Here is a 72089-nt window from a genome sequence, read left to right as displayed (position 1 = left end):
TCAGTATGTCTTTGGAGTGTGGGAGGAAACACACGCAAACATGGGGCGAACATACAAACTCCTTGCAGATGTTGTCCTTGATGAGATTTAATCCAGGACCCCAGCGCTGCAAGGCTGCAGTGCTAACCACTGAGCCACCATACAGTGCTAACCACTGAGCCACCATACAATGCTAACCACTGAGCCACCATACAGTGCTAACCACTGAGCCACCATACAGTGCTAACCACTGAGCCACCATACAATGCTAACCACTGAGCCACCATACAGTGCTAACCACTGAGCCACCATACAGTGCTAACCACTGAGCCTCCATACAGTGCTAACCACTGAGCCTCCATACAGTGCTAACCACTGAGCCACCATACAATGCTAACCACTGAGCCACCATACAGTGCTAACCACTGAGCCACCATACAGTGCTAACCACTGAGCCACCATACAGTGCTAACCACTGAGCCACCATACAATGCTAACCACTGAGCCACCATACAGTGCTAACCACTGAGCCACCATACAGTGCTAACCACTGAGCCTCCATACAGTGCTAACCACTGAGCCACCATACAGTGCTAACCACTGAGCCACCATACAGTGCTAACCACTGAGCCACCATACAGTGCTAACCACTGAGCCACCATACAATGCTAACCACTGAGCCACCATACAGTGCTAACCACTGAGCCACCATACAGTGCTAACCACTGAGTCTCCATACAGTGCTAACCACTGAGCTTCCATACAGTGCTAACCACTGAGACTCCATACAGTGCTAACCACTGAGCCTCCATACAGTGCTAACCACTGAGCCTCCATACAGTGCTAACCACTGAGCCACCGTGTTGCCTGTGTATTACATTAATGCCCTGTTCCTCCTGTTCCTAGTATCTGTTGGTTTAGTACACTAGTCCCTGGTGTCTTGTGAACTAGTGCTTTAGTCCCTGGTGTCCAGTTGTCTGTTACCCCCTTTTGTTTAGTGCCCTAATTCCTGGTGTTTAGTGCTTTAGTGTCCAGTGATGTGTTACCCTTTTGTTTTAGTGCCATAGACCCTGGTGCCACGTGGTTTAGTACCTTAGTTCTTAGCGTACAGTGGTTTGCTAGCCCCCTGGTTTAATAGTGCCTTAGTCCCCGGTCTGTAGCCTTACACGCTGGTGTCCAGAGTGGTTCAGTGCCTGAGTCCCTGGCCATTTGTTTAGTGACCTAGTTTCTGAAGTCTAGTGATTTAGTGCCTTAATCCCTTCTGTCCATTGGTATGTTTCCCCACTGATTTAATTCCTTAGTCCCTGATATCCGGTAGTTTTGTGCCTCAGTCCATGATGTACGATGGCTTGCCGGTCCATTGGTTTAGTGTCCTAGTCCCTGATGTCCTGTTATTTAGTGCCTTAATCCCTGGTGTCTGGTTCTTTATTACTCAGTTGATTTAATGCCTTATTCTCCGATGTCCTTTGGCTTGTGCTCAAGTCTGGGGCGTGAAATGTTATTTATTTTTACACCACTCAATGTGAAAAAATTGGGCTGCTAGAAAACCGTCCAATGTTTGACTAGTAAGGTATTTGTGGTCCCCTTCTCAGGACCTCGTACGGTTTGCACATTCGGTTACTTGGCTCCAGCAGAACGAGACCTTGACTCAACAAGAACAAGACTTACAGACTCACCAAGACACAGACGGCCGTTATCGGGATTTCTAAGGCCGGGTTCACATTGCGTTATAGTCTTCCGTTAGATGGACTACGTTACACCGCGGCATAACGTGGTGTAACGCAGTCCGTTAACGCTGCCATTAAGTCCTATGTCGGACACATCGCTAGCGCACGCCCACAATGGCGATGTGCCGTCATTGAGTTACGGACCCTGGGACGCGGGCTGCAGCATTTCTGGGTCCGTCACTGCCAGCGCAGATAGAGCATCTGCTACCTCTATCTGCGCTAGCGATATGACAAGTCTAACAGCAGCCCCTTAACGCATGTGTTGAACGGGCTGCTGTTAACGCAATGTGAACCCGGCCTAATATTGGGCACCCACATCTTGGTGGACACTACTGTTTGGATATTGTAGAACATTGTTCCCCAAGTTCGGTCCTCAAGAGCCACCAACGGGTCATGTTTTCAGGATTTCCTTAGTATCGCCCAGGTGATGGAATTATTCCATCATCTAGACAGGCAATAATTCCATCACCTGGGCCATACTAAGGAAATCGTGAAAACACGACCTGTTGGTGGCTCTTGAGGACCGAACTTGGGGAACACTGCTGTAGAACAAGGTCCAGGTAAACATTCAGTAGATCCTCTATTTTCATAGGTCTTGGGATCTAATGAGATCACCATCTATGGCTTGGTAGATATATGAGGGTATTCATGTCAATGATCTAACCTAGGCCACCATTGTGTGATCAGTCAGGGTGTAGACCATCTTTTGTGTCTACGGAAGCTTCTTTTATGGACTCACAGCCCCAGTCCATCCTTTTCAGTCAAAGCGAGTAAAATAAGCAGGAGAGAGCTGCACGCAACGACGGGTCGCTCCATTAATACTATGCAAATCGTGCACTTTAAAGCCTCCTGGATTTGCCTAGTTTACCCATTGAATTTGAGCTCCGGGCACAAGAGACTCTTTCTGTTCCCGCAGAAACAAATCATCCAAGGACCGTTCTGGTCCATTTGTCGGCAAGGACATATGTACCCATGTTCCACGGGACCCCTGGTGGCAGGTTAGCCTAGCCTGGCACGGTCCGCTTCTGCATGGGTGGCATGAAACTGCGTATTTCTAATAGTGAGTGGGGTACTGGTTCAAGGGTCAAATGGCCCTCCTGTCCCATAAGGTCCAAGAGGAGCAAAGGTTGGAAACGGTTGAGCCTCTTTCTCCTTATTTCTTTCCTAATCTTTACACTAGGATATGTGGAGATCCAGAGAAAGAAGGGCCTGGCATCCCTTTGGCATAGCTATTGCACTGGGATGCCGCCGTCCGTCCGCTGTGTAGGGTATCCCAACTTAATACCAGTAGTTATAAAGATTGGCGGGGTCCTGAAAGTTGTACCCTAATCAATTGAGAAGTGATGGACCATCCTAATGATTTGCAATCACTTTCTACCCTATAAAGGGTATGGAGACTTTTGCAATCTTTTATTATTGCTCCAGGTGATCTGTCTTGATAAGAAATCTGACTTTTGTGTATACAGCTCCCATGCAGATTTATGAACCATCACAGACTGGCAAACATACCCCATGTCTGATCCTGCACTGATGTGCAATGGTCAGGCTCTCTCTACCCTAAATAGCTGATAGCAGAGAACAATAGACTGCATTGAACTGCACCATCTATAGCAGAAGCCATGCACCCAGTACATAATGGAACAGGGAGGGGTCCGTATGGAATAATAGTCATGATCGGGGCCGGCTCCATCGGCCCTCCGGCCACCTCACCCTCAGCTTCACAAGCATAATAGTAATTGTATCCTTTACATTAGTCTAGAAGTATATATAGAGGCATCCTTAAAAGAAAGATGTGCACCAAAACTTAACCCATTCATGACCTTTGAGCCTCTTTTTTTTTTCTTCTTGTTTCAAGGGCCATAAGTTTTTCTTTATTTTTTTTGGGCCAAAATAGTCTTATGAGGGATTCTTTTTTTTTTTTCTTTGCAGCACTAGTTGTAGTTTTCAGTGTCATCATTTATTTTACCATTCAATATACGGGAAAATGGAGACACAAATTCAAAAGCAGTAAAATAGAAAAAATAAAAAACCTTAATCCATTTTGTTATTTATTACAGCTTTCATTTTGTGTACAAAAAATGTGGAATTTTGTAAACAAAAAAGTTCTGTTTGTGTCTCCGTTGCCTGAAACCAGTACTTTTCTGTAATTTTTGTTCATATTATGGTGTTTACCAATTGTGTCAAATTACATTTTGGTAGATCAGACTTTTACAAACGCGGTGAGACCAAATATGTCTATTAATATTAATGGGGGAAAAGGTGTGCGTGTCGGAAGGGTGATTTTTTTTTTTTTTTACTTTATTATTTTAGTCCTTTTAGGACTTGAACTTGCGATCGTCTGAAGTTCAGCCACAAGGTGAATATCACTGGGTGTACAAAAATGGTGACGTACCAGTATGTTTCATGGCAGAAAAGGGGGTTTTCTACTATTAAAATATACCGTAATATGTCTGCAATACCAATCAGTGCTGTAAAGCGCATCTACCCTCATCCATCATAAGCTTAAATGGCTGTTTAAGCACATACCAGTCTAATATGTATGGGAACTGTCCTGATTCTTATGCTTTGTAGCTTGGCACCCACTTTTTTAAAGAGTAGTTTCTTTTTCATCAGTATTCTGCTAGCACTGTGGGTGCTGGAACATCCTTTCCCTTCACTTCATGGCATACGCTACAGAAGAGCAAGAGCAGGGAGAAAGAAAAACCCATCCCCACTTCCTGTAGAGAGGTAATAATAATAATAATAATAATCTTATATAGCGCCAACATATTCCGCAGCGCTTTAAAGTTTAAGTTTAAAGACTCGGCTTCATTTCTTGTAATCCGTCTGAGGGTTTTTGCTGTCGTCGTTGGATTACACTTCGCAACAGGCAGTGTACTGTACAACAAATTACAAAGAAAGGAGACATCTAGTGGATGATTTCCAGGGTAAGAAAACATAACTTTTGAGTAAAGTGATTGCTTCACTTATTGCTTTATCAATCAAATGACATCGACTCTCGGATATCTCATTCCTCAACATCAAAATCACAGATCAGGAAGCTGAGATATAGGGCACTGTTTGCTAAACTAACTCCATTACTTGTTTCTACACTGCTAGGAATGCTAATCTATGAAGCAAGCTCTGAAGAGAGACAGTAAGCAAATAGGGAGCGCCAGCAGAAGAGTGAGTGCAGCTCTGGAGTATAATACAGGATGTAACTCAGGATCAGTAATGTAATGTATGTACACAGTGACTGCACCAGCAGAATAGTGAGTGCAGCTCTGGGGTATAATACAGGATGTAACTCAGGATCAGTAATGCAATGTATGTACACAGTGACTGCACCAGCAGAATAGTGAGTGCAGCTCTGGAGTATAATACAGGCTGTAACTCAGGATCAGTAATGTAATGTATGTACACAGTGACTGCACCAGCAGAATAGTGAGTGCAGCTCTGGGGTATAATACAGGATATAACTCAGGATCAGTAATGTAATGTGTGTACACAGTGACTGCACCAGCAGAATAGCGAGTGCAGCTCTGGGGTATAATACAGGATGTAACTCAGGATCAGTAATGTAATGTATGTACACAGTGACTGCACCAGCAGAATAGTGAGTGCAGCTCTGGAGTATAATACAGGATGTAACTCAGGATCAGTAATGTAATGTATGTACACAGTGACTGCACCAGCAGAATAGTGAGTGCAGCTCTGGGGTATAATACAGGATATAGCTCAGGATCAGTAATGTAATGTATGTACACAGTGACTGCACCAGCAGAATAGTGAGTGCAGCTCTGGAGTATAATACAGGAGGTAACTCAGGATCAGTAATGTAATGTATGTACATAGTGACTGCACCAGCAGAATAGTGAGTGCAGCTCTGGAGTATAATACAGGATGTAACTCAGGATCAGTAATGTAATGTATGTAGACAGTGACTGTACCAGCAGAATAGTGAGTGCAGCTCTGGGGTATAATACAGGATGTAACTCAGGATCAGTAATGCACTGTATGTACACAGTGACTGCACCAGCAGAATAGCGAGTGCAGCTCTGGAGTATAATACAGGATGTAACTCAGGATCAGTACAAAATCAGTAATGTAATGTATGTACATAGTGACTGCACCAGCAGAATAGTGAGTGCAGCTCTGGAGAATAATGCAGGATGTAACTCAGGATCAGTACAGGATAAGTAATGTATATGTGTAGACAGTGACTGCACCAGCAGAATAGTGAGTGCACCTCTGGAGTATAATACAGGATGTAACTCAGGATCCATAAAGGATCAGTAATGTAATGTATGTACATAGTGACTCCACCAGCAGAATAGTGAGTGCAGCTCTGGGGTATAATACAGGATGTAACTCAGGATCAGTAATGTAATGTATGTACACAGTAACTGCACCAGCAAAATAGTGAATGCAGCTCTGCAGTATAATACAGGATGTAACTCAGGATCAGTACAGGATCAGTAATGTATATGTGTAGACAGTCACTGCACCAGCAGAATTGTGAGTGCACCTCAGACGTATAATACAGGATGTAACTCAGGATCCATAAATGATCAGTAATGTAATGTATGTACATAGTGACTCCACCAGCTGAATAGTGAGTGCAGCTCTGGGGCATAAAACAGGAATACAGGATGTAAATCAGGATCAGTAATGTAATGTATGTACACAGTGACTGCACCAGCAGAATAGTGAGTGCAGCTCTGGAGTATAATACAGGATGTAACTCAGGATCAGTAATGTAATGTATGTACACAGTGACTGCACCAGCAGAATAGTGAGTGCAGCTCTGGGGTATAATACAGGCTGTAACTCAGGATCAGTAATGTAATGTATGTACACAGTGACTGCACCAGCAGAATAGTGAGTGCAGCTCTGGAGTATAATACAGGATGTAACTCAGGATCAGTAATGTAATGTATGTACACAGTGACTGCACCAGCAGAATAGTGAGTGCAGCTCTGGAGTATAATACAGGATGTAACTCAGGATCAGTAATGTAATGTATGTACACAGTGACTGCACCAGCAGAATAGTGAGTGCAGCTCTGGGGTATAATGCAAGCTGTCACCCAGGAACTGCATAAAGAAAGCAGTAGCACATGTGAGGCTTTAGTCGGTGTAGTGATAGAAATTGATACAACTGTATGTAACTCTCGGCAGAGGACAGCAGCATAAAATAATTTGAAGGTGTGAAGTTGCAGTGTAAACAATCCAAGCACCAAAGTGATGTGATGTAAAATATGAAAAAGAGCAGTGATCCACTGTAACACAGCGGCCGCCATCCTTCTAAGGCTACGTTCACATTTGCGGTGTTGGGCGCAGCGTCGTCAACGTATACCGACGCAAGCGTCATGCGCCACTATCTTTAACATGGGGGGGGCATGGACATGCGCCGGTATGCGTTGTATTGCATTTTACGACGCAGGCGCCAAAATTCCTGCTCTGTACGATCTTATGACAACGCATGCATCGCAAAACGCTGCGTTGTGTACATGCGTTGTTGGTTGCGACGCCGACGCTGCGCCCAACACCGCAAATGTGAACGTAGCCTAACATTGGTAGCCAGGACAGGCGTCGGCAGAGGTGCATATGGAATAAGACCTCCATCTCTCCTCTCCATTATCATGCAGAGGCAACACAGGAGATAATCTTGCAAATACAGTAGTTTGTACAAAGAAGCTCTCCTTCTGTTTTGTGAATGTAGCTCCTGTGCAGACTTGTGTGTTTCCATGGTTGAAGACTACAAATAATCTGTGTTTTCTGTTATCTTTTCAACTTTTTTACAATCTTTAGGTTTTCAAGAAGAGCACAAGGGAGAAAGTGGAGAGCACATGACTGATGATCAGACTACACACAGGTTGTTTGTAGTCTGTTACCATGGCAATGCATAGGTTGGCACAGTAGGTGTATATAAATTGGTAATTTAAAAAAAAAAACTAATTATTTTCATTATTTATTTTTATATTATTTTAGATACTTTGAAACATTTAATCCCCACTGCACACACTACCTATCCCTTAAATAGTCCCTAGACCTGTCCCACGCTTGCCCCTCTAGTAAACACGACCCCTTTAATCTTTTGTTTTTGAGCCTCTTAATTTATCTTCTTAATTTTTCCTGGAAGTGGCCGTTCGGATGGCATCAGTTGCTCCCGGATAACCGCGTAAATCCTCCATTAATTACCAAATCCCTCTCCTGTCAATCACTCGTGATTTTCATATAACGATTTTGCTCCCGCTGCCGTTTTCCTCCGGTGTCGCCGCCTCTTCTCCCCATTCGGAAGCAGTTTATTTTTATTAAAAAAAAAAATCTGAGGTTTCTCCAGTGTCGCCGGCTCAATAAACTTTCTCTGTGACGCTCACAAGACCCGACAGATGGTGGCCTCTCTGCCTCTTTAAGCAGATAAATGAATTTCGCAATTTCCTAAAGCTGCAAATGTAGGAACTGGTGTGATATGAAGACGTGTATCCGATGGCGGACGTCACATAACAGTGAGACAAAGACTAATCTGCAGCAGAGGAGGAACAGGGGACAGGAGGGAGGATCAGGGGCAGATAGCGAGGTAGCAGAGCTCAATTTATAATAAATAATAATAATCTTTATTTATATAGCGCCAACATATTCCGCAGCGCTTTACAATTTGTCACTTAATGCTCCGAGGCTGTGTGACGTAAGGAGTTAATGGCAGTCCCATGTAAAACCGTAACTAGAACTGTGCATATGACATATCTCAACTCAGGTACACCTGTAACCACACCGCCTGGAGGGGCTCTAGATCTAGACGACAAAGTTGTGCCAATTTTATGGAGAAAAATGGAGGGAAAGCGCAGTCAGCATGTATAGGATGTGGGTAGAAAGACAGAGCAACCGTTTTCAAAACCCAAACTATCAGGTAAAATAATAAACGGCATAGTGGCCATTTATATGTATGGACGTCTGTGTAATACGAGGATGAAATCTGCTTGTATCGCTCCGCTTTATGTCCTGGCCTACAGCAGTGGGGTCCCAAGTGAGGGTCTCCCTTCTACGATGTCCGTATACCCCTCTATAGCATATGTCCAGGGGTTGTCTTCATGAGATAATCGCTTTAACCAACTATTATTCATATCCATCCTGGAAGCTGAGATATAGGGAGCTGTTTGCAGGTTCTTCTTCACAGGTGATATAAACGCTATAGAGAATAGTGTGCGGCCCTGGCACACAGCCCCCTGTATCATTCCTTCCTCCTCCTCAGTCTGACATGATGGACAAACAGCGGCTCCTCCGGATCACCAGATTTTTCTTGTTTTTCACAATTTCTCCAGGGCTAGCTGATAGGGTCTGTCAGGACAAGGATGACGCAAACAGTAGCCTAGATCTCAGCTTGTTGTGAGCATAAGGCCCAATTCAGACAACCGTAAAACACAATCCGAGTGCGAACCATGGTGTACAGATCAGCCGTGGATCTCCTTTTCCGTAAGCATATACAAGGCTGTCGAGTTGGGAGACGCACGGCCAGGCCGAACATCGCGGTTCATAATCAAACCGTAATTTACCGATGTCTGAATTGGGTCTAACTGGGAAATTGTGATTTTGAGGAGAAAAGAGTATATACGGTAACTATATATATTATTACTTATTATTATAGCACCATTTATTCCATGGCGCTTTACATGTGAGGAGGTGTACATAATATATACATATATAATATATACATATATATATATATGATATATATATAGATATATATTTATATTTACATGTATAACACACACACACATATATATATATATATATATATATACATATAAAAGCAGCATTCCAAAAGTAGCGCAAATTATAGTAAATATATATGTATATACAATATATATATATATATATATATACATACAGTGGGGCAAAAAAGTATTTAGTCAGTCAGCAATAGTGCAAGTTCCACCACTTAAAAAGATGAGAGGCGTCTGTAATTTACATCATAGGTAGACCTCAACTATGGGAGACAAACTGAGATATAAAAATCCAGAAAATCACATTGTCTGTTTTTTTATCATTTTTTTTGCATATTATGGTGGAAAATAAGTATTTGGTCAGAAACAAACAATCAAGATTTCTGGCTCTCACAGACCTGTAACTTCTTCTTTAAGAGTCTCCTCTTTCCTCCACTCATTACCTGTAGTAATGGCACCTGTGTAAACTTGTTATCAGTATAAAAAGACACCTGTGCACACCCTCAAACAGTCTGACTCCAAACTCCACTATGGTGAAGACCAAAGAGCTGTCAAAGGACACCAGAAACAAAATTGTAGCCCTGCACCAGGCTGGGAAGACTGAATCTGCAATAGCCAACCAGCTTGGAGTGAAGAAATCAACAGTGGGAGCAATAATTAGAAAATGGAAGACATACAAGACCACTGATAATCTCCCTCGATCTGGGGCTCCACGCAAAATCTCACCCCGTGGGGTCAGAATGATCACAAGAACGGTGAGCAAAAATCCCAGAACCACGCGGCGGGACCTAGTGAATGAACTGCAGAGAGCTGGGACCAATGTAACAATGCCTACCATAAGTAACACACTACGCCACCATGGACTCAGATCCTGCAGTGCCAGACGTGTCCCACTGCTTAAGCCAGTACATGTCCGGGCCCGTCTGAAGTTTGCTAGAGAGCATTTGGATGATCCAGAGGAGTTTTGGGGAGAATGTCCTATGGTCTGATGAAACCAAACTGGAACTGTTTGGTAGAAACACAACTTGTCGTGTTTGGAGGAAAAAGAATACTGAGTTGCATCCGTCAAACACCATACCTACTGTAAAGCATGGTAGTGGAAACATCATGCTTTAGGGCTGTTTCTCTGCAAAGGGGCCAGGACGACTGATCCGGGTACATGAAAGAATGAATGGGGCCATGTATCGTGAGATTTTGAGTGCAAACCTCTTTCCATCAGCAAGGGCATTGAAGATGAAACGTGGCTGGGTCTTTCAACATGACAAAGATCCAAAGCACACCGCCAGGGCAACGAAGGAGTGGCTTCGTAAGAAGCATTTCAAGGTCCTGGAGTGGCCTAGCCAGTCTCCAGATCTCAACCCTATAGAAAACCTTTGGAGGGAGTTGAAAGTCCGTGTTGCCAAGCGAAAAGCCAAAAACATCACTGCTCTAGAGGAGATCTGCATGGAGGAATGGGCCAACATACCAACAACAGTGTGTGGCAACCTTGTGAAGACTTACAGAAAACGTTTGACCTCTGTCATTGCCAACAAAGGATATATTACAAAGTATTGAGATGAAATTTTGTTTCTGACCAAATACTTATTTTCCACCATAATATGCAAATAAAATGTTAAAAAAACAGACAATGTGATTTTCTGGGTTTTTTTTTCTCAGTTTGTCTCCCATAGTTGAGGTCTACCTATGATGTAAATTACAGACGCCTCTCATCTTTTTAAGTGGTGGAACTTGCACTATTGCTGACTGACTAAATACTTTTTTTCCCCACTGTATATATATATATATATATATATATATATGATATATATATAGATATATATTTATATTTACATGTATAACACACACACACACATTATATATATATAAAAGCAGCATTCCAAAAGTAGCGCAAATTATAGTAAATATATATGTATATACAATATATATATATATATATATATATATATATATATATATATATATATATATACACATATATACAGTGGGGCAAAAAAGTATTTAGTCAGTCAGCAATAGTGCAAGTTCCACCACTTAAAAAGATGAGAGGCGTCTGTAATTTACATCATAGGTAGACCTCAACTATGGGAGACAAACAGAGAAAAAAAAATCCAGAAAATCACATTGTCTGTTTTTTTAACATTTTATTTGCATATTATGGTGGAAAATAAGTATTTGGTCAGAAACAAAATTTCATCTCAATACTTTGTTGGCAATGACAGAGGTCAAACGTTTTCTGTAAGTCTTCGCAAGGTTGCCACACACTGTTGTTGGTATGTTGGCCCATTCCTCCATGCAGATCTCCTCTAGAGCAGTGATGTTTTTGGCTTTTCGCTTGGCAACACGGACTTTCAACTCCCTCCAAAGGTTTTCTATAGGGTTGAGATCTGGAGACTGGCTAGGCCACTCCAGGACCTTGAAATGCTTCTTACGAAGCCACTCCTTCGTTGCCCTGGCGGTGTGCTTTGGATCATTGTCATGTTGAAAGACCCAGCCACGTTTCATCTTCAATGCACTTGCTGATGGAAGGAGGTTTGCACTCAAAATCTCACGATACATGGCCCCATTCATTCTTTCATGTACCCATTCATTCTTTCATGTACCCGGATCAGTCGTCCTGGCCCCTTTGCAGAGAAACAGCCCCAAAGCATGATGTTTCCACCACCATGCTTTACAGTAGGTATGGTGTTTGATGGATGCAACTCAGTATTCTTTTTCCTCCAAACACGACAAGTTGTGTTTCTACCAAACAGTTCCAGTTTGGTTTCATCAGACCATAGGACATTCTCCCAAAACTCCTCTGGATCATCCAAATGCTCTATAGCAAACTTCAGACGGGCCCGGACATGTACTGGCTTAAGCAGTGGGACATGTCTGGCACTGCAGGATCGGAGTCCATGGTGGCGTAGTGTGTTACTTATGGTAGGCCTTGTTACATTGGTCCCAGCTCTCTGCAGTTCATTCACTAGGTCCCCCCGCGTGGTTCTGGGATTTTTGCTCACAGTTCTTGTGATCATTCTGACCCCACGGGGTGGGATTTTGCGTGGAGCCCCAGATCGAGGGAGATTATCAGTGGTCTTGTATGTCTTCCATTTTCTAATTATTGCTCCCACTGTTGATTTCTTCACTCCAAGCTGGTTGGCTATTGCAGATTCAGTCTTCCCAGTCTGGTGCAGGGCTACAATTTTGTTTCTGGTGTCCTTTGACAGCTCTTTGGTCTTCACCATAGTGGAGTTTGGAGTCAGACTGTTTGAGGGTGTGCACAGGTGTCTTTTTATACTGATAACAAGTTTAAACAGGTGCCATTACTACAGGTAATGAGTGGAGGAAAGAGGAGACTCTTAAAGAAGAAGTTACAGGTCTGTGAGAGCCAGAAATCTTGATTGTTTGTTTCTGACCAAATACTTATTTTCCACCATAATATGCAAAAAAAATGATAAAAAAACAGACAATGTGATTTTCTGGATTTTTTTTTCTCAGTTTGTCTCCCATAGTTGAGGTCTACCTATGATGTAAATTACAGACGCCTCTCATCTTTTTAAGTGGTGGAACTTGCACTATTGCTGACTGACTAAATACTTTTTTGCCCCACTGTATATATATATATAAGCTTTTGCACCCCCAATGGCTCTTCTTTATATAGTTGGTGCTGCTTTTTTTATTATATATATATATATATATATATATATATATATATATATATATATATATATATATATATATATATATATATACACACACACACACACACACACACACACACACACGTACGTGTGTCTGTATCTGTATACTAGTCTGTAGCGGTGAGGAATAAGTGTCTATGTCGCTATATATGATGGTAACACAAACGAGGAAATGGACATGGCTGAAGTTGCCCATAGCAACCAATCACAGTGCAGCTTTCATCTTTTAAATAGCTCTGGTAAAAAAAAAGCTGTGCTGTGATTGGTTGGTATAAACGTGCGGCCTTACCTAGAAAGAGGGTGACTTCTAAAGTCGCTTCCATTTGCCTCACTTTGAGCAATACAGGGTTGGGCTGTGTAAACCGAATTGCTGTAGTGACAGCCTTTATGAGACAGTAATGGTGTCTTGGCCCTAATAATTTGACAAAAGGGCGGCACTGAAAGGAAGCATGTGTCATATGCAACTACATTTCTCTCAGTTAATTGGCCAGTAATGATCAGCTGACTGACTCTATGCCATTTAAGCGGATTGTGGGGGCATTAAGTGCTACTGTTACGCCCTAAGATCACTAATTTTAAGCCGCGTCATTTATATCTTACTTGTTCTGACCCTGAATCATATAATATTTTCTCCTCTATTCTGGTGTAAAACTAAATTCAGGATTTTCACTTTAATTTCTAGGAAGCAGTGCATTGTGGGAGCTCGGGTGGCAGTTGTTAGGTCACATGACTGACGGAGGGGCGGAGCTAGAATAGTGTCTACTTTCAATGGCTGCCAGCAGCTCCGTATGCAAGTGACTAAAAAGACACGAAATAACACAAAATCTGTGCAAAATCAGAACAGTGATGTAATTACAAAGTAACTTGGTACAATGTAAAGATTACATCTGTGAAATATTGGTGAAAATGGAATTAACCTTTAAGTGCGTCAAAAAATGTACAATACTGTATATAGCACTAGGGTCAAGAAAATCCACGCAGCTCTTAAAGGCGCGCGCCGTCACTTGGGATGATGTAGCTATTTTCCAGACTGTAAGCTCCGGAGGGAAGGGATCTCCAGCAAATATTTGCGGTTTGAGCTTGTGTTTGCCTATGGAGCTCTATCAACACAAGCGGCGGCAATATTTACGCATATTGTATACCGTTGACATCACCAGTATGGATGAACGAGTCCGGCCATTGTACTGTATGAGTTCTACACCGACGTTGTCTTGGTGCGCTACAAAACAACGCCGCCATAACACAACGCACATGCAAAGCAGAGGCACGGGGTGCAGCGATAATCCCCATGACCAATGCATAGGAAAATAACAGAGACAAGAAAGCATCCAGGAACGGCGGTACATCATTACAGGCATTATTATATGGCGCCAACGTGCTCCGTAGCGCAGTACACAAATCATATACTGGGCCGAATATATGTGTGTATGACGCTAATGTCAGGACTGGTTCAGTGGAGCATTACTATAATGATGACATGATAGTCTTTTATATACAGAGTATAATTAATAAAATATCATTATAATCATGTTAGGTGGTGGGGTCATGTTGGGGGTTGTAGTACTCTACATATAGAGAATAATAAAATATTATAATCATGTCCAGTGGTCGGGTCATGTTGGGGGTTGTAGTGCTCTACATATAGAGAATAAAAGAAAATCATTATAATCATGTAGAGTGGTCGGGTCATGCTGGGGGTTGTAGTACTCTACATATAGAGAATAATAAAATATCATTATAACCATGTGAGGCGGTTAGGTCATGCTGGGGGTTGTAGTGCTTTACATATAGAGAATAATAGAATATCATTATAATCCTACCCAATGGTCGGGTCATGTTGGGGGTTGTAGTACTCTACGTATAGACAATAATAGAATATCATTATAACCATGTCCAGTGGTCGGGTCATGTTGGGGGTTGTAGTGCTTTACGTATAGAGATTAATAAAATATCATTATAATCCTACCCAGTGGTTGGATCATGTTGGGGGTTGTAGTACTCTGCGTATAGAGAATAATTGAATATCATTATAATCATGTCCAGTGGTCGGGTCATGTTGGGGGTTGTAGTGCTTTACGTATAGAGATTAATAAAATATCATTATAATCATGTCCAGTGGTCGGGTCATGCTGGGGGTTGTAGTGCTCTACATATAGAGAATAATAGAATATCATTATAATCATGTCCAGTGGTCGGGTCATGCTGGGGAGTTGAAGTGCTCTACATATAGAGAATAATAGAAAATCATTATAATCATGTAGAGTGGTCGGGTCATGCTGGGGGTTGTAGTACTTTACATATAGAGAATAATAGAATATCATTATAATCATGTACAATGGTCCGGTCATGCTGGGGGTTGTAGTACTTTACATATAGAGAATAATAGAATATCATTATAATCATGTACAATGGTCCGGTCATGCTGGGGGTTCTAGTGCTTTACGTATAGAGAATAATAGAATATCATTATAATCCTACACAGTGGTTGGATCATGTTGGGGGTTGTAGTACTCTACGTATAGATAATAATAGAATATCATTATAATCCTACACAGTGGTCGAATCATGTTGGGGGTTGTAGTGCTTTACGTATAGAGAATAATAGAATATCATTATAATCATGTCCAGTGGTCGGGTCATGTTGGGGGTTGTAGTGCTTTACGTATAGAGAATAATAGAATATCATTATAATCATGTCCAGTGGTCGGGTCATGTTGGGGGTTGTGGTATTTGATATATTAAGTACAATGGTAATATATAATGTTTTGTGCAGTATTTTTTTCGCATTGGGAGTGGTAGTGCTCTTTGTATAGAGTATAATAGAAATGTTATTTTAATGCCGCCCAGGGGGTCGGTCATGCTGGGAGGTGTAGTACTGTATGTGCAGAGATAAAGTAGGTCAATAATGTGATTATACTACGATCGCGACCAGAATTATGATCATGGTGAGGGTCGTAGTCTTCTATGTTTTGAGCATAATAGAATTGTATTTTTTGGTCTTGTCCGGTGGTCCGATCATGTTGGGAGGTGTAGTGATGATCATATTCGGGGTTGCAATTAGTAGACGTCCTCTATATCTATCCCCTCTTCCATATAGGACGCGTCTTTTCGGACGTCTTCAGAACATCTTACCTGTGGGTGAAGGATCCCTCTTCTCTCTGTGGCTCTGACTCTGCTCCTCTTCTACTCCTCTATCATGAAACTTTTGGAGTGGTCCTCCTCGCAGGTGGTCCTTCTCCTCCTATGTCTCTGCTTGCTTCTTCCCAGTTGTCTTCTCTTTTACTCCTTTTTGATGCCTCAATTCTTTCTTCTCTGTTCCTTCCTCCGCTTTCGGTCTACACGTCAGACCCTTACACCTTAGTTGAGGGGGTCGCTCCCTTTACTCCGAATCGTGGGATCGCGCCCCTCCACTTGCTTCCCTTCCCTTTCTCCTGGTAATCTGGTTCTCCCACCTGCCCTGTGGACTGTGGAGGTATGAGAGAGCACTACCGGGGAGGGGGAGACAGGCCGGAGGGGGCTGGTGTTGGAGGAGGAGAAGGAATGAGGCTAAAAGCCGATTTGGAGTTAAATGCTTAAATGCAAAGCAGTTTGCAAATGGGAGAACAGAAGCCAGAAAATCAAAGGCTGCGTGTGTGAGTGTACGTAGGTGATTAGGGTATGTATGTATGTGTGTATGTACAGTACAGTGGATATAAAAAGTCTACACACCCCTATGAAAACGCCAGGTTTTTTGTCGTATAAAAGAATCGTATCAAGAAGGATCATTTCAGAACATGTCGCCCATAATCTGTACAAATCCATTCAGAATCAAACTGAAATCTTTTATAGGGAAAATAAAAATAAAAAACCCAAAATAATGTGGTTGATTAAGTGTGAACACCGTCTTATATAGTTGGGGATGTGGTTGTGTTCAGAATTAGCCAATCACATTTACCCTCCTGTTACATTGTAGTGTCGCTGTTCTAGTATGATTTTCCTGATATTTTCTCATTTTGCAGCAAAAGACATGGACTGTAGACAGCTGACAACACAGCAAAGGGATCTCATTGTGGAATGTTATCAGTCAGGAGAAGGGAAGGGTACAAAAAAAAATTCCAAGGCATTAGTTCTACCATGGACACTGTGAAGACGTCACAAGGAATGGCTTAAATTTAGCACAACAGCGACATTACCTAGAACTGGACGTCCCTCAAAAACTGATGAACAGAGAAGAGGAAAATTAGTTCTGTAGGATGCCAAGAGACTTATAGCAAAATAGCAAAGAGCTCCAGGAATTTCTGGTTGTGTCCTGTATGTGATGACAAACTCCTATATTCTTCATATGACCGGCCTGTCGGATAGGGCGGCAAGATAGAAGCCTTTTCTCACAAAGGAAAACATCCAAGATTGGCTATATTTTGTCAAAACCAACATCAAGTCTGCCAAAAGTGTGTGGGAAAACGTGTTCTGTTCTGATGATAGAACTTTTTGGAAAATAACACTATACCTACAGTGAAGCATGGTGGAGCCAGCATTATCCTTTGGGGCTGTTTTTCAGAAGCTGGAACTGGGGCTTTAGTCAAGGTGGAGGGAATTATGAACTGTTCCAAATATCAGTCAATTTTGGATCAGACCCTTTAGGCCTCTGATAAAGAGCTGAAGATCAAGATGAAGAGGAATTTCACCTCTGAGCACGATAACAACCCTTAGAGACCTATAAATCACCAAAAGAATTGCTGCAACAGAGTAAGATCAAAGTTTTGGAATGGCCCACACAGAGCTCATACACGAATCCAATAGAAAATCTGTGTGTGACCTGAAGAGGGCGCTGTAAATGTTCGGATTTTGGATGACATTAAAAGTTCTAAACTTGCATTTTACCGGGTGTGTGGACTTTTTATATCCACTGTAAATCTCCAGCAAAGAACCCCACACTATTATACCTCCCCGTCTATGAGCACCACACATGTACAAACCATCCACTCAACTTGTCTGCGTCTTTCAAAAGACACGCAAGAAAATCTCTAATTGTGACTCATTGAACCACAGCACAAATTTCCACTAATTGTTAGGTCTTTTTGTTAATTTGTCATATAAAAGTCTCATCCTCTTGTCTGCCATCCTCAGTAGTGGCTTCTTTGAAGCAATTTGACCATAAATACCTGATTCTCCTCTGGACAGCTGCTTCCGAGATGTGTCGGCTACTTGATGTCTCTGCATCATTTATGAAGACTGTTATCTGAGGTGCTGTCAATTTGTGGTTTCTGAGACTGGTAACTCTGATGAACCTATCCTCTGCAGCAGAGGTAATTCTTGGTCTTCCTTTACTGGGATGGTCCTGATGAAAATCAGTTTCACCATAGCAATTGATGGTTCTCATGACTGCAGTTGAGGACACCTTCAAGGCTCTAGCAATTTTCCAGATTGATGCCTTAAAGTAATGATGGACTGATGTTTCGCTTTACTAAGTTGAATGGTTCTTACCATGTTCTGACTTAAAACAGTTGTGGAATAGGGCTCAGCAATGTATGGAGCCGTGTGCCAACAATGCGTCTACAAAACCCTCCCGATAGTCTCAAACACCTTCTGAAGGCCGTTGATTCCACAAATGAACTCTTGTTGAGGTGACCTTTTCATTGGAAGCCATTCCAGTGGACTCTGATGATGATGCTTCAGAAAGCCAAAGGGGTGTAAACCTATCATCAGATCGATCTATCCCTGGAACCAAAGCAACATCTCTTATAGGACCCCTCTGTGATTTATGATTTATAATAAATAGATGCAATGTTGGAATTTTTGCACCTAGGGCGATTTGTCACGCTTGCTCGTCTCACAATTTTTGTCTACTTATTAGGGGTCTTGGGGCCCTCAACGACCAGTTTCAGGGTGCAGCGCCCTATAGCCATTGTCTCATGCTCATGTTCCAGATTCATACAGATCCCATTGTTAGTTCTGGGAGCGATGCCCCCGGCTTTTTATGACACTATGTTATGTAGCTTTGTGGGTTTTCACTAATTTGATGACCCCGTAGTAAACACACAATAAAATGCTCCATTAATAGGAATGTTCTGGATTATACTCCGTGCCCCCAGGCCTCTGCCTGTCATATCAGTGATAATGGAGGCGATCCTCCTGTCCCTGCACCACGATCAGGAGCGATCGGCACTGATCATTAGGTGACACGGAGAGATTGTGGCTCTGGTGGGTCTGGACCAGGATGTGACAGAAGATACGGCTATTACTGGAGAACAGGTCTGCCTCGCTGTGATTTCTGCTTTCTGATTTTAGCTTCTGGTAAATCCTCTTGAGCTGCATCTGTTGAACCTGCTGTTATCCTGAGCAAAGCAGATAATACTCCATAACCCCAGGATTGCCTGCCCTGTCCTACCTCTCCTCTACAAGCGCTTCCTGGCGCTGCGTCCAATAATAGCACTGATTGTCCTACATCTCGACCAACTAGCAACACTGTGCTGTCACCTCTCCTCTGCACAGTGGTCCTGGCACCATGGCTTCCTAATAGCACCCCCATCCCCTATTATCAGTGCCCTATTCTGCCTCTCCTCTGAATACTCCTCCTGGCACCATGGCTTCCCTAATAGCACCCCCCATCCCCCTATTATCAGTGCCCTATTCTGCCTCTCCTCTGAATACTCCTCCTGGCACCATGGCTTCCCTAATAGCGCCCTCCATCCACTATTACCAGTGCCCTATTCTGCCTCTCCTCTGCACACTCTTCCTGGCATCATGGCTTCCTAATAGCACCCCCATCCCCTATTATCAGTGCCCTATTCTGCCTCTCCTCTGAATACTCCTCCTGGCACCATGGCTTCCCTAATAGCGCCCTCCATCCCCTATTATCAGTGCCCTATTCTGCCTCTCCTCTGAATACTCTTCCTGACATCATGGCTTCCTAATAGCACCCCCATCCCCTATTATCAGTGCCCTATTCTGCCTCTCCTCTGAATACTCCTCCTGGCACCATGGCTTCCCTAATAGCACCCCCCATCCCCTATTATCAGTGTTCTATTCTGCCTCTCCTCTGAATACTCCTCCTGGCACCATGGCTTCCCTAATAGCACCCCATTCCACTATTATCAGTGCCCTATTCTGCCTCTCCTCTGAATACTCCTCCTGACATCATGGCTTCCCTAATACCCTGTTTCCCCGAAAGTAGGACCCCCCCGAAAGTAAGACAGGGTGGGGGTTTCGGGGGGGTCCTCCAATGTAAGGCCTCCCCCGAATGTAAGGCAGGGTTGGGGGGGCCGCTGTGAAATGTAAGGCCCTTACCTTTGGGCCGCCGCTGTCCCCCATTGGGTCCCCAGGCTCCAGAGGTGTCCTCAGGTGCAGCTGGGCGGGTCCAGTGCTCATGGGGTTAACTCGCCGTGTTAACCCCGCAATCCGCCCAGCTCAACAGCTCATTGGCCGCCCCTGCTCCCCACGTCACCGCCGGCCCCCGGCTCGAGCGCTGATTGGCCAATCAGCTCGAGTGCTGATTGGCCCAGCAGCTCGAGCTGTAATTGGCCGCCCCAGCCCCACGTCACCGCTGTTTCCCTGCTGATTGGCACAGCGTTCCCTGCAGCACAGGCCTTCCGCACCCACAGCCGCACCGCAGAGGAAAACGTCCAGCATTTAAAAACCAAGTAGGGAAACATGTACTGTATAGGGTATGGGGCTGTGTGCAGTGGGATACGGCACTGTTATGGTATGCAGGCAGAGGGTATACGGCAATTACCGTACAGTACCGTACCGTAGTGTGTACGGTAGTAACAAGATATTCTTGATACGCTACATTTGTTTTATTCTACTGTTTGGTGATGACCGACTCTTCAGCATGTTAATAAATGTTGATTTATTGGTTAAAAAGAAATTGTCATTTTTTTTTCGGCTAATGTAAGACCTCCCCCGAAAGTAAGACAGGGTGGGACTTTTTGGGGTAAAATTAATGTAAGACAGGGTCTTACTTTCGGGGAAACACGGTAGCGCCCTCCATCCCCTATTATCAGTGCCCTATTCTGCCTCTCCTCTGAATACTCCTCCTGGCACCATGGCTTCCCTAATAGCACCCCCCATTCCCTATTATCAGTGCCCTATTCTGCCTCTCCTCTGAATACTCCTCCTGACATCATGGCTTCCCTAATAGCACCCCCCATTCCCTATTATCAGTGCCCTATTCTGCCTCTCCTCTGAATACTCCTCCTGGCACCATGGCTCCCCTAATAGCACCCCCCATTCCCTATTATCAGTGCCCTATTCTGCCTCTCCTCTGCACACTCTTCCTGGCACCATGGCTTCCCTAATAGCACCCCCATTCCACTATTATCAGTGCCCTATTCTGCCTCTCCTCTGAATACTCCTCCTGACATCATGGCTTCCCTAATAGCACCCCCATTCCCTATTATCAGTGCCCTATTCTGCCTCTCCTCTGCACACTCTTCCTGGCATCATGGCTCCCCTAATAGCACCCCCATTCCACTATTACCAGTGCCCTATTCTGCCTCTCCTCTGAATACTCCTCCTGACATCATGGCTTCCCTAATAGCACCCCCCATTCCCTATTATCAGTGCCCTATTCTGCCTCTCCTCTGCACACTCCTCCTGGCACCATGGCTTCCCTAATAGCACCCCCCATTCCACTATTATCAGTGCCCTATTCTGCCTCTCCTCTGAATACTCCTCCTGGCACCATGGCTTCCCTAATAGCACCCCCCATTCCACTATTATCAGTGCCCTATTCTGCCTCTCCTCTGCACACTCTTCCTGGCATCATGGCTTCCCGAATAGCACCCCCATTCCACTATTACCAGTGCCCTATTCTGCCTCTCCTCTGAATACTCCTCCTGGCACCATGGCTTCCCTAATAGCACCCCCCATTCCACTATTATCAGTGCCCTATTCTGCCTCTCCTCTGAATACTCCTCCTGACATCATGGCTTCCCTGATAGCACCCCCCATTCCCTATTATCAGTGCCCTATTCTGCCTCTCCTCTGCACACTCTTCCTGGCATCATGGCTTCCTAATAGCGCCCTCCATCCCCTATTATCAGTGCCCTATTCTGCCTCTCCTCTGTAAACTCTTCCTGGCACCATGGCTTCCCTGATGGCACCCCCCATTCCCTATTATCAGTGCCCTATTCTGCCTCTCCTCTGAATACTCCTCCTGGCATCATGGCTTCCCTGATAGCACCCCCCATTCCCTATTATCAGTGCCCTATTCTGCCTCTCTTCTGAATACTCCTCCTGGCATCATGGCTTCCCTAATAGCGCCTTCCATCCCCTATTATCAGTGCCCTATTCTGCCTCTCCTCTGAATACTCCTCCTGGCACCATGGTTTCCCTAATAGCGCCCTCCATCCCCTATTATCAGTGCCCTATTCTGCCTCTCCTCTGAATACTCCTCCTGACATCATGGCTTCCCTGATAGCACCCCCCATTCCCTATTATCAGTGCCCTATTCTGCCTCTCCTCTGTAAACTCTTCCTGGCACCATGGCTTCCCTAATAGCACCCCCATTCCACTATTATCAGTGCCCTATTCTGCCTCTCCTCTGAATACTCCTCCTGGCATCATGGCTTCCCTAATAGCACCCCCCATCCCCTATTATCAGTGCCCTATTCTGCCTCTCCTCTGAATACTCCTCCTGGCATCATGGCTTCCCTGATAGCACCCCCCATTCCCTATTATCAGTGCCCTATTCTGCCTCTCCTCTGTAAACTCTTCCTGGCACCATGGCTTCCCGAATAGCAAACCTCCATATCACCACCCATTAGGGAACACAGACAGAAGAGGGCCGCGCTGGGACCCCCGGTGATCAGTCTCTTATTCTTTACCCTATTGATAAAGGATATTGATAAAGCATAAATATTGATAAAGGATAAATTACTATTTTGGAAAGAAAACCCTTTCATCGGAGCTAAACCTGCACTACCAGACCGAGCCTATAGACAAGAGTGGCGCTGTTTTCATCTGCTTCTTTTGCCACTTTGGCACGCAGTACAGTGTGCTGTACGAGGGTTTCCAGCATCCTATACAATACTAATATAGAGGTAGATCTCTGACACAGGACGCCCTGTAGAAAATTCCTCAAAATGTTTTTTTTCTGTGAGGTTGCAGCGGGACAGAAATATCTGGTTCTTCAGACCGAGTAAGACCTGTCATAAAAGAAGGAAAACCTGTTTAATCAATGGATCCTTTTCTTTCTCACGCCGGGATGAAATATAATGAAAGTAAAGGTTAAGGGCATTGCCTAAATATTCACACCCCAACACAATGGTATTATTAGTGTCAATAGTGCCGATGCCCTGCAGAGATCTGGGCAAAACCCTAAACACCTGAAGCGTCTGGTAGAACTGTCAGCAGAATATAGAATGAATACTGTCTGTATTATACTCCAGAGCTGAAATCACCCAGCATTCCCCAGTTGTCAGTGTAAGCACAAAGCATGCTGATGTGTGTTCTCAGGACTGTTATGTTTACATCACATACTTGTGCCCCTCCCCCATTAGTTTGTTGACTGGTTCTGATGAATAAGTGTATGTGCAGACGTTCAGTATTAGGCAGCGCTGCCGGCTATTGAACCCAGGTGATACCACATGTGATCACTGAACCGTGCGGAATCACTGCACCCAATACATTGTACGGGCGATATTTATCTTGCAGAGACTGAGCTTCTCAGCAGGGTAAATTGACATGCTGCGGTCTGGAAAGACGCGCCGCATGTCCATCTCCGCAGGTAAGCCGCGGGCGCCGCTGCACGCATAGAGGAGATGGGATTTCTTGAAATACCATCCATTATGTTATAACATCTGGACGCTGCAGGTTGGACGCTTCACAAGTACACAGTGTCCAGTCCGCAGCGTTTACTGACCGTGGGAACATATCCTAAGATTAGTAATATCTGTGCAAAGTGATTCGATCAGAAGAATAGTGAGTGAAGCTCTGGTGTATAATACAGGATGTAACTCAGGATCAGTAATGTATGTACACAGTGACTGCACCAGCAGAATAGTGAGTGCAGCTCTGGAGTATAATACAGGATGTAACTCAGGATCAGTAATGTAATGTATGTACACAGTGACTGCTCCAGCAGAATAGTGAGTGCAGCTCTGGAGTATAATACAGGATATAGCTCAGGATCAGTAATGTAATGTATGTACACAGTGACTGCACCAGCAGAATAGTGAGTGCAGCTCTGGAGTATAATTCAGGAGGTAACTCAGGATCAGTAATGTAATGTATGTACACAGTGACTGCACGAGCAGAATAGTGAGTGCAGCTCTGGGGTATAATACAGGATGTAACTCAGGATCAATAATGTAAGGTATGTACACAGTGACTGCACGAGCAGAATAGTGAGTGCAGCTCTGGGGTATAATACAGGATGTAACTCAGGATCAGTAATGTAATGTATGTACACAGTGACTGCACCAGCAGAATAGTGAGTGCAGCTCTGGAGTATAATACAGGATGTAACTCAGTATCAGTAATGTGTAACAACCCTGCTGGCATCACTGCATGGCCTCCCATCCCCCACCTGCATTACACTCAAACTCACTTCTCTGGGCCATCTTGTGACTTCTCTCTGCTGCCAGCTCCATGATGTTTGCCTCATGTCTGCTGTTTGCTCTGTGCATGCTCGCTCTGTGTGTATAAGGGGGGACACCAGCAACTCCTGTGTCTTATTGAGACAGGGTGCACCTTGCTAAAGTGTTCCCGGCCAATCGCCATGAGGCTTCCTATATTTAAGACTTCCCCGCCCATTGGTGGGGGCCTGTGCAACTTACTCCCTCAGTCAGTTCTTAGCTGCTGAGGTGCCAGTCCCGGTCTCTGTTAATCTTGTGTCCACCACCCAGAGGGGCGTTGTACCCTGGCTTGTGTCCATGTCTCTGTGTCTTGTCCTGTTCCTGACTTTGTCTTAGCCTAGTTCTGTTCCTGTGTCTGTTTCTATCCCTGCCTTGGTTTCCTTTCCCTGCTGTGCGTACTCTGTGTCTTGCTTTGCTTTTGACCTTGCTCTGCTCTCTGTGCGTTTGCTCTGGGCTCTGCACTCTGTGTTTTGTTCTGCTCTCAGCCCTGCACTCTGACTTTGTTCTGCTCTCAGCTCTGCACTCTGTGGCTTTGCTCTCAGCTCTGCACTCTGTGTCTTGCTCTGCACTCTGACTTTGTTCTGCTCTCAGCTCTGCACTCTGTGGCTTTGCTCTCAGCTCTGCACTCTGTGTCTTGCTCTGCACTCTGACTTTGTTCTGCTCTGCACTCTTTGGCTTTGCTCTCTGTAACTTTGCTCTGCCCTCTGACCTTGCTCTGTACTCTGTGGCTTTGCTCTGCAGCTCCGCTTCTTGCGGTTCTACGTCTCTTGCTTTTGGCTCCGCCTCCTGTGTTTCTGCACTTGGCTCTGGCTCCAGCTCTTGGCTCCACCTCCTGCGTTTGTGCACTTGCCTCCTCCTCCTTGCTCCGCCTCCTGCGTTTCTGTTCTCGGCTCTAGCTCCTATGCTTTTGCTCTGCATCTGCTCTTGCGGTCTTTCTCTACCTATTCTTAAGTCCTCCTGTCTGAACAGGTTCTTACCTGTTTTACATACCTGCCTGCAGACCAGTCCCTACCGGTTCTTCCAGTGTACCGCCTTGTCCGCCTGTCCTGCCAGAGAGCCAGCCGTACCTGCCCGCCAACCAGAGAGCCAGCCATGCCCGCCTGCCAGTGTCTCTGTTGTACCCGTCCGCTTGCCTGTGTCCCAGCCATGCCGGCTTGCCTGTCTATGTTCCGTTCCCCGGGGGGATCAGCAGCCACAGCCAGACACCACCCTGGAGTGGTACCTGGTAGCTTCCTGCCGCACAAGTCTGACTTCACCATCAGAGGCTCCAGCGGAGACCAAGGGAGCTACTTAATTACGCCCCTTCCAACATAGCTCCCAACCGTCACTCATTCTGCGGGACTGTCCCGATTTTCAGGTTTTGCCCCGCAGTCCCGCACGGGACTCTGCTTCTCCCGCAGACAGCAGAAGCAGCCGACACGCCCCCTTGCATGAGCCCACGCCCCTTCCCCTGCAGTCTGTTTTTTTTCCAGTGTGCGCGGTACAGCTCAGAGGGAGAGAGAGGGGACATTTTTGAGGTACGTGTCACGGAGGGGGTGTGTGCCACACATTGATGTATCAGCCGGTCATCCCTGCACCCGCAGAGCCTTATACCACATATTGGCTGCTCTGTGTGCACAGGACCTGTGATGAGGTCACAGGAGGGGAGGAGCAGGGGTCACATGATCGGGACCTCCGTGGATTGCAGGACTCGGCTGTGGTGCTGGTTGCCAACTTGCCATGGTGCTGCTGGATGAGGTTAAGTAAGCTGCCTTGTGTGGGGTCAGGAGGTGTTTACAGTGTGGATGTAGCAGCGTGTACGAGGTCAGGTGTATGGAGCGGAGCCATGTGTGTATGAGGTGTATGGAGCGGAGCCGTGTGTGTATGAGGTGTATGGTGCGGAGCACGTGTGTACGGAGCCGTGTGTGCAAAGTGTACGGAGCGCAGCCACGTGTGTAGGAGTAGCTATGTGTGGCCATTATACGGTACGAAGTATGTGCAGCCATTATACAGTATGGAGCATCACGTGCAGTCATTATACAGTATGGAGCATGATGTGCAGCCAATATACAGTATGGAGCATCATGTGTGGTCATTATACAGTATGGAGCATCATGTGGGGCCATTATACAGTATGGAGCATCATGTGCGGTCATTATACAGTATGGAGCATCATGTGGGGCCATTTTACAGTATGGAGCATCATGTGGGGCCATTATACAGTATGGAGCATCATGTGGGGCCATTATACAGTATGGAGCATCATGTGGGGCCATTATACAGTATGAAGCATCAAGTATGGCCATTATACAGTATGAAGCATCATCTGGGGCCTTTATACAGTATAAAGCATCATGTGTGGTCATTATACAGTATGGAGCATCATGTGCTGTCATTATACAGTATGGAGCACTGTGTGGCCATATTTTTGTTTATAATTATTCTTTATGAAACAGTGTGATCAGCAGTGCTAAATGGGTGTGGTTGGGACGTGGATATGGGTGTGACTAGTTATGAATGGGTGTGGTCAGAGGTGTGGCCTAAAATTTGCCGCGTTGCGCGACGCAAACTTTGTCCCTCTTTCCCATCTTCAAAAGTTGGGAGGTATGCTTCCAGGGTAGTCTGGTCTGTGGCTCAGTGGGGCCACACGCCCGCGCCAACCAGTCTGGGCACAAGCGTGACATAATGTAATGTATGTACACAGTGACTGCACCAGCAGAATAGTGAGTGCAGCTCTGGGGTATAATACAGGATGTAACTCAGGATCAGTAATGTAATGTATGTACACAGTGACTGCACCAGCAGAATAGTGAGTGCAGCTCTGGGGTATAATACAGGATGTAACTCAGGATCAGTAATGTAATGTATGTACACAGTGACTGCACCAGCAGAATAGTGAGTGCAGCTCTGGGGTATAATACAGGATGTAACTCAGGATCAGTAATGTAATGTATGTACACAGTGACTGCACCAGCAGAATAGTGAATGCAGCTCTGGAGTATAATACAGGATGTAACTCAGGATCAGTAATGTAATGTATGTACACAGTGACTGCACCAGCAGAATAGTGAGTGCAGCTCTGGAGTATAATACAGGATGTAACTCAGGATCAGTAATGTAATGTATGTACACAGTGACTGCACCAGCAGAATAGTGAATGCAGCTCTGGAGTATAATACAGGATGTAACTCAGGATCAGTAATGTAATGTATGTACACAGTGACTGCACCAGCAGAATAGTGAGTGCAGCTCTGGGGTATAATACAGGATGTAACTCAGGATCAGTAATGTAATATATGTACACAGTGACTGCACCAGCAGAATAGTGAGTGCAGCTCTGGAGTATAATACAGGATGTAACTCAGGATCAGTAATGTATGTACACAGTGACTGCACCAGCAGAATAGTGAATGCAGCTCTGGGGTATAATACAGGATGTAACTCAGGATCAGTAATGTACCCCTTGTTTAATGACAGAAAATCCCACAATGGTCACAGAAATAACTTGAATCTGACAAAAGTAGTAATAAATAAAAGATCTATGAAAATGAACAAATGAAAGTCAGACTTTGCTTTTCATCCATGCTTCCACAGAATTAAGAAAAAAAAAATCTCATGAAATCGGCCTGGACAGAAATGATGATGCCCTTTGCTTAATATCTTGTTGCACAACCTTTTGAGGCAATCACTGCGATCAGACGATTCCTGTAACTGTCAGTGAGATTTCTGCGCCTCTCGACAGGTATTTTGGCCGCTCCTCAAGAGCAAACTGCTCCAGTTGTCTCGTGTTTGAAGGTTGCCTTTTCCGGAGAGCATGCTTCCGCTCTTTCCAGAGATGATCAATAGGGTTTAGGTCAGGGCTCATAGAAGGCCACTTCAGAATAGTCCAATGTTTTCCTCTTAGCCATTCTTGGGTGTTTTTAGCTGTGTGTTTTGGGTCATTATCCTGTGGCAAGACCCATGACCTGCGACTGTGACCAAGCTTTCTGACACTGGGCAGCACATTTCTCTCTAGAATCCCTTGATAGTCTTGAGATTTCATTGTACCCTGCCCAGATTTTAGACCCCCTGTGCCAGATGCAGCAAAGCAGCCCCAGAACATAACAGAGCCTCCTCCATGTTTCACAGTAGGGACAGTGTTCTTTTCTTGATATGCTTCATTTTTCCGTCTGTGAACATAGAGCTGATGTGCCTTGCCAAAAAGTTCCGATTTTGTCTCATCAGTCCATAGGACATTCTCCCAGAAGCTTTGTGGCTTGTCAACATGTAGTTTGGCAAATTCCAGTTGGCTTTTTTATGATTTTTTTTTTCAACAATGGTGTCCTCCTTGGTCGTCTCCCATGACGTCCACTTTGGCTCAGACAACGACGGATGGTGCGATCTGACACTGATGCTCATTGAGCTTGAAGTTCACTTTTAATCTGTTTATAAGTTTTTCTGGGCTCTTTTACCACAATTCGTATTATCCGTCTCTTTGATTTGTCATCAATGTTCCTCCTGCGGCCACGTCCAGGGAGGTCGGCTACAGTCCATGGAGCTTACATTTCTGAATAATATGTGCAACTGTAGTCACAGGAACGTCAAGCTGCTTGGAGATGTCTTATAACTTTTACCTTTAACATGTTTGTCTGTAATTTTCTTTCTAACCTTCTGAGACATCTCCTTCCTTCGCTTCCTCTGGTCCATGTTGAGTGTGATACACACCGTGTCACCACACAGCGCAGTATCTGTAGCCCTATATACCGGCCACTTACGGATTCCAGGATTGTAGACCCCTGTGATGTTAGTGGCCACACCGCGATCTAACATGTCCCTTCTGTCACATTATTTTCAGGGTGCCATCATTTCTGTCCAGGCCTAGGTCATGAGTTTTATTTTTTAAACATTCTGTGGAAGCATGGAGGAAAAGCAATGTCTGACTTTCATTCGTTCATTTTCATAGATCTTTTATTATTACTTTTGTCAGATTCAAGTTGTTTCTGTGACCATTGTGGGTTTTTCTGTCATTAAACGAGACGTACCAACAATTGTGATTTGTGACCACGTGTGTATAATTAGGATAACGCTCGCGGACAGAGGACTCTCTTACTTTAGAGGTACATTTGACATCTGATTTTTGGTGCCTTTTTTGAGTGTTCTTATCCGTACTTAGATCTGGACATGTTGTGTGACGCGTCTCGTGCCCCAGAGCGAATACCCCGGATTGTGAGTGTGGAGGGCGCAGGACAGCAGCAAAAGCCACCAGATTACACTAAAGAGATTATCCAGCAGACGCACAAGGAGAAGGACGGCTCACACAGAGGACGGGGGAACCAGAAATGTCAAAAACTGCAAGAGAAGCCCCTGGAGTCAGCACAGGACTACTGACAGGGGCCTCCATACCGGCCACGAGACATCCACAGATCAGACAGCTCGGGCAAGTGAAACCTCAGTGACACAAGGATCCACAGCAGGAGTCTCATTTGGTTACTCAAGCCGAAAAGATTTTATTAGCAAATTAGCTGAGACGGGTTAACTCCATCCATCCAGAGCCTCTCTAATAGCACCCAGACAGCACTCTGCTCTCCATAGTAGCACTCAGCCCTCTCTATTAGCACTCTCACAGCACTCTGCTCTCCATAGTAGCACTCAGCCCTCTCTATTAGCACTCTCACAGCACTCTGCTCTCCATAGTAGCACTCAGCCCTCTCTATTAGCACTCTCACAGTTCTCAGCCCTCTCTATTAGCACTCTCACAGCACTCTGCTCTCCATAGTAGCACTCAGCCCTCTCTATTAGCACTCTCACAGCACTCTGCTCTCCATAGTAGCACTCAGCCCTCTCTATTAGCACTCTCACAGCACTCTGCTCTCCATAGTAGCACTCAGCCCTCTCTATTAGCACTCTCACAGTTCTCAGCCCTCTCTATTAGCACTCTCACAGCACTCTGCTCTCCATAGTAGCACTCAGCCCTCTATTAGCACTCTCACAGTCCTCAGCCCTCTCTATTAGCACTCACACAGCACTCTGCTCTCCATAGTAGCACTCAGCCCTCTCTATCAGCACTCACATAACACTCAGCCCTCTCTATCAGCACTCTCACAGTACTCCGCTCTCTATATCAGCACTCTCACAGTACTCCGCTCTCTATATTAGCACTCTCACAGTACTCCGCTCTCCATAGTAGCACTCAGCCCTCTCTATCAGCATTCAGCCCTCTATTAGCACTCTCACAGCACTCAGCCCTATCAGGACTCACATAACACTCAGCCCTCTCTATTAGCACTCTCACAGCACTCTGCTCTATTAGCACTCAGCCCTCTCTAGTAGCACTCTGCTCTCTCTATTAGCACTCAGCTCTATCAGCACTCACATAACACTCAGCCCTCTATTAGCACTCTCACAGAACTCTCCTCTGTATATTAACACTCTCATAGTACTCCGCTCTCTATATCAGCACTCTCACAGTACTCCGCTCTCACTATTAGCACTCACAGTACTCCGCTCTCACTATTAGCACTCTCACAGTACTCCGCTCTCACTATTAGCACTCTCACAGTACTCCGCTCTCTATATTAGCACTCTCACAGTACTCCGCTCTCTATATTAGCACTCTCACAGTACTCCGCTCTCTATATTAGCACTCTCACAGTACTCCGCTCTCTATATTAGCACTCTCACAGTACTCCGCTCTCTATATTAGCACTCTCACAGTACTCCGCTCTCTATATTAGCACTCTCACAGTACTCCGCTCTCACTATTAGCACTCTCACAGTACTCCGCTCTCTATATTAGCACTCTCACAGTACTTCGCTCTCTATATTAGAACTCTCACAGTACTCTCTCTATATCAGCTCTCACAGTACTCTGCTCTCTATATTAGCACTCACAGTACTTCGCTCTCTATATTAGCACTCTCACGGTACTTCGCTCTCTATATTAGCACTCACAGTACTCCACTCTCTATATCAGCTCTCACAGTACTCCGCTCTATTAGCGCTCTCACAGTACTTCGCTCTCTATATTGGCACTCTCACAATACTCCGCTCTGTATATCAGCTCTCACAGTACTCCGCTCTCTATATCAGCACTCTCACAGTACTCCGCTCTCTATATTAGCACTCTCACAGTACTCCGCTCTCTATATTAGCACTCTCACAGTACTCCGCTCTCTATATTAGCACTCTCACAGTACTCCTCTCTATATCAGCACTCTCACAGTACTCCGCTCAGTATATCAGCTCACAGTACTCCGCTCTCTCTATCAGCACTCTCACATTACTCCTCTCTCTATTAGCACTCTCACAGTACTCCGCTCTCTCTATTAGCACTCTCACAGTACTCTGCTCTCTATATTAGCACTCACAGTACTCTCTCTATATCAGCACTCACAGTACTCCGCTCAGTATATCAGCTCTCACAGTACTCCGCTCTCTCTATTAGCACTCTCACAGTACTCCGCTCTCTATATTAGCACTCTCACAGTACTTCGCTCTCTATATTAGCACTCTCACAGTACTTCGCTCTCTATATACTCCGCTCTCTATATTAGCACTCTCACAGTACTCCACTCTCTCTATTAGCGCTCTCACAGTACTCCGCTCTCTATTAGCACTCTCACAGTACTCTGCTCTCTATATTAGCACTCTCGCAGTACTTTGCTCTCTATATTAGCACTCTCGCAGTACTCCGCTCTCTATATTAGCACTCTCACAGTACTCCGCTCTCACTATCAGCACTCTCACAGTACTCCGCTCTCTATATTAGCACTCTCACAGTACTCCGCTCTCTATATTAGCACTCTCACAGTACTCCATTCTCTATATTAGCACTTTCACAGTACTCCGCTCTGTATATCAGCACTCTCGCAGTACTCCGCTCTCACTATCAGCACTCTCACAGTACTCCGCTCTCTATATTAGCACTCTCACAGTACTCCGCTCTCACTATCAGCACTCTCACAGTACTCCGCTCTCTATATTAGCACTCTCACAGTACTCCGCTCTGTATATCAGCACTCTCGCAGTACTCCGCTCTCACTATCAGCACTCTCACAGTACTCTGCTCTCTATATTAGCACTCTCGCAGTACTCCGCTCTCTATATTAGCACTCTCACAGTACTCCGCTCTGTATATCAGCACTCTCGCAGTACTCCGCTCTCAGTATCAGCACTCTCACAGTACTCTGCTCTCTATATTAGCACTCTCGCAGTACTCCGCTCTCACTATCAGCACTCTCACAGTACTCCGCTCTCTATATTAGCACTCTCACAGTACTCCGCTCTCTATATTAGCACTCTCACAGTGCTCCGTTCTCTATATTAGCACTTTCACAGTACTCCGCTCTGTATATCAGCACTCTCACAGTACTCCGCTCTCTATATTAGCACTCTCACAGTACTCCGCTCTCTATATCAGCACTCTCACAGTACTCTGTTCTCTATATTAGCACTTTCACAGTACTCCGCTCTATATCAGCACTCACAGTACTCCGCTCTCTATATCAGCACTCTCACAGTACTCTGTTCTCTATATTAGCACTCTCACAGTACTCCGCCCTGTATATCAGCACTCACACTACTCCGCTCTCTATATTAGCACTCTCACAGTACTCCGCTCTCTATATTAGCACTCTCACAGTACTCCGCTCTCTATATTAGCACTCTCACAGTACTCCTCTCTATATCAGCACTCTCACAGTACTCCGCTCAGTATATCAGCTCACAGTACTCCGCTCTGTATATCAGCACTCTCACAGTACTCCGCTCTCTATATTAGCACTCTCACAGTACTCCGCTCTCTATATTAGCACTCTCACAGTGCTCCGTTCTCTATATTAGCACTTTCACAGTACTCCGCTCTGTATATCAGCACTCTCACAGTACTCCGCTCTCTATATTAGCACTCTCACAGTACTCCGCTCTCTATATCAGCACTCTCACAGTACTCCGTTCTCTATATTAGCACTCTCACAGTACTCCGCCCTGTATATCAGCACTCACAGTACTCCGCTCTATATTAGCACTCTCACAGTACTCCGCTCTGTATATCAGCACTCTCACAGTACTCCGCTCTCTATATTAGCACTCTCACAGTACTCCGCTCTCTATATCAGCACTCTCACAGTACTCCGTTCTCTATATTAGCACTCTCACAGTACTCCGCTCTCTATATCAGCACTCTCCCAGTACTCCGTTCTCTATATTAGCACTCTCACAGTACTCCGCTCTCTATATTAGCACTCTCACAGTACTCCGCTCTCACTATCAGCACTCTCACAGTACTCCGCTCTCTATATTAGCACTCTCACAGTACTCCGCTCTCTATATTAGCACTCTCACAGTACTCCGCTCTCTATATTAGCACTCTCACAGTACTCCGCTCTCTATATTGGCACTCTCACAGTTCTCCGCTCTATATTAGCACTCTCACAGTACTCCGCTCTCTATATTACCACTCTCACAGTTCTCCGCTCTCTATATTGGCACTCTCACAGTACTCCGCTCTCTATATCAGCACTCTCACAGTACTCCGCTCTCTATATCAGCACTCTCGCAGTACTCCGCTCTGTATATCAGCACTCTCACAGTACTCTGCTCTCTATATCAGCACTCTCACAGTACTCTGCTCTCTATATCAGCACTCTCACAGTACTCCGCTCTCTATATCAGCACTCTCACAGTACTCCGCTCTCTATATTGACACTCACAGTTCTCCGCTCTCTCTATTAGCACTCTCACAGTACTCCGCTCTCTATATTGGCACTCTCACAGTACTCCGCTCTCTATATTGGCACTCTCACAGTACTCCGCTCTCTATATTGGCACTCTCACAGTACTCCGCTCTCTATATTGGCACTCTCACAGTACTCCGCTCTCTATATTGGCACTCTCACAGTACTCCGCTCTCTATATTGGCACTCTCACAGTACTCTGCTCTCTATATTGGCACTCTCACAGTACTCTGCTCTCTATATTGGCACTCTCACAGTACTCTGCTCTCTATATTGGCACTCTCACAGTACTCTGCTCTCTATATTGGCACTCTCACAGTACTCTGCTCTCTATATTGGCACTCTCACAGTACTCTGCTCTCTATATTGGCACTCTCACAGTACTCTGCTCTCTATATTGGCACTCTCACAGTACTCTGCTCTCTATATTGGCACTCTCACAGTACTCTGCTCTCTATATTGGCACTCTCACAGTACTCTGCTCTCTATATTGGCACTCTCACAGTACTCTGCTCTCTATATTGGCACTCTCACAGTACTCTGCTCTCTATATTGGCACTCTCACAGTACTCTGCTCTCTATATTGGCACTCTCACAGTACTCCGCTCTCTATATTGGCACTCTCACAGTACTCCGCTCTCTATATCGGCACTCTCACAGTACTCCGCTCTCTCTATTAGCACTCTCGCAGTACTCCGCTCTCTCTATTAGCACTCTCACAGTTCTCCGCTCTCTATATTAGCACTCTCGCAGTACTCCGCTCTCTCTATTAGCACTCTCACAGTTCTCCGCTCTCTATATTAGCACTCTCACAGTACTCCGCTCTCTCTATTAGCACTCTCGCAGTACTCCGCTCTCTCTATTAGCACTCTCGCAGTACTCCGCTCTCTCTATTAGCACTCTCACAGTACTCTGCTCTCTATATTGGCACTCTCACAGTACTCTGCTCTCTATATTGGCACTCTCACAGTACTCTGCTCTCTATATTGGCACTCTCACAGTACTCTGCTCTCTCGCTCTGTGAAATATTTGCCATCCGAGGTGAATGAGAACTCTCTGCGTTATGTTGCATTATTGCAGATCGTTGCGTCACTTTGTCATACAATTTGGGACCCAGATGAGAGATGGCGATCAGCGGAGGACGATCGCATGGCTTTTGCTTGGTTCGGCTGCAGGTCACTTGCTGGGGGTAGTTGTCCGGTGAATAAATGGCTGCCGTGTTGTGGGACATCTGGTCTGATGTGAGGCCATATGGGCATACGCTTGGAATAACAGTTTATACTGAGAGGATTATGTTTTGGGCAGTATGGTTCTTGGCTATCATATTCGGTGCCAACACTCTCACAAACAGCTGAGGGTTTGTTGCAGTTGTATCCAGTGTAACAAGCTCTGTGGGGTAAACCGCAGCACAGATCTTCCTTTTCCCCTGGTGAGACAGAGGTGTGTATCCTACTTTACTAATGGGCGTAGCGCTGTCTGCATGGACGCTTGTCCCTCTATAAAAATGACACCTTCCTTGCAGAGATCTGGTGTTCCAGTCATGAGAAATCTACTGTAGAAGACATATTCAAATTAGGCGGTAAGTGCACTGGGGGCGTGTCACAGCTTTTTTTTTCCCCAAGTGTACTGACACGCCCCTAGTGCACTCTCAGCCTGATTTGCATATGGCTTCTACACTAGATTTCTAATGACTGGAATATGGAATCTCTACAAGAAAGGTGCCATTTTTATTGGGGGAGATATGTCTACACAGCCAAGAGCCAGTAGGTCTAATAACTGACTATATATGAGAATTGTATAGTCACATTTACTATCGGGGGAGAGGGTCACTTTAAGGGTTGATATCAGCATCCTTGGTAGTCTAGTGTATTCATAAGATCAACATCAATGTTCCTGGTGGTCTAGTGTACTCAATATGATCAATGTTAATTTATCTGATGGACTACAGCCATAAGGGGTTATAAGTATCAATGGTGGTCTAGGAACGCGAAGAGGTATCATTGGTGGTCCAGGGTAGGAAGAGATTCATGTTAGCATGGCTGATAGTCTAGGGCTACATTAGGTTAATATCAATGACCATAGTGGTCTAGGGAAGGAAAGGGTTACGGTCAGCATCACTAGTGATCTATGGAAGAATATTAGCATCCCTGGTGGCCTAGGATAGTAAGAGGTGAATCTCAGCACCCTAAGTGGTCTAAGGCAGTAAGGGGCCATGTCAGGATCCCTGGTGGTCTAGGGCAGTAAGGGGCTATGCCAGCAACCCTGGTGGTCTAGCGCAGTAAGGGGTTATGTCAGCACTGCTGGTGGTCTAGGGCAGTAAGGGACTATGTCAGGATCCCTGGTGGTCTAGGGCAGTAAGGGGCTATGTCAGCACCCATAGTGGACTAGGACAGTAAGGGGCTATGTCACGATTTAGGCCATAAAGTGGTTAATTAGAACATCCATGTGTGATGGTGTAGGGCAGTCAGGTGTAATGTCAGCTTCCCTGGTGGTCTAGGGCAGTAAGGGGCCATGTCAAAATCCCTGGTGGTCTAGGGCAGTAAGGGGCCATGTCAGGATCCCTGGTGGTCTAGGGCAGTAAGGGGCTATGTCAGCAACCCTGGTGGTCTAGGGCAGTAAGGGGCTATGTCACCACCCCTGGTGGTTTAGCGCAGTAAGGGGTTATGTCAGCACTGCTGGTGGTCTAGGGAAGTAAGGGGCTATGTCAGGATCCCTGGTGATCTAGGGCAGTAAGGGGCCATGTTAACTTCCCTGGTGGTCTAGTACAGTAAGGGGCCATGTCAGCTTCCCTGGTGGTCTAGGACAGTAAGGGGCTATATCAGGATCCCTGGTGGTCTAGGGCAGTAAGGGGCCATGTCAGCTTCCCTGGTGGTCTAGGGCCGTAAGGGGCCATGTCAGCTTCCCTGGTGGTCTAGGACAGTAAGGGGCCATGTCAGGATCCCTGGTGGTCTAGGACAGTAAGGGGCCATGTCAGCTTCCCTGGTGGTCTAGGACAGTAAGGGACTATGTCAGCACCTATAGTGGTCTAGGACAGTAAGGGGCTATGTCACGATTTAGGCCGTAAAGTGGTTAATTAGAACATCCATGTGTGATGGTGTAGGGCAGTCAGGTGTAATGTCAGCATCCCTGGTGGTCTAGGGCAGTAAGGGACTATGTCAGGATCCCTGGTGGTCTAGGGCAGTAAGCGGCCATGTCAGGATCCCTGGTGGTCTAGGGCAGTAAGGGGCTATGTCAGCATCCCTGGTGGTCTAGGGCAGTAAGGGACTATGTCAGGATCCCTGGTGGTCTAGGACAGTAAGGGGCTATGTCAGCACCCATAGTGGTCTAGGACAGTAAGGGGCTATGTCAGGATCCCTGGTGGTCTAGGGCAGTAAGGGGCTATGTCACGATTTAGGCCGTAAAGTGGATAATTAGAACATCCATGTGTGATGGTGTAGGGCAGTCAGGTGTAATGTCAGCTTCCCTGGTGGTCTAGGGCAGTAAGGGGCCATGTCAAAATCCCTGGTGGTCTAGGGCAGTAAGGGGCCATGTCAGGATCCCTGGTGGTCTAGGGCAGTAAGGGGCCATGTCAGGATCCCTGGTGGTCTAGGGCAGTAAGGGGCCATGTCAGGATCCCTGATGGTCTAGGACAGTAAGGGGCTATGTCATCTTCCCTGGTGGTCTAGGGCAGTAAGGGGCCATGTCAGGATCCCTGGTGGTCTAGGGCAGTAAGGGGCTATGTCAGCTTCCCTGGTGGTCTAGGGCAGTAAGGGGCCATGTCAGGATCCCTGGTGGTCTAGGGCAGTAAGGGGCCATGTCAGGATCCCTGATGGTCTAGGACAGTAAGGGGCTATGTCATCTTCCCTGGTGGTCTAGGGCAGTAAGGGGCCATGTCAGGATCCCTGGTGGTCTAGGGCAGTAAGGGGCCATGTCAGGATCCCTGGTGGTCTAGGGCAGTAAGGGGCCATGTCAGGATCCCTGGTGGTCTAGGACAGTAAGGGGCTATGTCAGGATCCCTGGTGGTCTAGGGCAGTAAGGGGCCATGTCAGGATCCCTGATGGTCTAGGACAGTAAGGGGCTATGTCATCTTCCCTGGTGGTCTAGGACAGTAAGGGGCCATGTCCGGATCCCTGGTGGTCTAGGACAGTAAGGGGCCATGTCAGGATCCCTGGTGGTCTAGGGCAGTAAGGGGCTATGTCAGCACCCATAGTGGTGTAGGACAGTAAGGGGCTATGTCACGATTTAGGCCGTAAAGTGGTTAATTAGAACATCCATGTGTGATGGTGTAGGGCAGTAAGGTGTAATGTCAGCATCCCTGGTGGTCTGGGGCTATTTTTGCTGCCTGTCTCTTTCTGTGCACATTCTCGTACTATGCCCCCCGATGTCTTTTTTTGCAGCCTGTCTCTCGCTCCTCATCTCTATGTATGATGTCTCTCGCTCCTCGTCTTTATGTATGATGTCTCTCCATAGCCAGGTCGGATTTTGCAGCATGGCTGTCTCTTTGTGCCACATGATCTCGCTGCACCTGACGGTCTCTCGTATGCGGTCAGGGGGTCTCGTCCTGGGCTGTGTTCGCTGCCTGTCTCTGTCCAGCTCTCGGATCGCCCCCATATAAAGCCATCCCGCGGTCTGATTTTCTGTAAGTGTCTCTTTCTGTCCGTGCGTCTCTCTCTCGGATCGTCCCCATATAAAGACATCTCCCGCGTCCCCCCGGGCCGCGCTCACAAGCACCTTATTGTGTAGAAACCATCTTGTGATTTTGGCAGAGCCGGTAATGCACTTCTCCCCCGGGTCACACAGCGAACTGGAGGCTTTATTAGAAAAATACAAAAACCTCATCATTAACCCACCGCTGACCGGCGCAGCGCCCTCCGCGGCGGTACAGACGTACGTGCCGAGCTCCTGGCTCCAGAAACACAGAACATAACCCACTATAAGAAGCACTAAACCTGCAGAATTCCAATGTTCTGCGCGGCTCATTGCTCTCTGTTATCAGCCAGTCCGGCTAATATGAATTATTAGGGGGCAGTTTGGGGGATTTGGAATAGGAAATCCTAAAAAAAAAGATCAAAATGCTCTTTCCTCCTTTGTGTCATAGCTGCCCCCAAACCATTTCTTTATAAATATCACTATATTCCTCTTATTACGCTGGGGTGCTATTATCAGCCGCCCCCTTATATCGCTCCGACAATATTATAAGCCGTCGCCTGTAGGTTCAGTCTGCGGCTTTAATCTTCTGTTCTGTAAGGAAACATCATCAGCGGATGGTAAAAGGTTTCTGCCACTTTCTATCAATTTCTCACCATTTTTCATCATCTCCGCTTGCTGTCAGTAAATGGAAACTTTCTCATATCCAGAAATAGAACCCAGCTTCTCACAGCTGAGGGTTCGTTACACGTTCAGAGAATCCTTGGCGAGTCGCTCTCCTGTGCTAGACGTCTGTTACAATGTATCAGAGCCAGGAAAATATAGCAGCCGGGAGTCCAACTTAGATGCAACTGTAACAACTTCTCAGCTGTGGGAAGTGTGAGGTCTTTATGGGATTTTAAGTCGGTGGATGCAACCAAAACCATTTTCATTTACTGCCAGCAAGCAGAGATCTTGAAAAAAATGGGGAAGAACTGTAGCAAAAAGTAGATTAGAAAGTTGCAGAACTTTGTATTATGCACCGATTGGCCTTTGTCTACATCAATCTTAAAGAACCTCCCCACCCCAACATCCCCTTTAAGCCAGCACCGCCATATTATTCCATGAAGTGTCCGCAATGTTCACAGCCGGCGACCCATTAACCCTTAACAGGCCACAGCCTGCCGCACTGGATGCCGTTAAGACGCCGCTTTACCCCTTAAACCTGCAGAATCCCAAAAGCGAGGGCGGTCTGCAGAACATCAGTCCATTAACCCCTTCCCTTCTGTCTGGCAGGACCCGCATTGTGCTCAGCCTCCTCCGCGGCCTCTAAAGTTCATCTCTGATCTTCCTGGCGACTCTTCTCCTCTGCTGCCGTCCGGACGGTTTCTCGGTCCCTTCATTTCCGGAGGTCGTTGTCCTGGACGTCTCCCTGCCGATCCTGGCGGGTTTGTCTTCGGCTTCCTTGGCTTTACTGACCTCGCCTGTCACTATTCTTCTTGCTTTAATTCTTTCCTTTAAAGGGGGGAAAAAAACCAAAACACATTAGTACGGGACGCCATATTGCCGTCGTCGGCAAGGCAGTCGGTCATCCATTAACCCCTCCATGGTCAAACGATGTCATCAGGAGGGGGACGCCGTCATCAGGAGGGGGACGCCGTCATCAGGAGGGGGACGCCGTCATCAGGAGGGGGGACGCCGTCATCAGGAGGGGGGACGCCGTCATCAGGAGGGGGGACGCCGTCATCAGGAGGGGGGACGCCGTCATCAGGAGGGGGGACGCCGTCATCAGGAGGGGGGACGCCGTCATCAGGAGGGGGGACGCCGTCATCAGGAGGGGGGACGCCGTCATCAGGAGGGGGGACGACGTCATCAGGAGGGGGGACGACGTCATCAGGAGGGGGGACGACGTCATCAGGAGGGGGGACGACGTCATCAGGAGGGGGACGACGTCATCAGGAGGGGGACGACGTCATCAGGAGGGGGACGACGTCATCAGGAGGGGACGACGTCATCAGGAGGAGACGACGTCATCAGGTGATGATGTCATCAGGTGGGGACAACGTCATCAGGTGATGAGGTCATCGGTTTCTGGCTGTGCGTTCTTAGTCTCTCCGATGTGCACACCTACGCTTCAATTTTTAATAGTCGGATGTCATATTCCTGTGATGGAATCTGCTGCACAATGGACACCCTGGCAGACCCTACTGATTTATAGGGGTGGTCCGGCTGTTACACTAAAGGGTCTATGGTTTCAACATACAAAAACGATGGAGCCTACAGAGTCTAAGGTGTATAGGACAGAATGCACAGATTGTGTCTTCCCAGCCCGTTTCCTCCATTCCTTCCTCATACTATAAAAAATAATGGAAAAAAAAAAAAAACAATAAAAGAATCATATTACCATTCAGGATTCTGGGAAAGCTGGGTGAGATCTCTCCCGGGAGCTGTTTTTCCATCTCAAAACACAGATTTACAGGGGTTGACTGGATCACTCTCCATATATATTTTATTCTGGCCACGCAGACATGTGACCGCTGCTGCCAATCACTGGTGCTGGTCGCCTGTGTGGCCAGCGATTGGCTACAATGATCACATGCCCATCTGGGTGGTAGAAGAAGCACAAAGCTTGCCTGGGACGCAGGTATCACTAGAAGATCAGCAGCAAGGGTAGATTTTGTATACTTTTAAACATTCTGGGCTTTTTACAAAAAAAGAAAAGTTGGTGTGGACATTCCCTTTAAATAAAAACAGCTGCAGGAAACCTTGGTGTAAATCATACATTTTAGTGGAAAGTTTGAGAAGATGCCAGAAAGGGAAAAATGATCATTAAATAACATGATAGGAGCAGAACTTCCCTGAAAATGTCGAAAAAAAAAAATGGTGTAAAAACAAGGCAGGCGGATGTACAGGACGCGGGGACGCAGGTCCGGCTCTGACATTTACTCAGACTGGTGTTACCTGTTCTGCATGTTCTGCCGATCCCGTGAACCACAAAGTGATGGCACATCTTCTCCCCCGTGTCACGGCACGAACCCCGTGGGCATTCTCACCCCCCGAGCTGAATAGGACCAGGCGGCCACAGCGGGGGCGGACCTCCGCCTGCTCATTAAATACAGAGGACTCAATTAACATTTTTATATAATATAAATTATATATATATATATTTTTTTATTTAATTTATTTATTATTTTTTTTTACTGCAGATAGACAAACAAATTCTGATACAGAGCGCCAAATCCTCTGCGCACATAGGGTTTATTGATAGAAGGCTCATTTCCCACACACACCACTAGAGGGAGTGTAGAACGCACACAGCACTCAATAATGGCACTGTATGCACTAAGCTCCTCAGCTCCCCCTAGTGGTGGCAGCTGGCAGGGTTTTATAATTCGGAGCCCTAATTTTTTTTGCTGTTGAAGGGGGATACATCAAGCAATAAATGCAAATTTCGGACCTAACAGAAGGAGTACTAAAGTATGTATATTAACGTCACACTCAACTGCACAGCAAAAAGCAACTGAACGTTATTCTACTCCTCTCTGTTATCAGCCGTTTCACTGCAGGAGGAGGAGGACTGCAGCGTTCTTCATTTTCCCAACAGGGAATTTGTTTTTCTGATTATTGCAGTATGATCACTATTATTTGCAAATAGATTCCAGCCTTTAGTTCATACAGCTTTAATTTTTAATTTGATAATCCGGAATGTTTGATAATACGGCACTTTTTCCATTATTGGGTAATGTCGGATTAAAGGGTGCAAAGTTTTTTTTAATTATTTTTTTACCATAATTTCAAAAATCCTTGGTGGTCTAGGGGCATAAAAAGGGTTATTTATAAATTCCTTGGTGGTGGTCAAGAGGTTAATTTTATGTTCCCCGATGTTTGAAGGTAACAAATAGTAAATTCAGAAGTTCTGATCTTCGAATCCCCTCCTTTAAAAAAAAAAAAAAAAAATCCTCTCTGCCAATCAGACAGAAGAGCATCTTAATTAGCATAAAGAATGAGCACAAGTTGGTTAATAGAATTCCCAGATTTTCAGATATTCTGGATTATCAGATGCTCAAAAAAGTAAAGGAAATTGGAGGAATTTATTGTTTCAAAGACTTTGCTGCAGAATTTTCTGTAAAATAAATATTTTTTTTTTTAGGAAATCCACAAAATAGAAATGATGGTTTATGTGTCGAAATTTCTTTTAGCGTCTTTTGCGGTTTTTGTGTTATTGTTATTGGCTGCTCTTCACTATAATACATCAGCAGCATCACCTGCAGGCGACCAGAGGTACTACACCCCACCAAAATGAAAAGCTACTACGTCTATAAATCTCACACTCACCGAGACTGTTGTCCCGTCCATTTCTGTGAACAAAAGGTCGCCCCCTTGAAAGTCGTCATTCAGATAAAGCATCCCACTATGGCGGAATAAATCACAGAGAGGTTATGGATATCAGTCCTAATTAAACTACGGTCAAGTCCATTTTAAAAGGTAAGGTGACATGTTAGAAGATCTCGGGGATGTGTGGCCTCCAATAATCACTGCAAGGGCGCAAACTCATTTGTGAGAAAAAAGGGTGAGTGCAATCCGACAAAAAAAAAAAAAAAAATCGGACTGCACTCTGACCGATGTTATTCGATGGGTTACGTCATCTGCAAACTTCTCAGCTGAACAAAAATCGCAGCATGCTGCCGTTGGTCGTGCATATCGGCCGAGATTCGCCAATGCAAGTTAATGAGTGCAAGATAAATATCGCACAGCACTCGGACCATGCGAGTGCGGTCCGATTTTCATACACCGGCATCCTTTGAAAAGACGGCAATTCATAGTGTGGCACGACAGAATATATGATATATACATAGAATGTGTATATATATATATATATATATATATATATATATATATATATATATATATATATATATATATATATATATATATATAATACAGACATCTTATATGTATATTAGATAGAACAAAAACCAGCAATTCAGCAGCTGCGTACAGTGAAATCACAGCAGAAGCCGACAAGAAAAAAAGAGATGGATTACATACAGTAAATACACACAGAATAGGTAGATATATAGATGTCAGTGACACATACAATTAGTACAGTGTGTGTGCAGCTTACTGTACATGTATTTAATTATTAAAAGATTATTTGTCTGAAAAAAAAAATGGCGTGGGCCCCCACGTAATTTTCTTAACCAGCAGAGGGAAAGCTGAGAGCTGGGGGTAGATGTTTATAGCCTGGGAAGGGGGGTAATACCCATGGAGCTTCCCAGGCTATTAATATCAGCTCACAGCTGTATACTCAGCCTTTACTGGCTATTAAAATGGGGGACCCCCCAAAAAATGATAAAGGGTACCCCTATAATTAGTAACCAGCAAAGGCTATGCAGACAGCTGCGGGCTGATATTAATAGCGTAGGATCCTCCATCACTTGGTGGCTATAAACATCGGTCCTCAGCCGTCAGCTTTCCCTCTGCTGGTTAAGAAAATTATGCGGGAGCCCACAAAATTTTTTTCAGATAAATAATCTTTTAATAATTAAATACATGTACAGTAAGCTGCACGCACTGTACTAATTGTATTTGTCACTGACCTCTACACATCTATCTATTCTATGTGTATTTACTGTATGTAATCCATCTCTTCTATCCTGTCGGGTCCCGCTGTGATTTTACTGTACGTGGCTGCTAATTGCCGGCTTTTCATCCATCTAATCTATATTATATATATATATGTGTGTGTTTTTTGAAGAATATTTCCTATGAAAACTATGTGTAAATTTCAGAGAGAATTGCTCTATGTAAAAGCTCAACTTTAAATTACACTGCATTTGGATGTAAATCGGATGCTAGGTATGAAAAAAAAAAAATTGGATTGTACTCGCATGAAAATCGCATGACACTTGCATGGCATCAGTCCTACTTTTCTGGACCGAAATCGGAACTTTTTTTTTTTTTCACACATATGGGTATGAGCCCTAAAATAGGGTAACGATAAATTGCCAGAAGTCTCCCATTCACTCCAATGGGACTGTAACGCAGATTTAAAGGATAAGATTTTGGGCACACATGAGGTCATTTGTTTTTCCTTTAAATGGATTCATTTTGGGCTATAAATACATTTTTGCAGTCGGCTTTTATACTCTCTTTGTTTTCCTGTACATCGCTGGCTGTAGAATAAGGTACCTGGAAATCTGTCAGTGAGCTCTTTTTGATTTTTTTTTCTGCATTCCGTGCTGATTTATGACCACATGAAACTTAAGATGAAGTTTGTAGTCAAAAATCAGCTGAGAGGAGCTACAAACAAGACAGATAAAAAGCTACAAAGGTCAGAAGGAGCTCACAGACCGATTCTCAGTTAACTCATTCTGCAGACAGTAATGTGCAGGGAAACAAACAGCCCGTACAAGCCAAACGGTGCAACATTTCTAATAATAATTTATTTTTAGCTCAAATTAAATGCATTTAAATTAAAATAAATAAAAAAGGCCTCTGAATATGTTTGTCTCCTTTAAGGCTTTCTATGATCATCCCAGGACAACAATCCCATGTACTTGGACTATGCAGTGAACATTGGGACTGCTGGCAAGCAGGTGCATGATCACCTAAAGGTTTTTTTTTTCTTTTCTAAAATGTATTTTTGGGGGCTAAAAATCTATTTTGCAATTAGGTTTCATGTAAACTTCGGCACAATTTTCCTTCTACAGCCTCTGTGTTGCACTTTCTATTGCTGGCTGCAGAATGACTCAACTGAGAATCCGTCAGTGAGCTCTCTGTGATGGTCTAACCATTTTAAAAATTTGAAAGTGCAGGAAATCAAAAAAGCCTTTAAAAAGGTCAAATGACGCAAAATTTTTCATAAAACCCAAACATTATTTTTAGCCCCAAATATAAATAAATGGTCCGCATAAGTGGACAACCCCTTTAAATTTTCAGACACAAGGCCTTGGGCTGCACTACTGAGAAAGCATGCCTTCTGCAGTACTCGGCAGCAGCCCTGACTTTCCCGGGACCGGTGGTCAGCAGGGTCTCAGTAGTGCAGCCTCGGGCTCTGCGGCCTGTAACTTCATTTCCTTCTATCTCAGCAGAGAAATAACATTTTGAAAAAACGGTTTTCACATTTTTGATGGAAATTCTGCTGAGATGATACATGGGGGGTTCTGGGAGAGCAGTGGTCACCCACCTATAGTCTCTGTGGATATACGCAGGGGGCTCCCGCCAGCACTCCTTCTCCTCGGGGTCCAGGATACAGTTGTCCGCATGCACGGGGTGACTGAAGTCGGAGCGCCCCTCCTGCTCCCCTGACAGTGAAAAGAAGGGACTAAGTTAAAGGGGCGTATAGGGGAGTATAGGAGGTCGGCCATAGTGACTGCGGGAGCCTCACTTACCCGCAATGGCCGAGCGGCACACGAGCTGCGAGTACGAGAAATGCAACGTCCCGGCCTCAAAGTACGACTGCGCCAGAACACGAGCGCGCTCCGTCGCGTGGTACAGAAAATGAGCGCGGTGGCGATCCACTGATCCAGAGGAAACCATCTATAAAGAGATCCCCCAAATTAGCCGTAATTACCATACGGGAGCCGTGACATCCGACAACTAAGATTGAGGAGTTCAAAAACCAGGAGTTTTTCAAGCAGAAACTGTCTCAGGAAACGCTACTTTTTTTTTTTTTGAGGAGTTTTTCTATTTTTTTCCTGAAGATTGGACAGTGACAAATCACGTTTCCAGAGGAGGTTTCCACTAGAAAACTCGTCAGACTAGTGGAAGGGTCCGCTCCTACTGCCCCAGATTGGTACCTGAAGGGCTTGCAGGACGGTCAGGCCTTGGATTTGCTCATGTGCCGTGTGAGGGGATCGTCTCCTCTTCATCGCTTCTCCGGAGGCTTCTGCTTCCTGAAGACACACAGAAACATCGTAAAATTGGTCACTTTGCTATTCGTTATAACGAGGGTCCCCGCAGCATGAAAACTACCAAATGATCAGGCAGAGCGGCCACAAAGTGCTCAGTCATAGAGGCCGATCTCCGTGACCATTGTATGAAAGAAGGAAGAAATGATCCTGCCACAAATATTCACTGTCCTAGACCCCGGCAATGTGACCATCAAACCCTTCCCACTCCAGGAGGTTGAGCTATATGCCCACGTACAAGATCACGTCCAGTATTGAAAACAAAACATTACGGCTAAAATAAAAATAAAATAAATATCGAAAAACCAAAATTGCCGCATTTCCCCACAATAAAAAAGAATGTACCCCAAAAGGTAACATTAAAAACTACGGCTCGGCACACAAAAAAAACAAGCCGTAACATTGCCCCATCAAAGGAAAAATAAATAAGGTACGGGTCTCAGAAAACGGCGGCTGAAAGAAATTTAAAAAGCAAAACAAAAACATGAAGCACACCTTTAGAATTTTTTTAATAAAATTACTGATAAAAAAAAAATACATACACACAATATATATATAAATAGCACAAACCAAAAGTTTGGACACACCTTCTCATTTAAAGATTTTTCTGTATTTTCATGACTATGAAAATTGTAAATTCACACTGAAGGCATCAAAACTATGAATTAACACATGTGGAATTATATACTTAACAAAAAAGTGTGAAACAACTGAAATGATGTCTTATATTCTTGGTTCTTTAAAGTAGCCACCTTTTGCTTTGATGACTGCTTTGCACACTCTTGGCATTCTCTTGATGAGCTTCGAGAGGTAGTCACCGGGAATGGTTTTCACTTCACAGGTGTGCCCTGTCAGGTTTAATAAGTGGGATTTCTTGCCTTATAAATGGGGTTGGGACCATCAGTTGTGTTGTGCAGAAGTCTGGTGGATACACAGCTGATAGTCCTACTGAATAGACTGTTAGGATTTGTATTATGGCAAGAAAAAAGCAGCTAAGTAAAGAAAAACGAGTGGCCATCATTACTTTAAGAAATGAAGCTCAGTCAGTCCGAAAAATTGGAAAAACTTTGAAAGTGTCCCCAAGTGCTGTGGCAAAAACCATCAAGCGCTACAAAGAAACTGGCTCACATGAGGACCGCCCCAGGAAAGGAAGACCAAGAGTCACCTCTGCTTCTGAGGATAAGTTTATCCGAGTCACCAGCCTCAGAAATCGCAGGTTAACAGCAGCTCAGATTAGAGACCAGGTCAATGCCGCACAGAGATCTAGCAGCAGACACATCTCTACAACAACTGTTAAGAGGAGACTTTGTGCAGCAGGCCTTCATGGTAAAATAGCTGCTAGGAAACCACTGCTAAGGACAGGCAACAAGCAGAAGAGACTTGTTTGGGCTAAAGAACACAAGGAATGGACATTAGACCAGTGGAAATCTGTGCTTTGGTCTGATGAGTCCAAATTTGAGATCTTTGGTTCCAACCATCGGGTCTTTGTGTGACGCAGAAAAGGTGAACGGATGGACTCTGCATGCCTGGTTCCCACCGTGAAGCATGGAGGAGGAGGTGTGATGGTGTGGGGGTGCTTTACTGGTGACACTGTTGGGGATTTATTCAAAATTGAAGGCATACTGAACCAGCATGGCTACCACAGCATCTTGCAGCGGCATACTAATCCATCTGGTTTGCGTTTAGTTGGACCATCATTTATTTTTCAACAGGACAATGACCCCAAACACACCTCCAGGCTGTGTAAGGGCTATTTGACCAAGAAGGAGAGTGATGGGGTGCTACGCCAGATGACCTGGCCTCTACAGTCACCAGACCAGAACCCAATCGAGATGGTTTGGGATGAGCTGGACCGCAGAGTGAAGGCAAAAGGGCCAACAAGTGCTAAGCATCTCTGGGAACTCCTTCAAGATTGTTGGAAAACCATTCCCGGTGACGACCTCTTAAAGCTCATCAAGAGAATGCCAAGAGTGTGCAAAGCAGTCATCAAAGCAAAAGGTGGCTACTTTGAAGAACCTAGAACATAAGACATAATTTCAGTTGTTTCACACTTTTTTGTTAAGTATATAATTCCACATGTGTTAATTCATAGTTTTGATGCCTTCAGTGTGAATGTACAATTTTCAAAGTCATGAAAATACAGAAAAATCTTTAAATGATAAGGTGTGTCCAAACTTTTGGTCTGTACTGTATATGAATAATTTTTTCCAACTTCTCTGAACATTATATGGTAAAGTGAACGTTGTCAACTCGACTGGCAAAAAAACTAATGATGGTACGGGAGGAAAAAATTAAAGTACAAAAATAAAAATAATCCTGTGTCCTTCAGGGGTTAATCCCCGTATCTCAAACTACCAGGAAAGCTGACATTAACCCATTGACTCCCCTGGTTCTCCAGGGAACCTGATACTATTCCTTCTGTATGTACCTGCACCAGTCCAAGCAATGCCTCGCACTCCTCGTCAGTGAGGACCCCATCCAGGGTGACTCTGGAGGTCCCGTTCATCTGCCGGGGAGTCAGTGTGACCGTCACCTCCTCGTATGGGAGTAGTCCTGCAGAACACGATGGGAGTTTACTGGTTGTGGAGTCTAATGACATGTAAAAGTGCGCGGCCATATACCCGTATGTTTATACTGTCACATGGTGACAGCACGAAACGTGGCACGATAAGTCGCACGGTACTCACCGCCAGCCTCCTCCACCGCCGCTCGCTCAGCCCTAGGTTAAAAAAAAAAAAAAAAAAGAGGAAACCTTATTAGACATAGTATGTCGCAGAGGAAATCTGTGATCTGATTGGAGCAGGGGTTCGGCGCCCCGACAAGGCGAGTATTGTGCATCGTAACCCAGGCATAACGCTCCATGAGCGCCACCCTCAATAAATAATGGCCCCTTCAAAATATATTAATGCCCTTTAAAAAGTAAAATAATGCCCACTCTTCCCGAAAAAAGATCTTACACGTCACCCACATCACAGTACTTTTTTTCCCCTTTAGTAACCTGCGGCCCCCCGATGCTGAGCCTCAGGGGGTGACCTCACCTGATTCTCTCTCGAAGACTCTCTGGAATAATTTCCTCTGGAGTCCATAGATCCTAAAAAGACAGAGGGTCACACTGATCAGAGCCGGCCACAGACAAGAAAATGGCGTCATTTATATTCTGTCTGGGGGGCCAGAAGGGGGATTCACACAATTGTGCAATATTTATAGAATAGGGAATAAGTCACTGATCGCTGGGGGTCCGAAAACTGAGAACCCTGTATGATCTGAACACAAGAATGTTCCCTTTCACTGACACCAAGCAGAGATCTCGGAAAAAAAGGAAAATTCAAAGAAAACTATATATTTACTTGTATCTAAAAGGGGCTGTCCGCCTTTGAAGACTTTTTTTTTGTTTCCTACATGCATGAGTTTGGAGCTATAAATTATTAAAAATGTTGCACCGTTTGCCTTCTTTAGCCTCTTTACTGCACCGTCTATTGCTGCAGAATGGGTTAACTGAGAATCGGTCAGTGAGCTCGCTCTGACAGGGAGCTCGTAACGCTTTTATCGGTCTTTTTCTGAGCTCCACAGACCACAAAGTTGAATGTGCAGGAAACTAAAGAGCCTGGCTGCAAAATGTTTAATAAAAGCCAATTCAAAAAATGATTTTTAGCCCCAAATACATGCATTTAACCCCTTAACCCCCGGAGCTTTTTTTGGTTTTGCGTTTTCGTTTTTCACTCCCCTCCTTCCCAGAGCCATAACTTTTTTTTATTTTTCGGTCAATACAGCCACGTGAGGGCTTATTTTTTTGCGGGACGAGTTGTACTTTTGAACTAAACCATTGGTTTTACCATGTCGGGTAACAGAAAACGGGAAAAAAATTCCAAGTGCTGTGAAATTGCAAAAAAAAAAAAAAAAGTGTAATCCCACACTTGTTTTTTGTTTGGCTTTTTTTTTCTAGCTTCACTAAATGCTAAAACTGAGCTGCCATTATGATTCTCCAGGTCAGTACGAGTTCATAGACACCAAACATGTCTAGGTTCTTTTTTATCTAAGTGGTGAAAAAAAATTCCAAACTTTGCTAAAAAACAAAAACAAATTTGCACCATTTTCTGAGACCCGTAGCGTCTCCATTTTTCGTGATCTCGGGTTTGTTGAGGACTTATTTTTTGCGTGCCGAGCTGATGTTTTTAACGATACCATTTCAGTGCAGATACGTTCTTTTGATCGCACGTTATTGCATTTTAATGAAATGTCGCGGGGACCAAAAAAACGTAATTATGTTGTTTCGAATTTTTTTCTCGCTACGCCGTTTATCAATCAGGTAAAAAAAATTTTTCTTTATTGATAGATCGGGCGATTCTGAACGCGGTGATACCAAATATGTGTAGGATTTTTATTGTTTTATTTTGAATGGGGCGAAAGGGAGGTGATTTGAACTTTTATATATTTATTTTTTAAAACTTTTTTTTTTTTTTTTTTTACTTTTGGCATGCTTCAATAGCCTCCATGTGTGACTAGAAGCTGGCACAACTCGATCGGCTCTGCTACATAGAGGCGATGGTCAGATCGCTCCTATGCAGCAGAAATACTGACTTGCTATGAGCGCCGACCACAGGGGGGCGCTCACAGCAATCTGGCATCAACACCCATAGAGGGCTGCAGGAGACCTCTGGTTGTTATGCCAACAAAGGCAAATTTTCTGTCCCTTTGCATTGGAGCAATAATAGGAGCTGCGAGTTGCAAAAGTTTGCACAACCTTTCATTTTTATTCACATTCAGGGCGGCACGGTGGTGCAGTGGTTAGCACAGCAGCCTTGCAGCACTGGGGTCCTGGGTTCAAACCCCGCCAAGGACAACATCTGCAAAGAGTTTGTATGTTCTCTCCGTGTTTGCGTGGGTTTCCTCTGGGGACTCCGGTTTCCTCCCACATTCCAAAGACATACTGATAGGGAATTTAGAATGTGAGCCCCCAGCAACGATAATGTGTGCAAAAATGTAAAGCGCTGCGGAATATGTTAGCGCTATATAAAAATAAAGATTATTATTATGAAGAGAATTAAGGAACATTGTAATAAACAATGAATGAATAAATGTGTCTGACCGGATCCTGAAAGTCGATGCCCAGGTTCTCCATGACGTAATACAACAGCTTCTTCTCGGACAGCACCTGGCGCACGTAGGACGCGATGTTCTGCAAAGCAAGACACCAATCAAAATCTAGACCCTCGAAACTGGCGACATTGTTCCGAGGAAAAAAGTGGGAAAAATTAAAGGAATTTTCCACCATTAAGAGAAGTGGAGGTATCGGTGCCTCCAGCTCTGCGGCGTGGTCTATTAGAATCTGATAGAGTCTGCCATCCATCCCTTGTGTCCCTGGAGACTCTGCGGCGTCCTGATCTGTCCCTCCTCCATGCTTTATACTGCAGCTCTGCTTTTCAAGATGGATTTGTGGAGATCACATTGAATCCACCAGTTCTGAAAGGTCACTTTTCGCCATATAATGCAATTGCTATACTATGCGGGGACATCTGGAAGGGGCACATACTTTTTCACAGCGCGGTCATTACCTCGCGAGCTCTGATCTCACTTTTCCTCTGCAGTTTCTGCTCATATCCGCGGAGACTTTCCAGCAAGGTCTCATTACGTGGATGGAAAAGTAGTAGGGACCGTGCGATCTGCGCAGCCGACTCCCAGGCCCCAACTGTAAAGACAGAAGGACAAGAGGGAGAACGGTTCGGAGACTACAATTCCCAGCATGCCTTGATGAGCCGCAGCAGTCAGGACATACTGGGAGTTGTAGTTTTTACATTACAAGGTGACGCACAGCCTGGAGAAGACGACTTACGCTGGGAATATCCTCGCTGAAGCAGCTGCAGATGAGATACGAGGACGTCCTGGGTGGAGCGCTTCTGTCCCGGCGTTAATGACACCTCCAGGGCGCACCGCTGCTTACACTGTAAGACCTGAGAGTAATATTCTGGGGGAGGACAGACATTAGTGATCACCCAAAAGTAAAAAACGGTCATACGAAAGAGCAAAGTTGGCATTTACTCCATGCACATCCAAAGCAGCTTTCAAAATTCTACAAATCACCCTTGGAAACTGGTTTATAGTCATATTTTTGGGGTCACCCCATGAGTGAACATCAATATAAAAGGATGGAGAGACTACAAGTCATGGACCGGCAGAGAAGACATCTACAGATACCTGCGATGACCTCGGGGAAGTCTCGGTGGGTTTCATTCTCGTGCTCTCGTAATCCCTCACAGAGGGTCCGGCAATCATGGAGCGTAGACAGAAAGGAGCTCAGAGACTCCTCCAGCCTCAGGACTGCGGTGGTCGGACGCTCCTGAGATAGGAGAGGCAACGCTTGGGCAAACAGAGCCTGGGGTAAGAGGACATCATGGTGGTCAGTCGGGAGAAGCAAAACCAGGAGCAATGGATACCAATGAGGACGAGGAACACTCGTGACTTGTAGCATCAGCTGTTACCTTGTACGGGGGCTCCTCCAAGTCTCGGAAGCTTCGTTCTTCAACCCCTTTCATGGTGCGGTACCGGGTAACATCACCATGGATCTGTTCATGATGGGGGTTCCTCACGTAGAAAGTGTAGGCAGCGGCAGCCGCTTCATCCAACTCCTCCAGCTGTGAAAAGTGAGGGAAAAACAGACATGGCTCAATCGCATCAGAAATCAGACTTCAGCTCCATCAGAATCTAAAGCCGATGTCTTCTCCACCTAAACTAAAATTCCCCATCCATCCAAAGTCTAGGGCCAAGACGCCTCCATCTTGCCCGAGCCTAGGGCCAAAGATGCCTCCATCCTGCCTGAGCCTAGGGCCAAAGACGCCTCCATCCTGCCTGAGCCTAGGGCCCAAGACGCCTCCATCCTCCCTGAGCCTAGGGCCCAAGACGCCTCCATCCTCCCTGAGCCTAGGGCCAAATATAACTCCATCCTGCCCGAGCCTAGGGCCAAGACGCCTCCATCCAGCCCGAGCCTAGGGCCAAGACGCCTCCATCCAGCCCGAGCCTAGGGCCAAATATAACTCCATCCTGCCTGAGCCTAGTGCCAAAGACGCCTCCATCCTGCCCGAGCCTAGGGCCAAATATAACTCCATCCTGCCCGAGCCTAGGGCCAAAGATGCCTCCATCCAGCCCGAGCCTAGGGCCAAAGACGCCTCCATCCTGCCCGAGCCTAGGGCCCAAGACGCCTCCATCCTCCCTGAGCCTAGGGCCCAAGACGCCTCCATCCTCCCTGAGCCTAGGGCCAAATATAACTCCATCCTGCCCGAGCCTAGGGCCAAGACGCCTCCATCCAGCCCGAGCCTAGGGCCAAGACGCCTCCATCCAGCCCGAGCCTAGGGCCAAATATAACTCCATCCTGCCTGAGCCTAGGGCCAAAGACGCCTCCATCCTGCCCGAGCCTAGGGCCAAAGACGCCTCCATCCTGCCCGAGCCTAGGGCAAATATAACTCCATCCTGCCCGAGCCTAGGGCCAAAGATGCCTCCATCCAGCCCGAGCCTAGGGCCAAAGACGCCTCCATCCTGCCCGAGCCTAGGGCCAAATATAACTCCATCCTGCCCGAGCCTAGGGCCAAGACGCCTCCATCCAGCCCGAGCCTAGGGCCAAAGACGCCTCCATCCTGCCCGAGCCTAGGGCCAAAGACACCTCCATCCTGCCTGAGCCTAGGGCCAAAGATGCCTCCATCCTGGCTGAGCCTAGGGCCAAGACGCCTCCATCCTGGCTGAGCCTAGGGCCAAAGACGCCTCCATCCTGGCTGAGCCTAGGGCCAAAGACGCCTCCATCCTGCCGAAGCCTAGGGCCAAAGACGCCTCCATCCTGCCAGAAATTAGACTTCATCTCCACCAGAATCTAAAGCCATTGACTTCCATTCACCAAGCCCAGCAATTTTACGCCACTCTCCATGAGGGAACGGGGTGTAATGTGAGGCATGTCTCTTACCAAATCAGACATCTGACAAGTGGCTTATGCCTCACTGTGTGCCTCGCCACAAAAAGTAATATTTATGTAGTAAGTAAAGTCTATGTTTGTCATGAATTAGACAAGTGGGAGTCGCCAGGCTCCGTACCAGAGCTTGGTGATGGTGTAAAAATGCCAAAAGTCGCTACATTTTTGTGCAGCCTCATTACGACTTTTCAAAGCTTTGTAATCCAGAATTCTTATGTAAAAGCTTTGAAGAATTTAATAACCGGACAGGAGAGAACAGAAGTGACGGGGACCAGATATTCACTCCGGACGCTCCAGCCTGTGTGGGCGCTATTCCCTCTTTGGTTGATTGTTGTAGATTTTAAATTTTATTTTCTGTCTCCATAAACAGACGGCGCCTCCCCCATCCCCCCATATACACATCCACGTGTGCAAGCCCCCACATGGCAGCAATGCATTCTGGGCAGTTAACCCCTTGGATAATTTTCCTGGACAGTTTCCAAAAATCACCACCAGCAATGAATGAGACATTGAGGCGTCACTCACCGTCCGTACTCTCGTCTATCTGCAGAGTATTACACCGCACATAACATCCATACAGGATACCTGCCACCGCCGGACCCCGAATCCAGCATTTGTGGTTTATAGGACCCCAAAGGATCCATGATTCCCTGCAGACCATTGCGGTGTACAAGCCTGGACTGCAGACCATCGCATCTCACCATCAGTGTTACTTTTGTATCTTTGGAACCAACTGCAGATCATCACACCCAGAACAGTACTTTACCTTTTCCTATCCAGTTCTGGACTGCAGACTATTACCCCAGTGTCCTCCCGCAGACTATTACCCCAGGGTCCTCCCGCAGACTATTACCCCAGGGTCCTCCCGCAGACTATTACCCCAGGGTCCTCCCGCAGACTATTACCCCAGGGTCCTCCCGCAGACTATTACCCCAGGGTCCTCCCGCAGACTATTACCCCAGGGTCCTCCCGCAGACTATTACCCCAGGGTCCTCCCGCAGACTATTACCCCAGGGTCCTCCCGCAGACTATTACCCCAGGGTCCTCCCGCAGACTATTACCCCAGGGTCCTCCCGCAGACTATTACCCCAGGGTCCCCCTGCAGACTATTACCCCAGGGTCCTCCCGCAGACTATTACCCCAGGGTCCTCCCGCAGACTATTACCCCAGGGTCCTCCCGCAGACTATTACCCCAGGGTCCCCCTGCAGACTATTACCCCAGGGTCCTCCCGCAGACTATTACCCCAGGGTCCTCCCGCAGACTATTACCCCAGGGTCCTCCCGCAGACTATTACCCCAGGGTCCTCCTGCAGACTATTACCCCAGTGTCCTCCTGCAGACTATTACCCCAGTGTCACTGCACCCTCTTGCAGACTATTACCCCAGGGTCCTCCCGCAGACTATTACCCCAGGGTCCTCTTGCAGACTATTACCCCAGGGTCCTCCTGCAGACTATTACCCCAGGGTCCTCCTGCAGACTATTACCCCAGGGTCCTCCTGCAGACTATTACCCCAGGGTCCTCTTGCAGACTATTACCCCAGTGTCCTCCTGCAGACTATTACCCCAGTGTCACTGCACCCTCTTGCAGACTATTACCCCAGGGTCCTCCCGCAGACTATTACCCCAGGGTCCTCTTGCAGACTATTACCCCAGGGTCCTCCTGCAGACTATTACCCCAGGGTCCTCCCGCAGACTATTACCCCAGGGTCCTCCCGCAGACTATTACCCCAGGGTCCTCCCGCAGACTATTACCCCAGGGTCCTCCTGCAGACTATTACCCCAGTGTCCTCCTGCAGACTATTACCCCAGTGTCACTGCACCCTCTTGCAGACTATTACCCCAGGGTCCTCCCGCAGACTATTACCCCAGGGTCCTCTTGCAGACTATTACCCCAGGGTCCTCCTGCAGACTATTACCCCAGGGTCCTCCTGCAGACTATTACCCCAGTGTCCTCCTGCAGACTATTACCCCAGGGTCCTCCTGCAGACTATTACCCCAGTGTCCTCCTGCAGACTATTACCCCAGGGTCCTCTTGCAGACTATTACCCCAGTGTCCTCCTGCAGACTATTACCCCAGTGTCACTGCACCCTCTTGCAGACTATTACCCCAGGGTCCTCCCGCAGACTATTACCCCAGGGTCCTCTTGCAGACTATTACCCCAGGGTCCTCCTGCAGACTATTACCCCAGGGTCCTCCTGCAGACTATTACCCCAGGGTCCTCCTGCAGACTATTACCCCAGGGTCCTCCTGCAGACTATTACCCCAGGGTCCTCCCGCAGACTATTACCCCAGGGTCCTCCCGCAGACTATTACCCCAGGGTCCTCCCGCAGACTATTACCCCAGGGTCCTCCCGCAGACTATTACCCCAGGGTCCTCCTGCAGACTATTACCCCAGGGTCCTCCCGCAGACTATTACCCCAGGGTCCTCCTGCAGACTGTTACCCCAGGGTCCTCCTGCAGACTATTACCCCAGGGTCCTCCTGCAGACTATTACCCCAGGGTCCTCCCGCAGACTATTACCCCAGGGTCCTCTTGCAGACTATTACCCCAGGGTCCTCCTGCAGACTATTACCCCAGGGTCCTCCTGCAGACTATTACCCCAGGGTCCTCCTGCAGACTATTACCCCAGGGTCCTCTTGCAGACTATTACCCCAGTGTCCTCCTGCAGACTATTACCCCAGTGTCACTGCACCCTCTTGCAGACTATTACCCCAGGGTCCTCCCGCAGACTATTACCCCAGGGTCCTCTTGCAGACTATTACCCCAGGGTCCTCCTGCAGACTATTACCCCAGGGTCCTCCCGCAGACTATTACCCCAGGGTCCTCCCGCAGACTATTACCCCAGGGTCCTCCCGCAGACTATTACCCCAGGGTCCTCCTGCAGACTATTACCCCAGTGTCCTCCTGCAGACTATTACCCCAGTGTCACTGCACCCTCTTGCAGACTATTACCCCAGGGTCCTCCCGCAGACTATTACCCCAGGGTCCTCTTGCAGACTATTACCCCAGGGTCCTCCTGCAGACTATTACCCCAGGGTCCTCCTGCAGACTATTACCCCAGTGTCCTCCTGCAGACTATTACCCCAGGGTCCTCCTGCAGACTATTACCCCAGTGTCCTCCTGCAGACTATTACCCCAGGGTCCTCTTGCAGACTATTACCCCAGTGTCCTCCTGCAGACTATTACCCCAGTGTCACTGCACCCTCTTGCAGACTATTACCCCAGGGTCCTCCCGCAGACTATTACCCCAGGGTCCTCTTGCAGACTATTACCCCAGGGTCCTCCTGCAGACTATTACCCCAGGGTCCTCCTGCAGACTATTACCCCAGGGTCCTCCTGCAGACTATTACCCCAGGGTCCTCCTGCAGACTATTACCCCAGGGTCCTCCCGCAGACTATTACCCCAGGGTCCTCCCGCAGACTATTACCCCAGGGTCCTCCCGCAGACTATTACCCCAGGGTCCTCCCGCAGACTATTACCCCAGGGTCCTCCTGCAGACTATTACCCCAGGGTCCTCCCGCAGACTATTACCCCAGGGTCCTCCTGCAGACTGTTACCCCAGGGTCCTCCTGCAGACTATTACCCCAGGGTCCTCCTGCAGACTATTACCCCAGGGTCCTCCTGCAGACTATTACCCCAGGGTCCTCCCGCAGACTATTACCCCAGGGTCCTCCTGCAGACTATTACCCCAGGGTCCTCCCGCAGATTATTACCCCAGGGTCCTCCCGCAGACTATTACCCCAGGGTCCTCCCGCAGACTATTACCCCAGGGTCCTCCCGCAGACTATTACCCCAGGGTCCTCCTGCAGACTGTTACCCCAGGGTCCTCCCGCAGACTATTACCCCAGGGTCCTCCCGCAGACTATTACCCCAGGGTCCTCCTGCAGACTATTACCCCAGGGTCCTCCTGCAGACTGTTACCCCAGGGTCCTCCTGCACACTGTGGCCTCTCCACCATGCACCCCCCATCTCTGTGGTGCCCCCGGACGCCCCGTCTCACCCGGTAATGGGCCAGCTGCAGGTAGTTGTAGGGCGCCCCCTTGTGGAAGGTCTTCTCCGTGTCCTGGGTCAGGCGGTACAGGGTGGGCTCCCCCAGCCGCAGCCGCTCGCAGCTCAGCAGACAGTCCGCCCGCTCCATCACCGCCTCCTCCAGTTGGGCCCCCCGGAGCCCACATTCCTCCCCGCACCGCAGCCGCACTCCCCGCACCGCCCGCAGGCTCCGCAGCGCCCCCCACAGCTTGTCCCGGGCCTCCGACCACTCGCCCCTGGAGAAGAGAGAGACCCCGTCCCAGAGCAGCTCATCGGGGGGCTGCAGAGTCACAGCGTGCACCAGCCCCAGGCTCAGGAGCAGCAGAGGGGCCTGCATGCTGGGGGGCAGCCGGGGAAGCAGCGAGGAGGAGGAGGAGAGGCCGAGGAGGAGAGGCCGAGGAGGAGAGGCCGGGGGAGGGGAGAGGGGGCAGGTGAGGAGCAACGTGGACGAAAGCTGGGGACACAGAAAGGAATGACCAGAGGGGAGCAACAATGTAACAACTGCAGGGAAGAAACAATGTAACAACTGCAGGGAAGAAACAATGTAACATCTGCAGGGAAGAAACAATGTAACATCTGCAGGGAAGAAACAATGTAACATCTGCAGGGAAGAAACAATGTAACAACTGCAGAGAAGGGAAGCAACAATGTAACAACTGCAGGGAAGAAACAATGTAACAACTGCAGAGAAGAGGAGACAATGTAACAACTGTAGGGATGAAACACTGTAACAACTGTAGGGATGAAACAAAGTAACAACTGCAGGGAAGAAACAATGTAACAACTGCCTCACCTACTGTATCCTCACCCATCCCTTGTAGATTGTGAGCCCTCGCGGGCAGGGTCCTCACTCCTCCTGTACCAGTTATGACTTGTATTGTTTAAGATTATTGTACTTGTTTTTATTATGTATACCCCTCCTCACATGTAAAGTGCCATGGAATAAATGGCGCTATAACAATAAATAATAATAATAATAATAATAAAACTGCAGGGAAGAAACAATGTAACAACTGCAGGGAAGAGGCGACCAGGTAATAACTGCAGGGAAGAAACAATAGAACAACTGCAGAAAAAAAATGAAAGAAACAATGTAACAATGGCAGAGAATAGGAAAGAGCAATGTAACAACTGCAGATAAGAGACAATGTAAAAAAAACTGCAGAGAAGAGGAAAGAAACAATGTAACAACTTCAAACTTAAACTTTCCATCACTTTCTTTTTTTGCATCTAACGTTTTGTACATGTTGTATTTTAAGGACTGACTCTTTTCCAGCTACAAACACCTAAAGCTATTCGTGCCAATAGGGTGAATGTAGAGTATTGGCAGACCCACTGCTGATTGGTGGTCAGCCATGATATCGCCTGCGTAGGCAGCCACCTCCAGGCGCATAAGCTGTCACTGTTCTCAGCAGCATGTTTACATGGGACATTGTGCTGCCGAGAATGATGATTTTTATTGGTGTCAGGTGATCGGCAGCCTGTTTACACGGAATATTGTGCTGCCGAGAATGATGATTTTTATTGGTGTCGGGTGATCAGCAGCCTGTTTACATGGGACATTGTGCTGCCGAGAATGATGATTTTTATTGGTGTCGGGTGATCGGCAGCCTGTTTACATGGGACATTGTGCTGCCGAGAATGATGATTTTTATTGGTGTCGGGTGATCGGCAGCCTGTTTACATGGGACATTGTGCTGCCGAGAATGATGATTTTTATTGATGTCGGGTGATCGGCAGCCTGTTTACATGGGACATTGTGCTGCCGAGAATGATGATTTTTATTGGTGTCGGGTGATCGGCAGCCTGTTTACACGTGACATTGTGCTGCCGAGAATGATGATTTTTATTGATGTCGGGTGATCGGCAGCCTGTTTACACTGGATGATTATTGGGAAACACATCCAGGAATACTACTATAAATGCGCACTTAGGGCCGATCAGACAAGTGTATATGTGTTTATGAGGCTGTGAGTTTGCTCTGTCCATCCGGCCATTGCATATTCCAATCTGACCCCATCCAGGTGATCAGCTATAATCTTTATGGAACATTGCAGCTTGTGCTCCTCTTACCTGCAGCGCCACCAGTGGGGAAATGAAGAATGACATGTGTTTTCCAGCCTGTGGTCTGCGTAATGCATGGATGTGATGGATCCTCCAGAGCCAGCGACTCTCAGTATATCTGGTTTCTGCTCAAGTTGGCAGACGAGGATTCAGAACAGAGGACATTCCTACTACCTTTTTTTTTTTAAAGATTTTTTATTTTTTTTCTGTATCAAACAACCCCTTTAAGAACAGGCTGATAGTTTATATACAGCAAAGTCTGATCAGCGTCATTTTGAGACCTCATCAGTGGTTCTGGATGTAAAGGAGAATGTTACCATTCACTAACAACAAACAGTGATCATGAAAAAAGTGAAACATTGATGCAACAAGTAGGACGATAACTGAGAAACCTTTCCTTTTTAATAATTAAAACCCCTTTAGATATTAATCCCCCCTCAACCCCTGCAGAGTGGTCTGTGCCATCTGGATGCTACAATGTATCACTGTGGATGATATTATTTATTAGAAACTCCATCTATTAATAGGAAGCTCATAGGTCACAGTGGAATAGCAGAGCCGGCGATGCGAGCGGTCCGGTGTCCACACCTGCCCTCGTGGTCGTACTGCTCCTAGTGTTTCCACGATGGTCGTCTTCATAGAAGGTTCATTGCTCAGAATCCAAACCCCCATCGAGGCTTGGCGTAGCCCAACTGGACCTTTTTGTTAATCAACGAGACAAGTCCGAGGGACGTATCTATGGTCACAGGCCTCTGGAGGACCATCAGACCGTTGGCATGACCGGGGAGGGGGCTGCGTTCATGCGCCAGCTTCACCATCTCCACCAGCTGCTCCATGAATGTCTCCGGCTGAAAGAAGAGAAGAAGAAACGGATAATGTGGATCCTCTGCGCCACCTCTTTCTCCCTCCCCTTCCTGTCTAACCTCTTTGGTCACGCCGGATCAGCTCCTGAAATACTCTGTGCTGCTAAGGAACTCTGCACCCTCTACATTTCTATAGGATCCTAAAAAAAATTAAATTTTTTTTGTATATCAAAACTATATAGTCTAAAAATAATCTACTGTGGGGGAAACATGGATTACAAATGGGGACCCCCTGTTATCTCCCTTCACCAATGTAATCACAGGTCATAACTTTTGAGAATATCTCTTTAAACACTCTGTGCTGCTGTTGGGGGCCACACTCCTTCCATTATGTAGATCATGAGCTCCCATTTGTTTCCATTCTCACCGTCAGATCATTCATCTCCCCTCCTCGGAGCCACATCTTTAATTGCAAAATTACACATGGAGAAAGATCACTGCACCATTGCTACTGTCTCCTGAAATACTCTGTGCTGCGATACGACCCTGCCCCCTTCTATTATCCCATTTGTTTCTATCCTCGTCTTACCAGCTTCCATTTTCCCCAGGCAGCCCTCGCTCACCTAACCACACAAGAGTACAGGTCACTCACCCAATTCTCTCCTGAAATACTCTGTGCTTCTGTGAATCATTGTTCTTTGTTCTGCTTCCTCATATGATCCAACTGAGAGTACATGAAGGATGGAAGGAGGGATAATGTCTTACCTGGCACATATCTCTCAAGTCTTTTTCTTCTGGGTTTCCTGGGTGTTGGATCAGGTTGATGTACGATAGATCTTCTGTCCATGGATTCCACCACGATAGGAGTGACGGAGGTTCCCTGAACTTGTCCCATTTTATCTGGATCGCATTTCCCTCTCGTCTGGAAAAGGCAAATATTAATATAAAAAGGTCGCCATATCCGAAAAATATAACAACGTATAATTTAATTGCACTTATTCTTCGTAGCAGTCAGAGGACGGTATGATACACAAAGTAACTTACTGTAGTGGCATGATAACATTCTGTTTACCCACAGCCACCACTAGGGGGAGCTCTCTGTATACAGAGAAACATGATAAGATCCTGTCTGCAGTCACCACTAGGGGGAGCTCCCTGTATACAGAGATACATGATAAGATCCTGTCTGTAGTCACCACTAGGGGGAGCTCCCTGTATACAAAGATACATGATAAGATCCTGTCTGCAGTCACCACTAGGGGGAGCTCCCTGTGTACAGAGATACATGATAAGATCCTGTCTGCAGACACCACTAGGGGGAGCTCCCTGTATACAGAGATACATGATAATATCCTGTCTGCAGCCACCACTAGGGGGAGCTCCCTGTATACAGAGATTCATGATAAGATCCTGTCTGCAGTCACCACTAGGGGGAGCTCCCTGTGTACAGAGATACATGATAAGATCCTGTCTGCAGTCACCACTAGGGGGAGCTCCCTGTGTACAGAGATACATGATAAGATCCTGTCTGCAGTCACCACTAGGGGGAGCTCCCTGTGTACAGAGATACATGATAAGATCCTGTCTGCAGACACCACTAGGGGGAGCTCCCTGTATACAGAGATACATGATAAGATCCTGTCTGCAGCCACCACTAGGGGGAGCTCCCTGTATACAGAGATACATGATAAGATCCTGTCTGCAGCCACCACTAGGGGGAGCTCCCTGTATACAGAGATACATGATAAGATCCTGTCTGCAGCCACCACTAAGGGGAGCTCCCTGTATACAGAGATACATGATAAGATCCTGTCTGCAGTCACCACTAGGGGGAGCTCCCTGTGTACAGAGATACATGATAAGATCCTGTCTGCAGTCACCACTAGGGGGATCTCCCTGTGTACAGAGATACATGATAAGATCCTGTCTGCAGCCACCACTAGGGGGAGCTCCCTGTATACAGAGATACATGATAAGATCCTGTCTGCAGTCACCACTAGGGGGAGCTCCCTGTATACAGAGATACATGATAAGATCCTGTCTGCAGTCACCACTAGGGGGAGCTCCCTGTATACAAAGATACATGATAAGATCCTGTCTGCAGTCACCACTAGGGGGAGCTCCCTGTGTACAGAGATACATGATAAGATCCTGTCTGCAGACACCACTAGGGGGAGCTCCCTGTATACAGAGATACATGATAATATCCTGTCTGCAGCCACCACTAGGGGGAGCTCCCTGTATACAGAGATTCATGATAAGATCCTGTCTGCAGTCACCACTAGGGGGAGCTCCCTGTGTACAGAGATACATGATAAGATCCTGTCTGCAGTCACCACTAGGGGGAGCTCCCTGTGTACAGAGATACATGATAAGATCCTGTCTGCAGTCACCACTAGGGGGAGCTCCCTGTGTACAGAGATACATGATAAGATCCTGTCTGCAGACACCACTAAGGGGAGCTCCCTGTATACAGAGATACATGATAAGATCCTGTCTGCAGTCACCACTAGGGGGAGCTCCCTGTATACAGAGATACATGATAAGATCCTGTCTGCAGCCACCACTAGGGGGAGCTCCCTGTATACAGAGATACATGATAAGATCCTGTCTGCAGTCACCACTAGGGGGAGCTCCCTGTGTACAGAGATACATGATAAGATCCTGTCTGCAGCCACCACTAGGGGGAGCTCCCTGTATACAGAGATACATGATAAGATCCTGTCTGCAGCCACCACTAGGGGGAGCTCCCTGTATACAGAGATACATGATAAGATCCTGTCTGCAGTCACCACTAGGGGGAGCTCCCTGTATACAGAGATACATGATAAGATCCTGTCTGCAGCCACCACTAGGGACAGCTCCCTGTATAGAGAGATACATGATAAGATCCTCTCTGCAGCCACCACTAGGGGGAGCTCCCTGTATACAGAGATACATGATAAGATCCTGTCTGCAGCCACCACTAGGGGGAGCTCCCTGTATACAGAGATACATGATAAGATCCTGTCTGCAGTCACCACTAGGGGGAGCTCCCTGTATTATTTATTATTATTACAGAGATACATGATAAGATCCTGTCTGCAGTCACCACTAGGGGGAGCTCCCTGTGTACAGAGATACATGATAAGATCCTGTCTGCAGCCACCACTAGGGGGAGCTCCCTGTATACAGAGATACATGATAAGATCCTGTCTGCAGTCACCACTAGGGGGAGCTCCCTGTATACAGATACATGATAAGATCCTGTCTGCAGTCACCACTAGGGGGAGCTCCCTGTATACAGAGATACATGATAAGATCCTGTCTGCAGCCACCACTAGGGGGAGCTCCCTGTATAGAGAGATACATGATAAGATCCTCTCTGCAGCCACCACTAGGGGGAGCTCCCTGTATACAGAGATACATGATAAGATCCTGTCTTCAGTCACCACTAGGGGGAGCTCCCTGTATAGAGAGATACATGATAAGATCCTCTCTGCAGCCACCACTAGGGGGAGCTCCCTGTATACAGAGATACATGATAAGATCCTGTCTTCAGTCACCACTAGGGGGAGCTCCCTGTATAGAGAGATACATGATAAGATCCTCTCTGCAGCCACCACTAGGGGGAGCTCCTATTGAACTCTAATATAAATCTATATGCAGTGAGCTCCCCCTAGTGGTAACACAATAATTTTATAAGTGAAGCACTGGATAACTTTGCATCTTTTTTCCATTGCATGTATTAAAACCCTAGACTCAATTTCTTATTAATCACATTTAACCATTTGCCTTTGCAGCTTACATTGATCACTGCAAGCTGCTGGATTTTCAGAGACCAAGCACCCATCCCCCACCTCGCCCCTCGTGCGCCCCTGCTGTAGTTGCACAACTTCTTTGCTTTGTTGGCTTACTTACTTGTTCAGAGCCATCTTGGGATATGACAGAGGTCCCCATATCACTGTGTCGATGTAATTCAGGGGGATACGAAACACGTGAGATCTACCAAGCTCCACAAAGTCGTAGTAACAGATCAGTAGTGATCGGTCGCAGAGAAAAGCGATCACTTCTCGCTCCGTTCCCCAGTGACTAATCCTGCAAGACAAGAAGACAGTGAGAGAAGCTCCTCCAGGAGGACCACAGCTGGATCACTATGTCCCCAATTCCTCCAGTAGGTGGCACTAGAGAGGCAGCCCTCATCCTCCTGGAAAAGAGCTAATTTGCATAACTATTTCCCAGGAAGCATTGCCTGACCATAAGTCTCCATAATGAGACACTACCAGTGATAGGAGGGAAGAAGAAAACGAGGAAGAGATGGAAATGATTAATCTTCTATGGGGGCGATGGTGACAATCATGGGATATTATTCCGGAGTTTCCCATTGTTCTTGCTTCATCGTGGATCTAATGTAACGCGGATTCTCGGAGAAGCCTTACTGCGCCAGGATCCAGGTGCTCCTCATGGTCCCGTCTTCTCCTGGAGATAGGTGGCTCTGAATTTCGTGGACGGCTTGCTGGACCACTGTGGGCTATGGGGTAACAAAAAAAAGGGTCACGTGGATTCCCTGCCATTGCCAGCACATGACGATGGGTAGTTATAGAGGAGCATTAGGTGATGGATGTAGCAGAGCTGAGTGACTAACGCCACGGTAAATGCAGGATCCTATAGGTGACATCTGCCCTACAGCGAGTACGGTCAATGACGGGGGCTTTTCCCGCTAATCTCCCACCAAACACTAGGATGTCTTTATGGCCGCCGCTAATTGCTGTCCGGGGTCACACTGGCCCATTGGAGACTGGAATAGGGGAACAAAGAGAACCCGGACATGATGTACAATAACGAGGGTCCTAACTTATTTATATATAGGGGGCGCCCCCACATGCAGTGCCGACATTACCCTGAATATGAAGTAGTCCTCATTGGGGGGTCTCTCCTTTACTTCCGGAGCAATGTTCTGGGGGGTGAAGGATTGTCGCGGCTCCAGCGTGTACATGGGGTGACTGGGCATTTTGGGGTCCGTGTTGTCAGCGGGTGACGAGGGCTCACTGGTTTTCCCCTCTTCGCTCATCCTTATAATGTCCAGTGATGTAATGTCGATTCTGGGGGGCTTCTTCTGTTTAGACTCTTTGCTTAAGACCCTCTTCGGTTTCTTGCTCTCGCTGTCTCTTTTTATCAGTATTTTATCCTACTGTCGCATTACCTGTTTATAAGTCTCTTGCTGTCTCTTTTTTATTTTTTTGATCCTATTTTACTTTTTGCCGTCTGATGTTTGGTCCTCTCTCTCGTTAGACTGTGTCTTGTGCCGTTTTACAGTCTTTCTTTTGTTGTCACTGCTTCAATTTCTCCACTTATGTGATGGTCTCTTTGCCCGTTATTAATCTCTCAGAGTCACTTTTTGTGTCTTCTGCTGTACATTTGGCTTCTCCTTGGTTCTTTTGTTGGACAGTCTCCTGCTGTCTCTTCGCCTGTTGTTACTCTCTTGGAGTCACTTTTTCTGTCTTCTGCTGTATATTTGGCTTTTCTTTAATCCTTTCTATTGCTGGACTGTCTCCTGCTGTCTATTCGCCTGTTATTACTCTATCGCAGTCACTTTTTCTGTCTTCTGCTGTATATTTGGCTTTTCCTTGGTCATTTCTATTGCTGGACTGTCTCCTGCTGTCTCTTCACATGTTATTACTCTCTTGCAGTCACTTTCTTTGTCTTCTGCTGTTTATTTGGCTTCTCCTTGGTCCTCCCTTTTGCTGGACTGTCTCCTGCTCTCTCATCGCCTGTTATTTCTCTCTTGCAGTCACTTTTTCTGTCTTCTGCTGTATATTTGGCTTTTCCTTGGTCCTCTCTTTTGCTGGACTGTCTCCTGCTGTCTCTTCGCCTGTTATTTCTCTCTTGCAGTCACTTTTTCTGTCTTCTGCTGTATATTTGGCTTTTCCTTGGTCCTCTCTTTTGCTGGACTGTCTCCTGCTGTCTCTTCGCCTGTTATTTCTCTCTTGCAGTCACTTTTTCTGTCTTCTGCTGTATATTTGGCTTTTCCTCGGTCCTCTCTTTTGCTGGACTGTCTCCTGCTGTCTCTTCGCCTGTTATTTCTCTCTTGCAGTCACTTTTTCTGTCTTCTGCTGTATATTTGGCTTTTCCTTGGTCCTCTCTTTTGCTGAACTGTCTCCTGCTGTCTCTTCGCCTGTTATTAATCTCTTGCAGTCACTTTTTCTGTCTTCTGCTGTATATTTGGCTTTTCCTTGGTCCTCTCTTTTGCTGAACTGTCTCCTGCTGTCTCTTCGCCTGTTATTAATCTCTTGCAGTCACTTTTTCTGTCTTCTGCTGTATATTTGGCTTTTCCTTGGTCCTCTCTATTGCTGGACTGTCTCCTGCTGTCTCTTGATCAGGCTGCTGACTGTTCCTGACCTCTGTCTCCAGCTGTCTCGGTAGCTGCCTGTCTCTTTGTGTTGCTTGCTGTCTCTAACTGTACGCAGGAAGCAGGAAATATCTCTAAGAAACGAAACCAGTTTGCCCAGTACTGGTGTGCGCCCACTGGGCTGTACACAGCGGGTATAATGCTATATACCAGCTATTGTGTGATAGACGGGAGCGGAACAGAAGAATCTCGGCTTTATGAGACAATGTGCAATCCTGGCAAACAAAATACCATCTGCTGGCAGTGTAGATAACTTCTTGTGGCAGAGGAGGATACATTTTCTGTTCCCTCATCCATTTATTCTGAATTTCCTCCATTGTTTCCATACAATGGAACATACAATCATCAGAGGAAGCCACTGTCCAGAGGTGGCAGAAAAAGGCAAAATGTGTCATCAGAAAATGACCTATTGATTCATTCACATTTCTATATTCATTATCTTTTTGGAGGTTTTGAGGATTTTTTTTAAATTTTCTTTATCAATATCTACATCCAGAACCTCATATATATTTAGGCTGAATTTTCCTGGTCTATAGAGATCAGTTCTCCGCAATCACATTAAAATGACTGATAACACCTCTATATACTGAAGATCCAGCAGTCACTATAGATGATGTCACAGCTCACCTCCTCCTCCTGTACAATGACTGATAACACCTCTATATACAGTAGATACACAGGATCCACCATTCACAATAGGTGATGTCACAGCTCACCTCCTCCTCTTGTACAATGACTGATAACACCTCTATATACAGTAGATAACACAGGATCCACCATTCACAATAGGTGATGTCACAGCTCACCTCCTCCTCCTCCTGTACAATGACTGATAACACCTCTATATACAGTAGATAACACAGGATCCACCATTCACAATAGGTGATGTCACAGCTCACCTCCTCCTCCTGTACAATGACTGATAACACCTCTATATACAGTAGATAACACAGGATCCACCATTCACAATAGATGATGTCACAGCTCACCTCCTCCTGTACAATGACTGATAACACCTCTATATACAGTAGATAACACAGGACCCACCATTCACAATAGATGATGGCACAGCTCACCTCCTCCTGTACAATGACAGATAACACCTCTATATACAGTAGATAACACAGGATCCACCATTCACAATAGGTGAGGTCACAGCTCACCTCCTCCTCCTATACAATGACAAATAACACCTCTATATACAGTAGATAACACAGGATCCACCATTCACAATAGGTGAGGTCACAGCTCACCTCCTCCTGTACAATAACTGATAACACCTCTATATACAGTAGATAACACAGGATCCACCATTCACAATAGGTGATAGCACAGCTCAACTCCTCCTCCTCCTGTACAATGACTGATAACACCTCTATATACAGTAGATAACACAGGATCCACCATTCACAATAGGTGATGGCACAGCTCACCTCCTCCTCCTGTACAATGACTGATAACACCTCTATATACAGTAGATAACACAGGATCCACCATTCACAATAGGTGATGGCACAGCTCACCTCCTCCTCCTGTACAATGACAGATAACACCTCTATATACAGTAGATAACACAGGATCCACCATTCACAATAGGTGATGTCACAGCTCACCTCCTCCTCCTCCTATACAATGACAAATAACACCTCTATATACAGTAGATAACACAGGATCCACCATTCACAATAGGTGAGGTCACAGCTCACCTCCTCCTATACAATGACTGATAACACCTCTATATACAGTAGGTAACACAGGATCCACCATTCACAATAGGTGATGTCACAGCTCACCTCCTCCTCCTGTACAATGACTGATAACACCTCTATATACAGTAGGTAACACAGGATCCACCATTCACAATAGGTGATGTCACAGCTCACCTCCTCCTCCTGTACAATGACTGATAACACCTCTATATACAGTAGATAACACAGGATCCACCATTCACTATAGGTGATGTCACAGCTCACCTCCTCCTCCTGTACAATGACAGATAACACCTCTATATACAGTAGATAACACAGGATCCACCATTCACAATAGATGATGTCACAGCTCACCTCCTCCTCCTATACAGTGACTGATAACACCTCTATATACAGTAGATAACACAGGATCCAACATTCACAATAGGTGATGTCACAGCTCACCTCCTCCTCCTGTACAATGACTGATAACACCTCTATATACAGTAGATAACACAGGATCCACCATTCACAATAGGTGACGTCACAGCTCACCACCTCCTCCTGTACAATGACTGATAACACCTCTATATACAGTAGATAACACAGGATCCACCATTCACAATAGGTGATGTCACAGCTCACCTCCTCCTCCTCCTGTACAATGACTGATAACACCTCTATATACAGTAGATAACACAGGATCCACCAATCACAATAGGTGATGTCACAGCTCACCTCCTCCTCCTCCTGTACAATGACTGATAACACCTCTATATACAGTAGATAACACAGGATCCACCAATCACAATAGGTGATGTCACAGCTCACCTCATCCTCCTGTACAATGACTGATAACACCTCTATATACAGTAGATAACACAGGATCCAACACTCACAATAGGTGATGTCACAGCTCACCTCCCCCTCCTGTACAATGACTGATAACACCTCTATATACAGTAGATAACACAGGATCCACCATTCACAATAGGTGATGTCACAGCTCACCTCCTCCTCCTGTACAATGACTGATAACACCTCTATATACAGTAGATAACACAAAATCTACCATTCACAATAGGTGATGTCACAGCTCACCTCCTCCTCCTCCTTTACAATGACTGATAACACCTCTATATACAGTAGATGACACAGGATCCACCATTCACAATAGATGTCACAGCTCACCTCCTCCTCCTGTACAATGACTGATAACACCTCTATATGCAGTAGATGACACAGGATCCAGCAGTCACAAAATGAGATGTCACAGCTCACCTCTCAGCATGTATGCCTATCTACATCTGGGACGAATGGGCTGGGCACGTCACAGTGGTTTCTGCCTTTAACACTGTGCTCCATTCTGGCCAAGCAGAGGATCCCTTTATTATGTCCATATGTGAGGACGCAGACAGGCGATCATTGGACGACCTCTTTTTTAACCGCTCAGAGTATTATCAGCCAATAAACATATCAGTGACCTGTTCAATGCAACTTTACGGGAAAAATTTTCCTCCTGCCTTTGAATAATGATTTTCGTGGAGCACAAGTGACTACCAATCCATTTTCCAATTAGTTAATTGAGCCCCAATTACTGTAGACAGCCGTCGTCTGATGTCCGGATACTTCTGCCAGGACGGAGCTGCTGATGATGGGCTCATAGCGGAGGATAATTCAGAACATATATGTGCAGCAGATTCAGGTTTTATGGTAACGGAGCCATCAGCGATGGTGTAAAGACAACTAGAATCCTAAGACTATGTTCACACATGTTTTTTTTTTTCAGATGTTTTTTGAGCAGTTCTGTTCTGAAAAGTTTTTCAAAATGCGCTTAGAAACTGCGTGTAAGACTCTTCTTATTCAGTATTATTAAAATTACTTGCTGTTCATATATTCAGACTTTTGGGCATTTTTTAACTTCCTCAAGTTTCCAAAAATGCGTTAAAACAGTACGAACAGAGATAGCGAACATACAAATACACTCACATAAACAACAGAGGTAAAAACCGGGGAGTGGAGGATGGGGTAAAACCAAAGTAGGAGAAGGAAGGGAATTATCACACACTTAAAACCTAGCAACAGTCACAGATAAATCCACCAAACGCCTTCTCCAATAACCACCAACAACAACCTCCAGCCATGCAGCAAAAGCGAACTCTGCAATAAGGGCAAGCCAGGACCAACATTATATAGGAGATGGTAGTGGCTAACAGTGAACAGCTGAGAGCCTTAATGCAGGAAAGCTTGCAAGAGCACTCAAGTGAGCAAATTAACCCCTGCATGGCTAAAATAAATTTACT

The 72089-nt window shown here is 46.2% G+C and overlaps 3 protein-coding genes across 3 annotated transcripts in view; all 3 read right to left on the bottom strand.

Moving 5' to 3' along the window:
- The window catches only part of GNB3 (G protein subunit beta 3), a 35458-nt gene extending 18888 nt beyond the window's left edge, over positions 1 to 16570 (bottom strand). Inside the window, exon 1 of the mRNA XM_069754151.1 lies at positions 16224 to 16570. The gene's annotated coding sequence lies outside the window, so the exon portion shown is untranslated. The remainder of the gene's footprint in view (positions 1 to 16223) is intronic.
- A 22542-nt stretch (positions 16571 to 39112) lies between these two features.
- P3H3 (prolyl 3-hydroxylase 3) lies at positions 39113 to 59240 on the bottom strand. Its single transcript, XM_069754150.1, has 15 exons — positions 58815 to 59240; positions 53336 to 53488; positions 53052 to 53229; positions 52690 to 52821; positions 52412 to 52545; positions 51946 to 52035; positions 49898 to 49950; positions 49547 to 49578; positions 49288 to 49412; positions 46749 to 46844; positions 46341 to 46488; positions 46136 to 46253; positions 43282 to 43357; positions 41908 to 42048; positions 39113 to 40461 (listed from the first exon to the last, which is right to left on the bottom strand). The coding sequence occupies exons 1-15, from the start codon at positions 59178 to 59180 to the stop codon at positions 40276 to 40278; spliced, it is 2028 nt and encodes a 675-aa protein (XP_069610251.1). The 5' UTR covers positions 59181 to 59240; the 3' UTR covers positions 39113 to 40275.
- A 1842-nt stretch (positions 59241 to 61082) lies between these two features.
- On the bottom strand, positions 61083 to 68258 carry LOC138666052 (tumor protein p63-regulated gene 1-like protein). The gene is made up of 5 exons (XM_069754149.1): positions 66590 to 68258; positions 66129 to 66220; positions 65611 to 65787; positions 62476 to 62632; positions 61083 to 61755 (listed from the first exon to the last, which is right to left on the bottom strand). Exons 1-5 carry the CDS (start codon positions 66758 to 66760, stop codon positions 61561 to 61563), a joined length of 792 nt encoding a protein of 263 aa, XP_069610250.1. The 5' UTR covers positions 66761 to 68258; the 3' UTR covers positions 61083 to 61560.
- Positions 68259 to 72089: the final 3831 nt, after the last annotated feature.

This window comes from Ranitomeya imitator, chromosome 2, assembly GCF_032444005.1.
Source record: "Ranitomeya imitator isolate aRanImi1 chromosome 2, aRanImi1.pri, whole genome shotgun sequence".
NCBI lineage: Eukaryota > Metazoa > Chordata > Amphibia > Anura > Dendrobatidae > Ranitomeya > Ranitomeya imitator.
The sequence above is the reverse complement of the archived record's forward strand: the minus strand, read 5'-3'. Positions and strand labels throughout refer to the sequence as shown.

Coding starts and splice junctions, on each gene's coding strand:
- P3H3 (XM_069754150.1), bottom strand. CDS start 59,180: ATGCAGGCCCCTCTGCTGCTCCTGAGCCTGGGGCTGGTGCACGCTGTG. Junction 53,489..58,814: donor TGCAGCTGGCCCATTACCGG/GTGAGACGGGGC, acceptor CACTTTTCACAG/CTGGAGGAGTTGGATGAAGC. Junction 46,489..46,748: donor CCGTCCTGCAAGCCCTTCAG/GTACCAATCTGG, acceptor ATCTCTTTATAG/ATGGTTTCCTCTGGATCAGT.
- LOC138666052 (XM_069754149.1), bottom strand. CDS start 66,760: ATGAGCGAAGAGGGGAAAACCAGTGAGCCCTCGTCACCCGCTGACAAC. Junction 66,221..66,589: donor AGGACTACTTCATATTCAGG/GTAATGTCGGCA, acceptor GTTACCCCATAG/CCCACAGTGGTCCAGCAAGC. Junction 65,788..66,128: donor AGCACCTGGATCCTGGCGCA/GTAAGGCTTCTC, acceptor CTTGTCTTGCAG/GATTAGTCACTGGGGAACGG.